Source organism: Ovis aries, chromosome 15, assembly GCF_016772045.2.
Source record: "Ovis aries strain OAR_USU_Benz2616 breed Rambouillet chromosome 15, ARS-UI_Ramb_v3.0, whole genome shotgun sequence".
Classification (NCBI taxonomy): Eukaryota; Metazoa; Chordata; class Mammalia; order Artiodactyla; family Bovidae; genus Ovis; species Ovis aries.
The window spans coordinates 79,473,923-79,530,120 of NC_056068.1; the positions used below are offsets into that span (position 1 = coordinate 79,473,923).

At 53.2% G+C, this 56,198-nt stretch overlaps 1 protein-coding gene across 8 annotated transcripts; it reads right to left on the reverse strand.

Moving 5' to 3' along the window:
• Positions 1-15,189: 15,189 nt before the first annotated feature.
• On the reverse strand, positions 15,190-44,976 carry SLC43A3 (solute carrier family 43 member 3). 8 transcript variants are annotated; one of them, XM_060399578.1, is made up of 19 exons: positions 44,630-44,976; positions 43,840-44,031; positions 41,598-42,930; positions 40,707-41,150; positions 39,488-39,599; positions 39,276-39,366; positions 34,040-34,232; positions 32,669-33,047; positions 32,164-32,293; positions 29,647-29,693; positions 26,521-26,597; positions 26,205-26,297; positions 25,403-25,539; positions 23,864-23,961; positions 22,640-22,807; positions 22,297-22,416; positions 17,829-18,015; positions 16,978-17,101; positions 15,190-16,183 (listed from the first exon to the last, which is right to left on the reverse strand). In XM_060399578.1, exons 8-19 carry the CDS (start codon positions 32,850-32,852, stop codon positions 16,082-16,084), a joined length of 1,467 nt encoding a protein of 488 aa, XP_060255561.1. In that variant the 5' UTR covers positions 32,853-33,047; positions 34,040-34,232; positions 39,276-39,366; positions 39,488-39,599; positions 40,707-41,150; positions 41,598-42,930; positions 43,840-44,031; positions 44,630-44,976; the 3' UTR covers positions 15,190-16,081. The 8 variants fall into 8 exon arrangements, with proteins under 8 accessions (XP_060255561.1, XP_060255560.1, XP_060255559.1 ...); XM_060399577.1 differs by having other exon boundaries at positions 40,654-41,150; XM_060399576.1 differs by adding an exon at positions 34,812-34,916 and having other exon boundaries at positions 39,488-41,150.
• Positions 44,977-56,198: the final 11,222 nt, after the last annotated feature.

Consider the following 56,198-nt stretch of genomic DNA (forward strand, 5'->3'; position numbering starts at 1 on the left):
TCTAAATCTAGCTTGAACATCTGGAAGTTCACAGTTCACGTACTCTTGAAGCCTGGCTTGGAGAATTTTGAGCATTACTTTGCTAGCGTGTGAGATGAGTGCAATTATGTGGTAGTTTGAGCATTCTTTGGCATTGCTTTACTTTGGGATTGGAATGAAAACTAACTTTTTCCAGTCCTGTGGCCACTGCTGAGTTTTCCAAACTTGCTGGCATATTGAGTGCAGCACTTTCACAGCATCATCTTTTAGGATTTGAAATAGCTCAACTGGAATTCCATCACCTCCACTAGCTTCATTCTTAGTGATGCTTCCGAGGGCCCACTTGGCTTCACATTCCAGGATGTCTGGCTCTAGGTGAGCGATCACACCATCATGGTTATCTGGGTCATGAAGATCCTTTTTGCAGGCGAAACAGGAGCTTTGAGCTGTGTTCTGCTCACCCCCATCCCAGGCCCCCTGCAGGACCACTTCACGCATTATGGAGAGAGCTATTGCAGTCAGACAAGGACAGGATGGAGCAGACTCTTAGAGCCCAGCTGGTGACTTGGCATCTGTGCCCTGAGGTTACACAATCCACAGTCTGAAATCCACAGCTTAGCGACCATAGAAAGTCCATTTCCTCGACATCCAGTGGAGGTACAAAGCAGTGGCTGAGTGTGTGCATTCTGGAGTCAGACAGTCCAAGTTTGAATTCCAGCTCTGCCAGTTAAAAGCTGTGTGACCCTGGACACTTTTTGTAACTTCTCTGTACCTCATTTTTGTTGTTCAGAAACAGGGGATAACAGCATCTACTTCGCTGAGAATGAAAGACCCTGCATGCGTAGCAGACATGCTGGGAGCTGCTGAGCCTCCTCCCTGCCTTCCGCTTTCTGGGATCCTACTTCTTACAGCTCTTGGGCCAGCAGGGGCAGTGGGGTGGGGAAGGGACATCTTTTCTTAATATTTATTTTTATTTATTTACTTATTTGAATGTCTGATCCTTTCTTTAAAATATTTTTTAAATTGATTCACCTTTGGCTGTGCTGGGTCTTCATTGCTTTGAGGGGCTTTTCTCCAGTTGCGGCGCATGGCTCAGCACACCTGGATTTCATGGGAGCAAAGAGCCAGAGGTCTTGGGGCCCTGTGCCTTTGAGCCTGGGCCTGCACTCTTCTCCCAAGAAATGTCAGGCCAATGTTGCAAGGTCCCGAGTCTTAGGAATCCCCCTTTCCAGGCTCAAAGTTACTACGGAGCTTGGATGGCCCTAAAGAGCCTCAGTCATCTGCTGGGAGCCAGCATGAGGAACTCTGCCCATGGCAAAGGTCATGAGGAAGGAGGCTCGGCATACGCAAAGGCGGGATCGAGCCTCAGGAGGCCCCCTGTTCCCGAGCATCTAGCCCCAAAACCAGAGTCTGCCTGCTTTACTGCTTTACACTCTCACCTACACCTCTGACTTTTCAGGGGGCCGTCCCCCACCTCTCTCAGAGAAGGAGTTAACCTACAGCTCCAGTTAATAAAAATTCCTGGGCGTGACAAGGGTGTCTCAGGTCAAACCTCTCTGCTGGCAAACTAGCTTGTGTGACAGGATTATCCACACTCTTGCTACTAAGTACATGATTGTTTACAACCTCTCAACCATAAACAGCACAGAGAGTTTGGAGTATTTTGAAAGTCTTAGTTAGCATTGGGTTTTTCTAAAGGTAAAAATCATGTTGGTGAAGGGTTTTTCATTTATTTGGCCAATGTATGCTGCTAAATCCCCTGCCCTTATACATGTTAATGAATATATAACTAGCATATAGGAGAAATAAGTATTAACCTTTATGATTAATCATGTTAAACCTTAGGCTAAGTAAATTCCTTTCTTAGTTGTAACCCACTACACCCTCACCCTATAGGAATGCAACTTTATCTGGTACCTTTGGAGGGTGGTGCCTGGTTTAAGAAAAGTCATCCCTGGAAAATAAGGTTTTTGGTTGACTGACCGTTATCAGAAAGAAAGGATCATGATGTCAGCAGGCCTCATGGCCAGAAGATGATGTAAAACCCCTAAGACCTTTTTGTATACATTTATATGAAGCACCTGATTTTGATAAAGGTCAGGACTGCTGACCCCCGTGTGACTTTAAATTTCCATTTGTCTCTATGTGTGAAAAAAGGTATATAAGCAAACCTGAAAATAAAGAAATCGGATCAGTTTCTGGAAAGACTGATTCCCCCGTGTCGTTCTTTCTTGTTCTCCATTTTTCTGGCTGAATTCCCATCTGGAGCGTGGGTGCTCTCCAAGCCTGCTAATTTTGCCCTGGCTTTTAAGTTCCACGTGAGAAGGAGCCCAAGGCAGGGCACCTGCCCATATTCAAGTGGGCGCCGGTGGCCTACGTAGGTGGTACAAGCTTCTTGTCTTGAAGTTTTATTGGTATCTCACATAAACCAAGTTATTCAGCCTCTTTTTCTCCACTAATTTTCCTACTACACTATTTCTTTCTAATCTCCCTCTATATCTTTACTTGAGCAATTAATTCCTAGGATGCTGACTCCGTCCCCGCTACGAATTACCCTGGATCCCCCGGGGCTGGACCCCAGCAGTCATCCACCTCCATAACAGCACAGCCATGGGGGGTCCTAGCAGAACCTCTCCCCTCCCCTGCGTATCATCCTTCCTGGTCTCATTCTCGAGGACTCATCCCAGCTTCGGGCTCATGGGAGAATGTGCTACAACCCTAGGACAGCCTTCCCAGGGGCAGCCCTGGTACTCAGGGGTCTTAGCTCCCACCAGCATGCACGTGGGCCGACAGGGCACACCGAGCAGAGGTCAGCTTGGGCACGGCGCCCAATACCTATCAAGTCTGGTTTATGTCCCTCCCACGACCGACGCATAACAGCTTGAAGATAGAAAGCCCTGCAGTGGCGTATACCCAGCTCACTCTGCTCAGCTGCCTTCCTACTTGCACTCTCCCACATCCCGCGCCAGGGTGTATCAACCTGGAAACTACGAATGAGTTCAAGGGGCCTTGAACTCTGCCATCAGCGACAATACACAGTGTGATGTTCCACACCCTCCATGAGACTGTTTCATGTCCTCCCAAAAGGCAAAGGAAGTGCTAACTCTACCAGATAGTTTGTCCTCAAATTGCCAGGAATTATGCCACCAAACTTCTCCACCAAAAAATGTCCTTCTTGGCTCTTGCAATTAAAATTCTAAGATGTCCCCCAAGTTCCTTCTCCCACCCCCTGGGGCCGTCTATAGGACGTATTTTTTCCCTGTGATTGTGCTGTGTTTTACAGATCTTATGAAAGGGAGAACAACCTGGGTGAGTCTAACCTAATGAGGCATGCCCTTTAAAGGGAGTAGGCTCTTTCTAAAGTCAGAGATTACAAACTCGATTGGAATTCACGTCGAGGGAGGTTCTCCATTGCTGGCTTTGAGGATGGAAGGGAGGGCAAGGAATGTGGAGTAGCCCCATCTCACAGCCAGCCAGGAACAGAATTCTGCTACAACCTCATGAGCTTGGAGGAGGACCCTGAACTCTAGATAAGAACACAGCTCAGCCAACACCTTGATTCTAGCCTTGGGGCACCCAGGAGCTGAAAATATGCAGCCATGTTGCAATTCAGTTCAGTTCATACAGTTGCTCAGGCGTGTCCGACTCTCTGTGACCCCATGGACTGCAGCACGCCAGGCCTCCCTGTCCATCACCAGCTCCCGGAGTTTGCCCAAACTCATGTCCATTGTGTCGGTGATGCCATCCAACCATCTCATCCTCTGTTGTCCCCTTCTCCTCTTGCCTTCAATCTTTCCCAGCATCAGGGTCTTTTCCGACGAGTCAGTTCTTCACATCAGGTGGACAAAGTATTGGAGTTTCAGCTTCAGCATCAGTCCTTCCAATGACTGTTCAGGACTGAGCTCCTCCAGGGTGGACTGGTTGGGTCTCCAGTCCACGCTATTGCAGGGAGGAAGCCAATTCTGACTTCAGGTTGGAGCTGCTCCTCTCAGTTGCTTTTCATTGCTTTTGTTATTATGATCGTACAGAATGAGTTGCCTCAGAGAGTCCTGCCCCTCTGCCTGGCTTTTAAAGTGCCTTTGTTCAGAACCTTGTCCACCTGTGGATGGCGGGGTGGAAGAAATTAACACACCCCTGCCTGAGCCTTGCCATTGTAGGAGGTGTTTGCAAGATCCATGGCCTTTTTACTTTGCATCCTCACCTCCCCTCATCTCTATAAAAGAACCTGGCATCCAGACTCCAAGAAGATGGCTGCTTTGAGGCGCTAGCCTGCCATCTTCTCCGTCTGCTGGCTTCCCAATCAGACTAAAGTCTCTTCCTTGCCTCCACACCTTATCTCTCAGATTCATTGGCCTGTTATGTGGCAAGCAAAGCGAGCTTGGACTAGGTAATGATGCCATACCCACACCTCTGACCTAAGAACTGTGAGCTAATATATGTTGTTTGAAGTCACTAAATTTGCACCAATTGCTATATGGCACATACAACCCTCAAGGCCCATTTCCTTCTCAGGATGAAATTTACAGTTGGTACCATTGATGGGGTGGGGGGTGCTGTTGATAGGCATAGGAGAGCACCCCAAACAAATTGGCTGGTGGACCTCCCAAAGAACCCAGGGAGAAGTCAGGAAATATGAACAAGGAGGAAGAGAGGTCTGATTCCAGCCAGAGGCCCCACCTCCCTTCCCCTCAGACCACAAGAGACTGGTTAGCCTCCTCTAGCTCCACGTCCCAGTCTCAGAGAAGCGGTGAGGGCAGAAGCCAGAACTTCAGGGCTGATCAACTGCCCGCTGCCTAGACTCAGCCAACACCCCCCTGGGGCAGGTAAGAGGCGGGGAAAGGGTTACCATCACCCCAGGAGTGAACAGCCCAGGAGATAGCGATCCAGGCTGTTGCCCTTCGAAATCAACCTTGATTCACCGTTCCTCTGACACTTCCCTATTTGAAAGCTTCAGCAACCGACATAGACCAAGAATGCTAGGGTGTGAAGGATCTTTAGAAGTGACCCAGTCCAGTGTCCATGCCTAAGATATGAAAAGTGCCCTGGACTGGACTCAGAAGTTCAGTGCTCTTCCTGCCCCCAAGGTGAGATAATGCCCCCTTCCCCTGCAGGCAGCTCCTCTCCCAGGGACTGTGCTCACACAGCAAGCCTGGAAGGAATGTCTTTGCAGTCAGCGCCCATCCCCCTACCCCAGCTTCCGCCTCAATACCTCCCCAGGCCATCTGTCTCTCTCCATCTCTGCGGCCACCTCCCTAGCCCAAGCCACCACACTGGATAATGTGCATTCAAGCCCATCATGCCCATGCTTCCCATTCAGCGTGCCGCCTCTGCACCAGCAATTAATTCAGACTCGTGACCGCTGCCAGCACGGCCCTTCATCCGTCGACTTGCCCAGCCACCCTGGTGTGTGTGACCCTGGTCATACTGATTGCTGCTCCTTTGGCCAGGCTGAAGCTTTGGTACTCGCTCCTTCTCATCCAGCAGGCTCAGCTCAGAGGTTGCCTTCTCAGAGAACTCTTTCTAAAGAAGCCCGCCCAGCACACTTCCCACTAGTTACTTTGATCCACATTATTCATTGATTTCCTCCAAAGAGATATGGAGAATGAAATGGCAACCCACTCCAGTATCCTTGCCTGGAGAATCCCAGGGACAGAGGAGCTTGAGCCTGGTGGGCTACAGTCCATGGGGTCGCAGAATAGGACACGACTGAGCAACTAACACTTCACACTCAGAGATACACTCTTGCTCTTTTGCTGGTTTCTTGTTTATTATCTGTCTCTCCCTGGAGGGAAAAAGTTCCAAGAGAACAGGGACCTTGTCTTTCTTACTGTCTAGAACTCTACCCAGGTCGTGGAAGGAGTTTTTCGATTAGTTGATTTACCATCTTGAAAGTTACTTCCTGGAGAAGGTCCTGCTGAGTTAAGATCAGAGTATATGTCCATTAATTTGAACTCCACAGGTGTCCTTCTGAGCCCCAACTGCCATGAACACTACTGTGGGCCAGGTTCTGAGCACTGAATCATACATTCATACATGCAATAAATATTCTGAGTCTCTAATCTCAGGGAGGCCTAATGTAGCCGATAAAGCAAGACAAACAAAACGAATCTCTTAGTAAAGCAAGGCCCTGCACTGAGCCGACACAGAAGGATAAAGCTTGCACGTGCTGGAAGACACCGATTTTCTGTGTTACTGAAACAGACCAGGGCCCTGGGTTCCCTGTCCCCATGTCCTCAGTCTGCCTTTTGTCTCTGGAAAAAAACTTGAGCCACAGAGTAAGTTTAGTGAGAGAAGTGGGCAGAAACAAAGGAAATCAAAGAATAATACCGCACTCATTAAGCATCGTCAAGGACCTTTAGCTCCTTCTCAGGGGCTGTGGATAACATTCTGAGCCATATCCTGGGAGCTGTCTTGTAGAGACTGAGACACTCCCCGCCCCAAGGTGGAGAAGGTAAGACATGATGACTGGCCTACAGCCGTGAAAACTCTGCCGCAATTCTGAGAACGGACCTCAGAATGGAAACGAGCCGACCCTGGGTCTGAAGGCTAACTGTACCCGAAACACCCCAGATGATGCTGGTCCAACCACCGAGGACCAATTTCAGGGCGACCGGCAGGGCTGGCTGTGCTGCTTCTGCAGGTAGCCCCCTCCCTGTGTCTATAAAAGCTCTCGCCCCCCGGACTGCTGAGGGGCAGAGGTGTCAGCCTCTGGGCTGATGTCTGTCCTATGCCTCTAGCTGCCGGCACCTGAAATAAAGCAAGCTTTCCTTCCCACCAACCTGGCCTGTTTATTGGTGTTTGAGCAGGAAGCAGCCGGAGCCCGCGTTCAGCAACGCTGCCAGAGTTGCACTGAGGGCAAGGGCAGGCAGAGAGGGCTTCTTTGAAAAGGTGTTCCTTGGACTTGGCTCTGGAAGATGGACAGGCCGGATAGGAGAGGCAGAAGAGGAGACGCACTTCTAGGAAACAAGCCACAGCACGGCTGGAATCTGAGCCAGCATGTGGGTGATTTGGTGTTTCCTGGAGGTTCAGTCAAAGAATGATGTGAATTCTCTTTGCACCAAAACCGAGCTCCTCCAATGAGCAGTGTAGGCTTAGTGCAAGTCTTAGCCGTGTCCGGCTTTCTGACCCCAGGGACTGTGTAGTCCCTGGAGTTCTCCAGGCCAGAGCACTGGGTAGCCTTTCCCTTCTCCAGGGGATCTTCCCAACCCAGGGATTAAACCCAGGTCTCTTGCATTGCAGGTGGATTCTTTGCCAGCTGAGCCACAAGGGAAGCCCAAGAATACTGGAGTGGGTCGCCTATCCCTTCTCCAGTAGATCTTCCCGACCCAGGGATAGAACCGGGGTCACCTGCATTGCAGGCGGGTTCTTTACCAACTGAGCTATCAGGGAAGGCCATAGTGTAGACTTAACTGGCCAGCAACTCAACCCCCCCCCCGATTCCTTACACTATATTACCAAACTACTCTGGTTTCTGCCCACCCTGCAATGCTCCACAGAAACTACTCTTGCCAAGGTCCCGACTGGCTGCCTGATTGCCAAACCCAACAGACCATCTTCAGTTCTTGTCCTACCCGACCTCTGTGGTGCCTGATATCTCTTTACTTCCTCCTTCTTAAAAACAGCATCTTTTCTTAACAACCTTTCTAGCCACTCCTTCCCAGCTTCTGTTGAGGGGCTCCTCCTCCTCTTCCAGAAAGTTAAATATTGGCTATCCACTGGCTTCTTGGTGCCCTTCATTCTTAACTCCATACCCGCTCTGTGGGTTAGCCCATCCACCCCGTGTCTCAGGCAGCAACACATATACTCTCATCACTCCCAAATCTTCATCTCCAGCCCAGGATCTGCCACTCACCAGGTCTAGTCCACAACTACGGACTCATATATCTGGTCACCCAATAAGCTTTCCAACTTGGGTATCCCACGTGTGTTATGAATTCAACACACATCCAATTAACTAATCTCACACACATACACACACACCCCTACACAAACCCGTTCCTCCTCATGTGGTCCCTTCCTCTGGAGAAGCCATCACCTTGCATTCACACCCCCAAGCCAAGACCCCGGGGCCGTCCTCCACCGACCCTCTCCATCACCCACACATCCACAGTCTCAGCACCTTAACCATCGTGTCTCCCCACACAGTCCCACCTCCTCCACCCCTCTTCTAATGAACCGCTGGCTGTCTTTCACTTGGACCACCCCCCATCCCATCTTACAACCAACCACTGGCCATCTGTCCCCTGGACCACTTCAATGGCTCTCAAATCACTTTCTCTCCTCCTCTTCCTATAACCTACCCCCATTGTTTGGATACATTGTTTGGATGCTGCTAAAATGAGCTCCTAAAACCTGGAGCTCATCACACAAACACTTGTCACTTCTGACAAATACCGTCTCTCTGATCTGCCCCCTCCTGACCTCAACCTGAGCATTTTTGACGCTGGGGACCGGATTCTCCTTTGTTGTGAGGCGTTATCCTGTGCCGGGTTTGGGTTTAGCAGCAATGCCCTCACCCTCTAGATGCCAGTTGTACTTTCCCCCCAAGCTGGAACAATCAAAAATGTCTCCAAATATTACCAAATGCCCCCCTGGGGGGCAGAGCCACCTGCTAGTTGAGTCACTGCCCTACAACCTCATCTCCCCAAACACACACACACACTGCTCCCATCATATTGAGCACCCTGCTATTTCCCAAATATACCATCAGCTCTCAGACACCATTTCGTCTGTCTAGAGTGCCCTTTCCTTGATGCATTTTGCTGTACAGCAGAAATTAGCACAACATGTGGGGATTTTCCTGGGTTCAGAAGATCCCCTGGAGAAGGGAATGGCAACCCACTCCAGTATTCTTGCCTGGAGAATCCCACGGACAGAGGAGCCTGGCAGGCTACAGTCCGTGGCGTCACAGAGAGTCAGACATGACTGGGAGATAAGCACTTTCACTTTCAGTGACAGCTTGCCCAATCCAGATCTACACACATAGTGAGCATATCTACGTGTATAGAGGTCCCTGGGACCTCTTCCAAGTTTAAGAAGGAAGGCTATCGCCTAAGGAGCTGTGACTCTGTGAGATTAAGAAGGAATGTTGTCTCCTCAGGCGGTCTGATTAATGCCTACACACAACACACCTCTTCACTAGCAGAGGGGGGAGGCCAAGCGCAAGGAGAAGATTCTTCTGTGTTTTACGCGTCAGTCTTTCTTGTCTTGTAATAAAATATACAATGATTTCATCCATTTCCCCGACGTGACACCCTCAACCTTCTCCAAAGCCTCCCGGTTCAAGCCATCCTGCAGTTTCCTCAAGCAAGTCCTTGCCAATGGCGAACGGAGATCTCAGGGTGCTGGAGGTGAGCACCTGACTCTTCCCTGACTCTTTCCTTCCCCTCCCTCCCTTCCTTCCATCTCTCTGTCTCTCTCTCTTCCTGTGTCTCTTACATCCAATATTTCTTGAACCTCTATTGTGTACTTCCTTGAAAGAAAGGTGAAAGTGAAAGCGAAGTCGCGAAGTCGTGTCCTACTCTGCGACCTGTGGACTGTAGCCCATCAAGCTCCTCTGTCCATGGGATTCTCCAGGCAACAGTACTGGAGTGGGTTGCCATTTCCTTCTCCAGGGAAGAAAAGCTACAACAAACCTAGACAGCATATTCAAAAGCAGAGACATCACTTTGCCAACAAAGGTCCATCCAGTCAAAGCTATGTTTTTCCAGTGGTCATGTATGGATGTGAGAGTTGGACCATAAACAAGGCTGAGCCCAGAAGAACTGATGCCTTCAAACTGTGGTTCTGGAGAAGACTCTTGAGAATCCCCTGGACTGCAAGGAGATCTGACCAGTCCATCCTAGAGGAAATCAGCGCTGAATATTCATTGGAAGGACTGATGCTGAAGTTCCAGACTTTGACCATCTGATACAAAGTGCCAACTCGTTTGAAAAGACCCTGATGCTGGGAAAGATTGAGAGTGAGAGGAGTAGGGGACAACAGAGGATAAGCTGGCTGGATGGCATCACCGACTCGATGGACATGAGTCTGAGCTAGCTCCAGGAGATGGTGAAGGACAGGGAAGCCTGGCATGCTGCAGTCCATGGGGTTGCAAAGAGTCAGACATGACTGGATGATTGAACGACAGCAACTCTGTGCCAGGTAGTGAAATTCACTCAGTTGTATCCGACTCTTTGCAACACCAGGGACTGTACAGTCCATGGGATTCTCCAGGCCAGAATACTGGAGTGGTTAGCCTTTCCCTTCTCCAGGGGATCTTCCCAACCCAGGGATCAAACTCAGGCCTCCCTCATTGAAGGCAGATTCTTTACAGGCTGAACCAGAAGGGAAGTCCTGATACAAGGGGTAATAAAAGACACAGTCATTGGGCCCCCCTGGTGGCTCGGCGGTTAACCATCTGCCTGGCGATGCAGGGGACATGGCTGTGATCCCTGGTCCAGGAAGATCCACAAGGTACAGAGCGAGCAAGCCCAAGAGTCATCACTCCTGAGCCCGAGCTCTAGAGCCTACAAGCTGCAACCACAGAGCCCACGCACCTCAGCTACTGGGGCACAGTAAGGAAGACCCAGCACAGCCAAAAACAAATCCATTTCTTAAAAATTACTTTAGAAAGATAACTTTATCATTAGGGAAAAAAAAAAGATACAATTACTGCCTACCTGGAGTTCCCAGACTAATGGAAGTCTTGCATTGTTATTATTTTTTAATCTGTACATTAAACCGCAACTGTAACAAGCTCTGTGTAGACAAGTGCCTGGTGCGATGAAAATCCGTACAGGGTAACAGGCTGGAAAGGAAAGAAGGGAGGTAGCAGCTGAAAGCTGGAGGAACTGCAGGAGTTGAACATGGGTTTGGTGTGATGCGTTCCAAGCAAGAAGAATAAAATCGTTTCACTTCTAAAGCATGCACGTTAATGGAAAATAATTTCAAAGATAATATGTGTGTGTAAGTATCACTGAATCACCTTGCTATGCATCTGAAACATTGTAAGTCAACTATACTTCAATAAAATATATATATTAAGAGAAAAACACAAAAGTGTGCACTTGACCTTTAAGGTGATATTGTGCATATATTAACAATAAAAATTACTCCGGGACGTGCTATGAGCCAGGGCCAAGTGCTTTTCACGTGGAGCCTCTTTATCCTCAGCAGCAGGGAGAGGCTGTGACCCATTCAAGAACACACAGCCTGAGGACAGGACAGCAGGGCGCAGGGCTGGCTGTCTGCACTCCTACCTGGACCCCAGCCATCCCTGACCCCTGGCCCCGGAAGGAATCCACAACCCAATCCCTCTATGCACACAGATTCCTGCGCTGGCTACTGCAGAAGCAAAGAGTAGGGCTAGAAATGCATATGAAGGCTGACATTTTTCATTGGCTTAAGATCTGGGATAATTAGAAAGTCTTTTTTTTTTTTTTTTTTGTCTTGAAGCTTTCCCATTGTACACAACTCAAGAGGATCTGCCCTGCTTTGTCAGACAGAAAGGAGTTCCGGCAAATGCTTATGGGCTGATTTCCGCCCTGAACCAACGCAGTGACGTTCCAGCCTCCCCCAGGCCTGGAGTTCTCGCTCTGTCTGCCCCCCAGGGAGTCACAGATGCTGCCAATAACATGCGGGTGCTTGCCTGCCAGAAGCAAGGCAGTTTATGTCATGTTCCAAGTGCTCTGAAGTCATCACTTCCTTCATCCTCCCAACCCCAGATCCAACTCCACTGATATTCTTAGTGTACTGATGAAGAAGCAGAGGCTCCCTGAACCGAGTCCCGAGCTCTGGAGGGAGAGCCGGAAGCTGGTAGCGGAGACTCCAGCTGCCTCCACGTTTTATTCCCCGAGTCCTCTCTCGTCTTTCCCACCAGCCTGTGCTGTTTATTGCCTCCATCGCAGGTGAGGAAACTGAGGCTCCAGGGGTGAGGGGGTGCCTTGAGGTCACACAGCTGGTCCGTGTCTGGGACACCCAGAGCCTTTCCCCCGCACCTACAGCTTGAGTCCACCTTCAGGCTTGGGAGGTGAGCCTGGGCTCGGGAAAGGGAACGCAGAGGGCCCTGAGCACAGTCCCGGCGAGTCGGCCCCGCGGTGGGCAGCAGTGGGCCAGGAGTGGTCAGACGTGGCCCATCTGGGACTCCTCATCACCAGCAGAGGACCGCAGTCTGGACGGGAGCCTGTGGACTTGGTGCTGGAAGGCAAGCGTTCTTCCCACAGAACATTCAAGGAGGGACTCGGCGCTGTGCCCGAGGCACACTCGATGCATTCGGGGATCGTCTAGGCCCTGAGGGACCGGCAGGGAAAGGAGCTCCAGGCCATCCCTGCGGGGACCCCGGGTTTCAAATTAGCAGAGGACCAACGGCCCTGTGAAGGAGGCAGCCAGCGCCTTCAGACTGGAGAACAGTCAGCCCTAGGCCAATGAAAGGCATTCAGTTGTGTCCGACTCTTTGCGACCCATGGACTGGAGAGTCCATGGATTCTCCGGTCCAGGATACTGCAGTGGGGAGCCTTTCCCTTCTCCAGGGGATCTTCCCAACCCAGGGATTGAACCCAGGCCTCCCGTATTGCAGGCGGATTCTTGACCAGCTGAGCCCCCAGGGAAGCCCAAGGGAAGAGGATTAAGCACCGTGATGGAGTTCCCCCAGAAACTCCCAAGGGGCTCCTCCGGCTGTTACTGTTCACAGCCCCAACCTGCCGCCCTCCACCCCTCTCCCGAGTCTCTGCCATCTGGCACCCCTGCCCAGGCAGCCCTGGGGGGACGGGAGAGACAGAGGCACATCGTCCAAGACGCGGGCGGGGCGGGGCGGGGCGGGGCGGGGCGGGGCGGTCACTCTGCCGTGGCCATCAGACGCGGGCGTAAGTGGCCATTTAAAGTCACGACTGTGACAGCGGCGTGAGGCTGTGAAGAAGGGCTTGGGAGATGGCTTCCATCATTACACACACAGTTGCACCTCGTGGGGCACACAGGCCCCCGTGCTAACTGCGGGCATTTCTGGGCGCTGAAATGAACGGTGATAACCCTTTATCACGCGGCTCTTTATTCTCTGACCTGCTTCACAACAGCCATTTCTTTCTGACATAAGAACGAACGCCAAGAGTGCAGAGGAAAGGCCAAGGCGTGAGTAGCCTGAGCCGCCTTGCCCTCCGCCTTTGGTCTGTGCATATTTCGCAGAGCTTCCGGCAGCGCTGGGTGGGCACAGAGCAGCCAGAGGTTCTCAACCTGCGCGGTCCACAGGAGCCACCGCGAGGAGAGTCTGGGGAAGAATACACCACGTTCAGTGGGAAGCAAGGGCAGGTGACTAGCTGTGATGACTGCGTTCTGTGGGTGTGGATGAGCAGCCTCTTTCTTGATAGAAAGATACCAACTGCTTAACGAATAACCCACGAGACACATATGAAGAGGCGCAACCTCTAAGGAAAGAAGGATCAAACTCATCCTAGACAGGTTTGTAAATAAACTTACGACGTAAATAAAAGGTCACACCTAAAAGGAATCTGACCTTAGGAATCAGACAGATGTGGGGTTTTTTATCTGTTTTATTTACTTGGCCACACCAGGTCTCAGTGGCGGCATGCAGGGTCTTCATCGCAGCATGTAGGACCCCTGCTCTCTCTGGTCAGGGGTTGAACCCCAGCCCCCTGCACTGGCAGCAGAGTCTGCCACTGAAGCACCCAGGGAGCCCGGGCGTGGGCGAAAGCAGCAGCTCCACGAGGCACTGGCTGGATGGTCCTGGCGAAGCTTGCCGTCACAGCCTTGCTGTCCTCAGCCACAAGTTGGTAGTGAGAGCAGACGGTCACACACAGCCGCTGACTCACTGTCCCTGTCCTGGGCGCAGCAGGCGCCCTCCTCTCCCTCCCTGCCCCAGAGAGGACCCCGCCTGGCACCGCCTGCAGCGCTCCCTGTCTGCTGAGGCTGGCAACAGAGAGCAGGGTGGCACTGCCCGCCTGCTGCTGAGCGGAACCAACCCTCACGAACCACCCCCCCACCCCTCCCCACCCCCCCACACCCACTCCCATCTTCCAACAGGCAGTAACTGGCACTGCGAACCTGGCAAGCAGGCGCTACTCCCTGAGCCAGGAGTGAGACCCAGAGGCTGCCTCCCGGGCCTTTCTGTCCAAATGGGAAAAGGGGCCACGAGAGGAGGCGGGGGCCAGTCTCCAAGAAGGGTATGACCAAGGCCTGGGAACTCAGGGCTACTGAAAGCTGCAGAGAGGCTTTCAGAGGAGATGGTGTTTCAAGCCGGGCCCCACTGGACCCAGCAGAGTTCCCTGGCTGAGACGGGCTGGGCGGGAGGAACGGGTAGGCTCACAGATGCTAGAGCGCACACCTGGGCTGGGCCCAGGAGGTGAGGGGCGGAGCGGGGAGCTGGAATCACGTTGCTGACCGACCATCTACACTGCCACACTGGAATCTAGGCCCCACCCCATGGGCCACAGGGAGCCAAGCTTTTGAGCAAGACAACCGGATGAAAGCATCTATCAGCAGTCATGTCATCTGCACACCCAGGCCCGACCCCGGAAAATTAGCCCTCAGCAGCTCAGAGAAGAGCTGGCTTCAGACCCTCGGGCACCTCTCTCAACACCCCAGTGCCTAGAACAGACCCCGCAGCAGCTCAGGAATTAGGGACTGACCGAAGGCAGGAGTCAGTCCTCAGTGCTCTCCCGGATGAGGAGTCAAGCCCCGGGCATGTTCCAGACTTTGTCTCATCTCGCCCAGGTCGTCCCTCACCCTCTCTCCCTTAACGACCCACCTCCTCTCCAGTCTGAGTAAAGCGAACGCTCCAGGGTGCCCAGCACACGCCAGGCAGTGGAGACCACCTTCAGTTCTCACAGCTGCCCTCCAGGGTGGAAAGGACTCACCGCAGCCAGCAGTAAGGACCTCGGGGGCCTACCCAGCTGCTGCGGGGGGAACAGACACTTGGGTCAGACCTTCTGAGTCCAGCTGGGGGGGTGGGGGCGGGCACGTGTTGCAGCAGGGGTGGGGGCATGGTGGAGAGCAAGAGGAGGCGAAGCAGGGGATTCCTGGGGACCCCCAGCCCAGGCCTCGGGACCAGGTGGCTGGACCCCAGTCTGAGGCACCTGCCCAACCCTGGGTCCAGCTGCCACGCCTGGGGCTGCGGCCAGCTGCCTCCACACCGCCCGTGTCCACGCCCCCAGGCCAGGTCTGGGCTGGGACACACAGGCGCGCACACACCACCCCAGCCCCAAAGCCTGGGAGCAGCAGTTGTCTTAGACAGAAAGGCTTTATTTCTAACGAAATGATTTAGGACATAATTCAGTGTTATAAAAACCATTCCCCAGAGGACGTTTTTATATTCTACCCAAAGTAAATAATCATCTCCCTTCTTGAAGAAGAAAACCTCCCCGAAAGGCTTCGTCAGAGACCCTTGGGTCCAGCAGGCCAGGTGGTTCTCATGGCTCTGAGGGTGGCCGGGCTGACACTTTTCTGAAAACCTTCTACTAGCCCAAAAGTTTGTTTGGGTTATCTCCGCCCCTCGTACCATCTTACAAAAAACTCAAATGAACTTTTGTATTTTTCCAGTGGAACACGAATGCTGGAGGGAAGGCCGACTCCAAACCCCCTCTCCTTTCACAAATGGGAAACCAGAGCTCTGAGGGGAGAAGGGTCTGCTCAAGGCCACTCAGCATCAGCAGCAGACCTGGGACCCCCGCCCCAACCCACCTGCCTCTCTTTCCCCCTGGGCTCTGGGCCGCTGGGGGCAAGCTGAGTGCCACTGCTGAACGCTGAGTAGCGGGACAGCCTCAGCCTTCACTGGGAAGCATATCCGGCGCACAGGGTCCAGGCAGGCTCAGGCTTCAGGGACAGAGACTCGGAGAGGCAGGAGACACAGCTCACCATCCCATCACCCGCCTCAGCCCAAGTGTCCGCCAGGGCCAGCTGTCCATGCCTCTGACACTGAAAGCCTTTCTGTGCTTTTGCTCCTGTCTTGCGGATAAGCAGTCTTGGCAGGGAGGTGAGTATGGCTTTTTGTCTTATGGAAGGAATAATGGCTACTTAATACAAGCAGCCTGGGTGGGCCAAGTCTTCCTGGATGTGGGGTCCTCCGAGGGGGAAGATGACGCATCCTCGGGGCAGCAAAGGCGGGGCTTCTGATCTAGGTGACCTCACCAGGGCTTTCCTTCTGCTGGCACTCCCGGTCCACCCGGAAGGGGTGGATGAATGTCAGGAGAGTCAGCAGCATCAACATCAAGTTCACCTGGAGGGTGAGGGGCAGTGAGGCCAAGTCCACCGCCAGGAAGGGCCCAGAATCCCACCTGGAGGGTGAGGGGCAGTGAGGCCTAGTCCACCCCCATGCAGGGACCAGAATCCCGCCTGGAGGGTGAGGGGACAGTGAGGCCAAGTCCACCCCCATACAGGGACCAGAATCCCGCCTGGAGGGTGAGGGGACAGTGAGGCCAAGTCCACCCCCATGCAGGGACCAGAATCCCGCCTGGAGGGTGAGGGGCAGTGAGGCCTAGTCCACCGCCAGGAAGGGCCCAGAATCCCGCCTGGAGGGTGAGGGGCAGTGAGGCCTAGTCCACCGCCAGGAAGGGCCCAGAATCCCGCCTGGAGGGTGAGGGGCAGTGAGGCCTAGTCCACTGCCGGAAAGAGCCCAGAATCCCACCAGGTTTCTCCTCTGCGTCCCACTCAGACCTGACGGTGCCCTATGGGATGGACGCCGGGTGACTTTTCGTTCCACCTGCCTAGAGCAGGGCAAGGAGGAACGCTGTGACCATTTCACAGGTGGAGAAACTGAGGCCTGCAGAGTCCCCAATGACCTGGGAGGCCATCCACGTTAACCCTACGGCCTCAGGGATCCCTGGCACACAACAGGTTCTCCCACAGACTCCCACTGGAAAAGCAAGACCCAGGACGTAGCCATGTGCAGAAACGTTCCCGCGGGAACCACACCCAGGCCACCCCGGCCAGGCCAGGGGCAACCCCTGCTGGAGACCGACAGAGTCACCGCAATCTGAGTCTAAGGCCAGGGTCCTCGCCCGCAGGACTCACGTATAGGGGGTCGTCCTGGAGGGGGCCTTTGATGAGGGTGAAGAGCGGGAACTGCAGCAGAGACACAGCGGCCGACAGGGCCATCACGAGTCCAAACAGCTTCCCGAAGTGCTCCGAGGGGAACCTGTGCGGGGGCGGGCAGGGGAGGTTCCAGCGGGCGCGGTCCACGGAGGGGCTTGGCGCTGGTGGTCAGCCCCCTGCTCCCATTCCCCCAGTCTAAGCCAGCCGGCACTTACCCACACCCACAGGGCCCCCCCTTCACCTCTGCTCAGGCTTTCAAGCCACAGTGCACAGAGACGGCCCCGCGCTCCACCCGGGAAAACAGCAGGGCCCCAGACACAGGCTGGGCCCCGGGAGGTCTCAGGAAAAAGACACAGATACATCCACCGTATGCTAAATGATGCCTGCACCAGCAGAAGCAGCGAGAATAGTGACTTCCCTGGTGGTCTGGTGGGTTAGGACGCTGCACTTCCCGAATAAGGAGTGCGGGCTCGATCCCTGGTCAGGGAACTAAGATCTCACAAGCAGTGCGGCAGGGCCAAGAAAATATCCAAAAAAAAGGAAGAAGAGTGCCAGAAGGAAAGAAAAAGCTTGCTTTCTGCTCTTCCCTGGGAGAGCTACAACAGAAGAGGGCTTTGGAGGGGGAACAGGAGTTCGCCAGGCAGATCACAGAGGCAGAGGGGAGCAGACATGAAGGGCGTCCATGCAAGTGAAGGTTCTGCCCCTCCCACAGCCCCCAGTGCGCCTCCCCGACCACATCTGGGTCCCCTCCCCTGACTCCTCCGCCCCCAGCACACCTCCCTCTGTCCCGGGGGGATCCCCTGCCAGGAGCGCACATCGAGCCCACTTACGCAAGCGTGAGGAAGGCCGCGTTGCAGCCGTACAGGAAGGAGCGGCTGACCACTTGCAGGATGAAGGTGGCGTACTGCAGGGGGAGCACCGGAATAGAGGCGCAGACGGCAAAGCCCAGGCACAGCAGGGACGTCAGGGCCAGCGAAGGCACCGCCGAGCGCAGGGCAGCGGCCTCGGCCGGGGCCCCTGTACCGAGAGGGAGACAGGAAGCTGACGGGACGCCCATGGGGCAGGGGGCCACGCTGACCCCTTCTCTCCATACACCCCATCTCCAATCCATCAGTGCACGCGGAGAGCTCACTCCCTAAACATTCGGAGAAGACTCTTTAGAATCCCTCAAACTGCGAAGAGCTCCAACCAGTCCATCCTAAAGGAAATCAGTCCTGAATATTCACTGGAAGGACTGATGCTGAAGCTGAAACTCCAATACTTTGGCCACCTGATGCGAAGAGCTGACTCACTGGAAAAGACCCTGATGCTGGGAAAGACTGAAGGCAGGAGAAGGGGACAACAGAGGATGAGATGGTTGGATGGCATCAGTGACTCAGAGGACGAGTTTGGGTGAGCTCCAGGAGTTGGTGATGGACAGGGAAGCCTGGCGTGCTGCGGTTCCTGGGGTCGCAGAGTCGGACACGACTGAGCAACTGAACTGAACTGAACCAAAACATCATTCAAACATGTACCCATGCACCCATCCCCAGCGACTCATCCTAATCACAGGCCAGCGTCAGCCACTCACAGATGATCACAACCCACAGCCAGATACTCCGGGCAGGACCACAGCCTCCAGCGAAAGACCGGAGGTGTCCAAGCCGGCAGCAGGAGGGCAGTGACTGCGGCAGAACGTAACAGAACGAGGCAGCAGACAGGCAGAGGGCTTGCCTGGGGCGCAGGGGTAAAGAAGCTGCTGCCAACGCAAGAGACGCAGGTTCGATCCCTGAGTCGGGAAGATCCCCTGGAGAAGGAAATGGCAACCCACTCCAGCGCTCTTGCCTGGGAAACCCCACGGACAGCGGAGCCTGGCGGGCTGCAGTCCACGGAGTCACAAAGAATCGGACACGACTGAGCAACTAAACAGAGGTGGAAGGATGGAGCCCACCGTGGGGCGGTCCCAGGACAGAGAGCCACACAAAGCAGACTGCCGGAAGAAGCCTGCAGGGTACTGCCTTTACGTAAGAAAGAACTGTTTACGCAGAGTCTATTCTTTAAGGGGGAAAAAAAAAATCAAAGCAATTACCAAATGAGGGCAGGAAGGGAGGCCAGGGGACAGAGGAGGAAACAAACCCGCTGGGCTGGTTCCCGCTTCCTAGCTGTAGCTGTGGCTTCGGAATAACGTCAATGTTTGATACAAAAATGTTCTTAAAAATTAAATCAGAGTAATAGGAAGAAAACAAGCAAAGCCATTTCCCCCTCAAAAAGAAAAAAAAAAAAAAAAACAACCAAAGAGATGGAACCAATGAACACAACTTTTTATATCAAGTTGCTGACTCTTAAAATACCATAATTTTGCCTGACAGCTCCTAGGGGACGAATCTTCAGAATGAGAACGGGGGAAAGGAAGGCACACCGACACCCAGCACCGGCACGGTTATCACTACAGTCCTGGTCTTGCTCAACCAGTAACTATGCCTAAAATATGTTTTTAAATAACTATATATAGAGTGTTTGTGTGTGTGTGTACATATATGCAATGGCACCCCACTCCAGTACTCTTGCCTGGAAAGTCCCATGGACGGAGGAGCCTGGTAGGCTGCAGTCCATGGAGTCGCTAAGAGTTGGACCCGACTGAGCGACTTCACTTTCACTTTTCACTTTCATGCGTTGGAGAAGGAAATGGCAACCCACTCCAGTGTTCTTGCCTGGAGAATCCCAGGGACGGGGGAGCCTGGTGGGCTGCTGTCTATCGGATCGCACAGAGTCAGACACGACTGAAGCGACTTAGCAGCAGCAGCAGTCCATATATAGTACACAGTATACGTATATATAGTATATATGTATAGTATTTTATTTTTTTTGTATAGTATTTTAAGAACCATGATTTTCAGAAGAAAAGAGATACAAATGTAAAAGTCAAGTAAAATTTGAACTAAAATTATCAGTATTAGGCATTCGTGATTTATTTTCTTTTCAAAAAATTATGTGTATCTCACCTCTGAGGACTAAAAGCCACGAGTGCCCAGGAGAATTAGAAACCCCAGCATCCAGACTGCCGTCATTAAACACCGATTCTCATTCAAAGGGACCTAGGATTTCAGGTCTGCGCCAGGAAACACACCCAGTGAAAGGGACCCGAGCACTCTCTAAAACTAACTCTGTGTAAAGGACACAGATGCTGGACTGGTCACACTCCCAGGGGTCAAGGATGAGGGAGTCTGAACCCCAAGAAGGATCGTCACAGAGATGGACTGAAACAGTCAGATATACTTAAAATAAGATTTCAGGAGAAACCATGAGTGTTACCCCGGGAAGGTGCTTAGATACCAACTCACTTTTCCGAAACTAGTAAAGAAGAGGAAAAAGTGTCCACTGCACATTCACGCCTGACCCTTTTGCAACCCATGGATGCAGCCCGCCAGGCTCCTCTGTCCATGAGATCCTCCAGGCAAGAATGCTGGAGTGGGTCGCCATGCGCTTTCTCCAGGGGATCTTCCTGACCCAGGGATCGAACCTGGGTCTCCAACATTGCAGGTAGATTCTTCACCATTTGAGCCACCAGAGAGGCTCACATAGAGGAAAAAATATACATTTATTCCAGGGTGAACAAAGTAGTTAATAAAGCTTGTCCTTCTAGAGAAAGTTTTAGCTATGAAAAGCGGAAAGAAAAGATAGCAATAGACCCTAATAAAATAATGGGTCTAGGCATCAAGCATCAGTAGCCGTAAGGCCTGCAGCCGATGAGAAACTTTTACAACGGCTGGATCAGACTGACAGTGTCTGAGTGCACGGATCAATCCTCACATCGTAAGAACAAGGCAACGGGTACCCAGGGTCTGCAGACGAGACCTCGGAGGAAGCCCACGGCTCCACCTCTCAGGCTATTCTTGCCAAAAGATACTAAACTGAGTCTCCGATCTGCCTGTTTACAGACAGAGCCCAATCAAAAGGACGTTTTAAAATGACATGAAAAGGATGTCAAATGCAGAACGTGGGAAACCTGACCGGACAAGTAAGCCAGTCCTGTCGGTAAGTGAACAAAGCAGAAAAAGGCGGCAGGGGGTGAGAGGCTGACTGCACCGTGGCCCCTGTATGGGTCCGAATTTGAACCAACCGGTGACAAAAAGACACAGATGAGACAAGGAGCGAAATTCAAACTGGACTACACGAGTGAACAGATTACACTGAGAAATTTTCGGACGCTGTCTCAGGCGTCATAACGGTACTTCTCCCGATGCTTCACTTCAACAAAAGAGGCCTTATTTGTTGGCACTACAAACTGAAGTGTTTACAAACAAAACGATCTGATGTCTGAGGTTTGCTTTAGAAGTGGCTCGGAGAAGCAGGGCGGGGGGAGATGAAACTCTAGGGGTACCAGCAGTCCCTAGGGTCCAGCGGTTAGGACTCAGCATGCTCACTGCTCCCCTGGTTGGGGAACCTAGACCCCACAGGCCGTGCGGCTTGAGGCTCAAACAACAAAACGAACAGGTCGCCCTGTCCGTCCATTCTCGTCCCAGGATCAGGCCCCAGCTCCCTGGCAGGACGCCGGCTGCCCCTTCTCCCCCCCCCCCCCCGCCCCCGCCCCGCCCTGTGCCTGAACCACCTGCTGGGGCTCCTCAGCTTCCTCAAGGTTCCATTCCCTCTCACCACCATGAACAATGACCCCGCTGCACCCCTGGGCCACTCCCCCAGGCCCTCGCCTTCATCTTGCCACTTCTTACTCTCCCTTTAGGAGCTCAGAAGCTGCTTCCTCCGGGAACACACAACACAGGTGCCCTTCTTCATGTTGCCACAGCTCCCTGCAGGTTTATTCAGGGACTGCAAAGCTCGATTACTTGCATTTCTCTCTAGACTAGAACAGCCTGAGAACAAGGACGTTTAACTGTCAGGCCTGTTACCGAATATGGAACTATGGTTGGCACATAATTGGCACTCAGTGACTAGTGGGTGGATGGATAGATGGATGATGGATGGATGGTAGATGGATGGACGGGTGATGGATGATGGATGGATGATGGAAGGAGGGATGGGTGATGGATGAGCGATAAGTGGATAAAGGGACAGATGACTGATCATGAGTGAATGATGGAAGGATGGATGGGTGATGGGTGGATGGGTGATGGATGGATAAAAGGACAGATGACGGATGATGTATGGAAGGATGAATGGACAGATGAGATGACGGATGATGTATGGAAGGATGAATGGACAGATGCAGGTAGAAAAGGCTTTAAGGAAAAAGACAACGGGCGTGGAGGTAAACGAAAACCTCCCGCACGTTGGCTCCCTGACCCTCTGGAGCGCAGGGCTCACCTGTCTTTTTCGCTTCCTCCTGGTACTTGTGTTTGAGCCGGTCCATGAGCAGGCCGTTCCAGGGCGCGCAGAGCACTCCGAAGAACTGAGTCACGGCAAAGGCGTTTGTGTAGGTGCTGACTGCAGAGGGCAGAGAGGGGATGGGCGGCGAGAGCTCTTCAGGACTGCCTTCCAGAGGAGGCCACCCACCCGCCCCTGCCCCTGCCTGACCCTCCAGCCCGCACCCCAGGCTCAGACCTCCCTCAGAGCACAGAGCCCTGCTGAGCTCAGCGCCCCACCACGCAAGGTGCCAAGTCCCCAGAGGCGATGCGCAGAGGGGCTGCCTCCCGGCGCCCCCACCTACCCAGCGCGCTGTCCTTGCTGGCCAAGTTGTTCAGCAGGGAGTTGAGGGTGCCGATGAAGAGGTAATGCCACAGCTGTATCACGGACAGCCAAACCACATGCCAGGCAAAGCGCTGAGAGAAGGCGTGGCTCCAGAAGGAGCTGGGTGCCTGCAGCTGTCCCGGGGTCTCTGATGAGAGGGGAAGGAGATTCGGGCAAGAGTTTCCATTAAATTGGGGGGGGGGGGAACGGGGTGCACAGGTCTTACCGGGGAACCCGAGCTCCGAGCTCACCAGCTCTTGCCTCCCCAGACTCCCCGAGGGCAATACCCCCACCTCCACGCAACATCCCAGCCCCACCGCCGCGGGGGAACGGCTCTCCCATGCTCTGCTGTCCACTATCTGACCCTTCACACTGGGATGCTTCTCGCACTACCAACCTTCCCGATCGTTCTCAGGCAGGATGAGGAAAAGACAGGCATGGAGAGGAGAAAGTCAGAGGCGAAGCGTGGGATGGCAGGGACAGCGAGGATTTCAGCGGCTCCGCAGCCCCTCCTCTTTCAGCACCAGCATCCGAGTCTCCCACAGAAACCTTCCCCACCCTGTTCTTCACGGTCCGGGTGAGCCCGTGGACTAAGCGCCCTGCGCCTCACACCAGGCCACCCAATGGGACCGTTCTCCTTGAGGGGCGGAGTGGCGAGGATTTGACCCCGGGGTCCCCAGGGGTATCCTGCTTCGGCTCCTCCTGGGTGCGGCCTGGCAAGCTCACTCCTTCCTTCATCCAGTGAACTTCCCAGGGTCTTAATCTTGTTTCTACTTCAGCCGGCACTGCTCTGTGACGTTTGTAACCCAGGACCCAAAACAGAGGAGAGAAAGGCGAGGCAAGATGGAGACGGGGCAGGGAGAGAGGGCTGACCCACGGGACCCGCAGATACTGGACAGACAAGGCACACTTAGGAGTGGGCAGGCAAGGGAAGGTGAAGGGTGGAAGACTGAGCTCTGGGGAGCAGGGCTACGGTGCGCTAGGAAAGGAGCCGGGGACAGAAAGGAGAGATGACATGAAACTGGTTGCCCCTCTCTGGATCCCCTGTAGGCTGAGGGGGTTGGGAAGGTCCTATAGGTATCCTCGCCACCTGACCTTCTCTGGCCCTGAGTCCCTGGCAAAGCTCTGGAGGTGACGAACCACACTGGCCGCAGGGGAAGGCCAGGTCCTGGGGAGGAGAAATGGGCTAGCCAGCAGGGCTCACCTTTCTTGGGGGAAAGGAACTCCTCCGACTGCAGCTCCAGCTTTTCGGACCCAAATGCCTTCTTGTCTTCCTCTTGGGGGCTGTCCCCGGAGCAGAGACTGTGGAAACAGAAGCTCTATCAGCCCAAGCCGGGGACTGGGCGCTGAGCGTGACACGCCGTGGGATGCGGAGAAGGGAAATGGTCCCTCTCATTGCACACTGGAATCACCTTTCGGCAGCCCCAGCGCCCGCGTCCAGGCCCAGACCAGCTGAGTCAGAAGGTCTGGGAGTGGAAGGCAGGCTCCCGTTATCTTTTTTAGAAACATCTCCAATTAATCCCAACAATTCTAATCTGCACCCACATACAGAGCGACAGAAGGGTGGGAAGCATAGAACAGGCGTCGGTTCAAATTCCAGTCCCGCCTCTTCCTGGCTGCAGCAACGCGGCTCAGACCTAAGTCTTCTGAGCCTCACTGTTCTGATCTGGAGATGGAGACACGGATACGCATCCGAGGACTACCGTGAAATGAAACCAGAGAATAAGCGAGCCGCCAACAAACGTCCCCGACGCCACTGCTCATACTGAGTGCATGCAGAGATGGTCCCGCTTCTTCACCTGCTCTCTTCTCTACCCTTTGCAAAGGAAATTGGCGGCTCTGTTTACCCAACCTCTGAATCTGGGCTGGCCTCGTGAGCGGCTTCAACAAAGACGACCCATGAAAAGTGATGCACCGGGCCTCCCTGGGGACTCAGTGCTGGAGAATCCACCTGCCGATGCGGGAGCCACAGGTTCGACCCCTGATCCAGGAAGATCCCATGTGCCGCAGGGCAACTAAGCCCGTGCGCCGCAACTGTGGAGCCTGGGAGCCACAGCTCTGGGCCCTCGGGCGGCGGTTACTGAAGCCTGTGCGCCCGAGACTCTGTGCTCCGCAACAACGAAAGCCACAGCAGCGAGAAGCCCGCTCTCCGCAACCGGAGAAGAGCCGTGCAGCAACGGAGAGCCAGCGCGGCCAGAAACTAACAGCAGCACATAAGCTTATTAAAAGTGAGTACGTGAGCGGTGTGCCGATCCAGCCTTAAACCTGAAGAAAGCCTGTGTGCTGCTGCGCGCTCTCGGAACCCTGAAACCACGAAGTGAAGACACGCCAGCCAGCCTGCTGGAGGGTGCAAGCCACCTGACCCAGATATCCTCGCCACCCCAGACAAGCAGATACATCCCCTGTGAGTAAGGCCATCAGGCCCGCCAGCCCCCGGCTAGCCCTCCAGACAATCGCAGGCATGAGAAGTCCTGTCAAGAGCATCTAAGTAGCTCCCTGATCAGTAGAACTAGCCAGCTACCCCTAGACTTGGGAAGATAATAAACTCCTAAGGTTTTAAGCCCTTAAGTTTTGGGATCGTTCGTTACGCAGCAATAGCTAACCGATACACCCTTGATCTAGTCCTCTTCTCCAGAGACAGGTTTCCTCTGCTCTACTGTAACCATGTCCGCCCCACACCCTCTTCCCATTCCAGGTCAGAGGAGGGGCTCTGGCCACACCAAGTCCCCAGCTCAGTCCTTACCCATAGCGGTAGTCAGCAGGCAGCGGGTAGGGGATGTGCCCCCGGGGCATCAGCAGGAGAGTGCGCCCGACGTGCCAGGCACTGCAGACAGAGATGAAGATGAAGGAAGCCTTGATTGACGCCCTGTCATAAAGGAGCTGCAGAAACAAGAGGGGAAAGGTCAGTGTAACAGTCACGCTCACACCAGCCCTACTCACGACGTCCGAAGGGTGGATGCAAACCGGCGCCCCTTCACGGATGAACGGATACACAACCGTGGCACGCACAAGAGCAGTCAGTCTTGAAAGGAAGGAAACTCTGACACCTGCTAAAACAAACTTTGTGCTTTGAGGATATGACGCTAAATGCTAAATGAAACAATACGGTCACAGAAAGAAAAAAGATAGTACGTGACTCTGCTTCAGAGGCACCTGCAGTAGCCAAAATCACAGAAGCAGAAGTTATAACGGTGGCTGTCAGGGTCTAGGGGGAGGCAGGTGGGGGGTGGGGAGTTGCTGCTTGCTGGACAGTTTCAGCTTCACAGGGTTGAGCAGAGTGCTGGTGATGGTCGTACAACACGAATGCGCCCAGGGCTGCCGAGCTGTGCGCTAAACGGGGTGCAGGTGCCAAGGTTTATGTCGCCATCAACTGTGCAATGAACCATACCAAGAGTCCAGGTAAGAATCCAGGGCCGAAACTTATTTCTAAGAATCAGTCTCGGTCCAGGCTCTTGCCTTCTACGCCAGAAGCTGATTATGGATGCCTGGGGCCCACCCCAAGGCCCAACCAGCGGCGGGGGACACGGGCGATCGCCACCCTCTACCTTGATGATGAGGAAGACCGCCGAGGAGGAGTCAAACGCTCCGTTGTACATGGTGATGATGGTCGAGCGGTGTTTGCCAAACAGGTTCCCGATCTGGAGAACACAGGACCAGCCCGAGTCACTCACTCGCCCGTGGAAACACTTCCTATGCGCCCAGCAAGCGTCAGGCCCTCGTACGCGGAACCCCCTCCACACCAGGAGCTGCCGCTCCGGCTGGGGCCCACCCCATCAGAGGCCACCAAAGCAGCAGGGGCTTGCGCCTCCCCCACCCACCCCAAGGTCCTGCCAGGCGCCCTTGGCCAGGGCGGGCTCGCACCTGCAGGTTGGTGATCAGGAACAGGATGCCCCCCACGGCAAGCATGGGCATGGCCAGGAAGAGCAGCACAGCTGTGTCTGCAAGGATCCAGACAGAGGCGGGGTGACGCCACCTGGCAACCCAAACACGGAGCCCCGCACTCTGGGGCTCCCCCCTGCTCCCTACAAGCCTGCGCTCAGGGCCCCGATTCTGGGCAGCCCTTCCAGCACCCTCCAAGGGTCTCAGGGGACTGTCAAGGCTGCCTCACGTGCTCCTGCAAAGGGACCTCCTCCCCATCAAAGATGACCCTTGGTCGACGGCAGGCTGGATGTCTAGACAGAGAGGCAGGACTCGACCCGCTGCCCGCTTCCTTCACTAAATCACACGCAATCCTTTTCATCTTGACACTGCAGGGGAGAGGCGCCTGGACTGAGCCCACACACCCAGCCTCTAACTCACTGCACTGAGCTGGATTCTGAATCTGCGACTCAGTCATCTCATCTGATAAATGGGAACAACAGTCCCTGCTCGTCTGCCTTCCTAAGGCACTGTGAGATCTGAGTCAGAAAATGCCCGTGAACTGCGTTTCCCCTGTTCATTAGACTTCGAGCATTTCCTTTGTTTGCCTGGCGTTAGAAATGTGGGATGAATAAAAAGAATTTCTTCCCCTTGAAAAGACAGACATGTGAAAAGAAAATAATCATTCCAATAGCTCTGGCAGCTGGTGGGCGAGAAGAGCAGGACTGAGAAACAAGGGCTGGAGCTGGCACCAGCCGCTCAGTCGCAGCCGACACTGCGCAGCCCCGTGGACTGCACCCCACCAGGCTCCTCTGCCCGTGGGCTTTCCCAGGCAAGAACACTGCAGCGGGTTGCCCCTTCCTCCTCCAGGGCATCTTCCCGACCCAGGGATCGAACCCACGTCTCCTGCACTGCCGGCGCCCTTTCGGGTCACTGCCTTCTTTCTGTCCACCTTTAAGACCTGGGCCACAGGCCGTGCCTGTCTTTTTTGCTAAAAAAAAAATTTTTTTTAATGTGACTCACTATCCAAAAGGAATCTATTATTTTTGAAGGAAACTTTACACTTGGAGTTGCCTGGTGGCCTTGTGGTTAGGATGCCAACTTTCACTGCCATGGCCAGGGTTCAATCCCTGGTTAGGGGACTGAGATCCCACAGTGAAATAGAAGGGAGCTGAAAAAAGGGAAACTTTGTATTACGAGTGTCAGTGAAATGAAACTGGTGTTGCTTGTTGAGAATGCGTGTGTTAGTCACTCAGCCGTGTCCAACTCTTTGCAACCCCATGGACCGTAGCCTGCCAGGCTCTTCTGTCCACGGGATTCTCCAGGCAAGAATACTGGAGTGGGTTGCCATTTCCTCCTCCAGGGGATCTTCCCAACCCAGGGATCGAACCCAGGTCTCCTGCATTGCAGGCAGACGCTTTACAGTCTGAGCTACTAGGGAAGCCCTAACTATAAAAATAAGTACAATGAAAACAGTGTTAATAAATTGTAACTGAAAGCAGTTGCACTTAGAATGTTCAAAGCCTGATTTCTGCTCTTGCCAGTGTTAAAATTACCCCAGCCCTATGTGATTTTCTGAGTGAAATCAGAGGCCTGAATGAAAAATAAAAACAGAGTAACATTTCCACCACTGTGACTCAACCTTAACATAGCATATGTGTGCTTCCTAATAATATTCTCCAAAGTAACTATCATTCTAGTAACCATTCCCTACCTGGAGACACACTGTAAACTTGCTCATTTTCGAGCATTCACACTCCTTACCATTCAATTTCTGTCTCTGGAGAAGGTGCCTCCCCAAATGCCCTGAAGGTTGGCTGAGGTTCCTTTCAAAAATAGCATCACTGTGGTCTCAACACTTTTTCCAAAATCAAAAAGCTCCATTTTCTGGGGGAAGGGCAAATGGCGGCTCCAGTGATTCACAGATGGGAGTCAAAATGTAGCCAGTCATTACCTCCACACTCAGCCACTTGAAAGTCATGTTCAGGCTTTTAGGGACGAAGCCCTGCTGATGAGCAGAGTGGGTTTTAAATAACTGGCTTGAGGTGCCAGGCTACCTCCCGAGGTCTGTCCAGAGAGAAACCTCAGTCAGCCCGTGTTCACTGAACACCAGCGCAGACCGCCAGCGTCGGGCAAGCACCACTCACAGCAGAGCGAGGTGCTCTCACCTCCTAAGCCCAAAACTGAGCCCCACAACCTGACTCCGGAGAGAACACCGAAAGGCATCTGTTGGCCTCTGTAATGAGATGCTGCTAGCAAAGAACACAGCCAGGGTCCCAGCCCCACCCCCCACTAACTTGCTCCGGGGCCTTTTCTAAGTCTTTGCAAGGGGGTCTCTGACCTCAGTTTTCTCCTCTATGCATTCCCCACTTTATTCCCCATGAAGAAAGTGGGGAATAAACCAGACTGGGCACTGAACGGTGGCTCAGATGGTAAAGAACCTGCCTGCAAAGCGAAAGACCCGGGTTCGATCCCTGTGTTGGGGAGATCCCCTGGAGGAAGGGAAAGGCTACCCACTCCAGCGTTCTTGTCTGGAGAATCCCATGGACAGAGGAGCCTGGTGGGTTACAGTCCACAGGATCACAGAGATTCGGACTCGACTGAGCGCCTAAACACATCACACATGCAGACCAGTAAGATTTGAGGAGGAAAATTTTTTGACTACCATAGAGTTGTCGGTCTGCACCCTGCTCAGTCAGGATATTTTCAACAATTACCATTTATATTGCGGTTTCTTTTCTTTCGCCTTTCTTTGGCCGTGCTGCACAGCTTGTGAAACCTTAGTCCTCCGACCAAGGGTCACAAACACGAGCAGAAGTGTACACAGGGCTGCCGAGGGATTCCCTACTATTTCATTTTTCAAAAAGAGAGGACATTTTAAGACATAACAGAAGGATGTAGTCTCTTGAATCAATTCTTCCACTCTGAAGCAATTTCTCCCCTGTCCTTATTACTCACATTTCTCACTAAGCTGTTTTTAGAGACCAGCAATAACGCCCTCAAGGGCCCTTTCCAAGCTCGGAGTCTGTGGATCTGAGTAGTTGCGGGGCCAGGGTCCCCCCCATGACCCTTCTGCCCCTGCCCCGTCCACCAGGTGCCCGAGGTCACGTCCCTCCCGACGGCGCTCACCTGTAGAGGTGAAGGCTATGGTAAGCGTGGCGCTGGTGTAGAGAAATCTGGAACAAAGAAGGGGAGACGGAGAATGTCGTCACGGAGAGAGAGACCTGGGGGACTCCCCTTGTGACCCAGTGACTAGGACTCAAGAGCTCCCAACGCGGGGGCCCAGGTTCAACTCCTGGTCAGGGAACTAGACCCCACGCACCACAACTAAGGCCCAACACTGCCGAACAAACATTTCTTTAAAAAGGAGAGACGCGTGGAGGGGCAAGGATGTGTGGAGCCAAGGTCCTCCAACCTGGAAGTCCCAACTAGCCAAGCCCTTAAAGAAAGATGTTTGTGCCTGGTCTACAAAACCTTGAGTTCAAACGGCTCTTGCTGTGTGACCTTGGGCAAGGTACTACACTCTCTTAGAAGCTTCTTTCTATAAAGGAATTGACTGGACTGATCCAGACCCCGAGCTTAAAGTTCTAGGATGCTATGATTTCACGACCAAGATCCCAAGGTTACTGGGATCTCTTAGAAGTTTGGGCATCCTGTAAGGCAGAGGGTAATAAAAACAGGGCTTATGTGTGATATTCTGATTTATGACAAGAACTACACATTTGGTCCTTGTCCCCAGGCCTTGATACAGGGGTTCTAATAATTTTATAAGTTCCTGCAGAGAAGACACTATGAGCGTCTTTGTTCTACTGTTCCGATGAGATGACTGTGGAGAGGTGGAAAAGCCACAATGAGGTGCCTGGAATTTCGACCCCTGCATCCACTTCTCTACAGAGAGGGGAGAGGGCTGGAAGTGGACTTAATAATGGATCGTGTCTATGTGAGGAAGCCTCCATAAAATCCCCTAAGTGTGGAGTGTGGAGAGCTCCCAGGTTGGCAAACACCTCCACGGACCAGGAGGATGCTGCACCCCAAGCTCACACAGATGCAAGAGTTCTTGGGCTCGGAACCACTGCCCACCTGGCCCTGGGTCTCTTCACGCAGCTGTTTATCTGTATCCTTTATCATGCCCTTTCAGGAACTGGTCAATGCGTCTCCCCGCGTTCAGCAAGCCCTTTTGCAAAGCACTGAATCCAAGGAGGTGGTCAGGGGCATCTCAAGAGCTGTAGCTGACTCAGACCTTGTGGGGAACCTGGGGCCTGCCACTGCAACTGGCATCTTAGCGGGGCAGGGGCGGTCTGGTGGGACCCAGCCCTCGACCTGTGGGGTCTGCTGTAGGGCCTCCAGAGAGTGTCAGGACTGAGTTGAATTATAAGACCCCCAAGGGCTTCCCTGATGGCTCAGCGGATAAAGAACCCGCCTGCAATGCAGGGAACAGAGGAGACATGGGTTCGATCCCCAGCTCGGGAGGATCCCCTGGAGGAGGGCGTGGCAGCCGCTCCAGTACCCTTCCTTGTCTGGGAAGTCCTGTGGATGGAGGAGCCTGGCCTCCAGTCCCCGGGGTCGCAGAGAGTCAGACACGACTGAGCAGTTGGCACACACCTAAGACGCCCAGCTGATGCCAGCAGACGGCCTGCCACTTCCTTTCTGACACATCTGTGGACCAGAAGTGTCTCAGGAGCGACATGTTCCGTGTAAAAGTGGAGGAGCAAACACAGGTGGGAAGACGGGGTTTAGCTTCACACACTCAAGGCTGGAGAAGAGGGAAAGGGCAAAGGCAGGGCAGGAAAGAGGAGGAGGCACGAGACTGGAGTCCGAGGACAACAGAGACGGTCACCCAAGGGCTCAGAGAGCCAAGGACCTGCTGCGCCATCCCGCCACGGCCTGGCCCAGCCGCCCTCCAGTCCCTCCAACAGCTGAATGCCCCGGACCTCCAGGGAGACGCCCGCACTGGGTCCTAATCACGCCCCGCAGGCCGCCACTTATCACAGAAGCTGGCCAGCTCAGCGGCACCCCTGTGAGCCAGCGTGGCCCTCCTTCTCCTTGACTACTCGGCCTGGGCACCCCTGCGGGAGGGAACCTGAAGTTCCCGCCGCCGAAGACACCCCAGGGCGCCGTTCTGCCTAACTTCTGGGAAGTGACAGGGTAGGGGGAAGGCCAGGAGGAGGGTGGCGAGGAGCCACTTGGGTGTGATGAAGACACGGGGTCCCCTGCACCAAGGCAGAGACAGTTCCGGTTTTCTCTGTGGCCACACCGCTCAGGACCTCGGCTCCCCGCCCAGGTGTTGAACCCGGCCCCTGCAGTGGCAGCTCCAGTCTCACGAGTGTCAGAGGCAACTCTAGGCTTTGCTGATTTCACAAGCCCTGCCCCAGGCCAGCACCCCCCACGGGAAGCAGGCCTGACCTTCTGCCCGGTTCAGCGCAACCGACGGCCCAGTTTCACATGCCACAGAGGAAGGAGGAGAAAAAAGGGAAGCAGCGGCTACGGGAACAGGCAAGGTCGACACAGGGTGTCCACACCCAGGCATGTTCCTGACAGCGCTGCTGGAGCAAAGGGGCCTAGCGGCCTGGCCTAGGGCTCCCTGCAAACAACGCCTCTGCCCACAGTCCTCTTGCCCAGCCCTGGCCTGGTGACCCTGGGACCTACATGGCGATGAGGCGGGCCACGGTGGTCTTGAAACGGTCGAAGATGTAACCCATGGGGAAGGTCATGAAGTTGTTCATGAAGGAGGCCAGGGTGAAGATGAGTGAGAACTGCTCGTCCTGGGCCCTGCAATCTGGAGGAGAGACGGGCCCATCTCAGGAGCCCAGGCAGACGGGCCAACCCCCACACCTGTCCCAGCCTCCCTGGCAGGCAGGCACCCAGCCTGTTACCTGTCCAGGGCAACCTCTTCCATCTCGGACAGCCTGCCGGCGGGGAATGTCACCCCTTTCACAGCTAAGCCGTGACGGTCGCTAATCAGCCCTTGGGAGTGGGCACCTCCCTCCCCAGGCGCCTCTTAGGTCCAGGTTGAGGATGGGGGAGGCTGACGCCCCCTTTTTCTCACCATAGAAAGCCTGGCCTGGGTGGGGGTGGGGGGGCCCGGAGTCCTGTCTAGCCCTTCTTCCCACCACCTGGGATCCAGACTCAAGAGAAGGTCCTGCTCCCTTACCATCCAGCCCGGTGGCATTGCCCAGTGACCCGGCATCCGGTTCGCAAAGCTCCTCGAAGTAATGCTGCTTTTTGAAGACATACACCAGAGACGTCCAGCCAAAGAGGACGCCCGTGAAGCCGAGGCACTCCAGGAGCCCTGTGAACAGCGTGGCCACACGGAAGGGCAGGCCGCGGCCCTGCATGGCGCCAGGGGGGCCAACGCCAGGGCCCCACTGGCGGCCTCCGGGCTGACCCGGCCTGGTGGCCAAGCCCTCGGAAAATTCCTAGGGTCTGGGTGGTCCTCTGGTTTCTGGCTGTTTCCGGCTTGTGCAAGAGTCATCCACCCGGCTTCTCTTGATCCTGTTAAGTCAGGCGGAGGCTGCTCGTTCCACAGGGTGCTGTGGGTAGGATAGGGCGGACCAGGGGTTCTTTGTCGGACGGAGGCCAACTGTTAGACACAGTTACAAACCTTCTCCATCCCACAGCTGGCAACAGCCCCAGCCGCTAAGGAACAGAAGCAGTTCTGGGCCAGGCACAGAGGCTGGGGGACCCCGCACGAGTCCTCCCTGAGCCGGCCAGTAACTTGGTAAAGCGGGTGTTTTCCTATCTTCAGTTCACTGACAAAAGCGCCGAGAATTTTGTCAGCTTCCCTAGGTCACGTGGGCTGATAAGTCACGCAGCCGGCAGGGCTAATAGCAAAAACATCCCCCCAAGCACCCCCGCCCGGCTCCAAGATCCCCCGCGATCCAAGTCTGGGACCCCCGAAACCTGCACCCCCACGCCCCACGCCCCTCTTCCCATCACCATCAGCCGGGAAAGCACCCGGGAGCCGCTCCCCACCCCCACCTCGCGGCCCGCGGCCCGCGGCCCCCAGCACGTGCTCAGCCGCCCTTGGGACAGGGGCGCCCAGTGGTTTGCGCAGCCCCGGAGCGCGCGCCCCCCCGGCCCCGGCCCCGCCCCCCGGCTCCGGCCCCGCCCCCGCGCCCCGGCCCCGCCCCCGGCCCCCGGCCCCGCGCCCCCGGCCCCGCGCCCTACCCGCTGGCCCGCTCGCCGCGGTGCCCTGGCGTGCCGCCGCGCGCCCGCCGCTCCCCGGCCCTCCCCGCCCTGCGCGCGCCTCCGGAAGCCCGGGGCGGGGCGGTGGGCGGAGACGCCGCGGGGCCCGCGCTCTCCCTCTCTTTCTTCTGGCCCCGCGCTCGCCGTCTCGCGGCCTCTTTGACCGCGCCCGGGGGCCTTTTCTGACCCCGGCGGCGTCCGTTTTCCTTTCTGATCCTCTTTCCCCCTCCCAGCTGCCGTGACCGACGTAGTTTTAATGCTGCTGCGCACACGGTCAGCAACCCCCGCCCCGCCCCACGGAAAAAGATAATAAACTCACGGCACACAGAGGGCTTACCCGCAGACAGACGGACGGACACACACACGCACCCGCTTCCTTGGGCTCCACCTGGACCACGTGGGTGGGCACACGGTACGTTTCTTCCCATTCACCCACCAGCTCGATCCTTTCTCGAGTTTATGCTCCTCGCGCCGCCAGCAAATCCTAGCGGAGTCAAATCCCAGCGAAGTGAGAGAACCGAAAACAAGAACTGGAGGAAAAAAAAAAAAAAAAGACCAAAAAAAAAAAGTGGCCGGTATGTCGGTTATTTCAGGAACTGTTGCCTCCCATTGCAGTCCGTGCCTGCGTGCCCAGTTCAGTCGCTCAGTTCTGACTCTTTGCGACCCCGTGGACTGCAGCACACCAGGCCTCCCTGTCCATAACCAACTCCCGGAGCTTGCTCAAACTCGTGTCCATCCATTCAATGTTGCCATCCAACCATCTCATCCTCTGTCGTCCCCTTCTCCTCCTGCCTTCAATCTTTCCCAGCATCAGGGCCTTTTCCAAGGAGTCAGTTCTTTGCATCAGGTGGCCAAAGTATTAGAGCTTCAGCATCAGTCCTTCCAATGAATATTCAGGACTGATTTCCCTTAGCATAATTCTTCCGTGCTCAGCTTCTTTATAGTCCAACTCTCACATCCATACATGACTACTGAAAAAACCATAGCCTTGGCTAGACAGAAAGGTAGCAGAAGCAGAAGAGATTAAGAAGAGGTGGCAAGAATACACAGACAAACTGCACAAAAAAGATCTTCATGACCCAGGTAATCACGATGCTCTGATCACTCACCTAGAGCCAGACATCCTGGGATTCGAACTCAAGTGGGCCTTAGGAAGCATCACTATGAACAAAGCTAGTGGAGGTGATGGAATTCCAGTTGAGCGTTTTCGAATCCTAAAAGATGATGCTGTGAAAGTGCTGCACACAATATGCCAGCAAATTTGGAAAACTCAGCAGTGGCCAGAGGACTGGAAAAGGTCAGTGTTCATCCCAATCCCAAAGAAAGGCAATGCCAAAGAATGCTCAAACTACCGCACAGTTGCACTCATCTCACATGCTAGTAAAGTAATGCTCAAAATTCTCCAAGCCAGGCTTCAACAGTACATGAACTGGGAACTTCCAGATGTTCAAGCTGGATTTAGAAAAGGCAGAGGAACCAGAGATCAAATTGCCAACATTCACTATTCATCGACTATTCATCAAATCCATCCAATAGTCATCAAAAATCCAAGAGAGTTCCGGAAAAACATCTACTTCTGCTTTATCGACTACGCCAAAGCCTTTAACTGTGTGGATCACAATAAACTGTGGAAAATTCTGAGAGAGATGGGAATACCAGACCACCTGACCTGCCTCTTGAGAAATCTGTATGCGGGTCAGTAAGCAACAGTTAGAACTGGACATGGAACAACAGACTGGTTCCAAATTGGGAAAGGAGTACATCAAGGCTGTATATTGTCACCCTGCTTATTTAACTTATATGCAGAGTACATCATGAGAAATGCTGGGCTGGATGAGCACAAGCTGGAATCAAGATTGCTGGGAGAAATATCAATAACCTCAGATATGCAGATGACACCACCCTTATGGCAGAAAGTGAAGAGGAACTAAAAGCCTCTTGATGAAAGTGAAAGAAGAGAGTGAAAAAGATTCAACATTCAGAAAACGAAGATCATGGCATCTGGTCCCATCACTTCATGGCAAATAGAGGGGGAAACAGTGGAAACAGTGACTGACTTTTATTTTGGGGGGCTCCAAAATCATTGCAGATGGTGATTGCAGCCATGAAATTAAAAGATGCTTGCCCCTTGGAAGAAAAGTTATGACCAACCCAGACACCATATTAAAAAACAGAGACATTACTTTACCAACAAAGCTCTATCTAGTTAAGGCTATGGTTTTTCCAGTAGTCTTGTATGGATGTGAGAGTTGGACTATAAAGAAAGCTGAGTGCTGAAGAATTGATGCTTTTGAACTGTGGTGTTGGAGAAGACTCTTGAGAGTCCCTTGAACTGCAAGGAGATCCAACCAGTCCATTCTGAAGGAGGTCAGTCCTGAACATTCACTGGAAAGACTGATGCTGAAGCTGAAACTCTAACACTTTGACCTCCTGATGCAAAGAACTGACTCACTGGAAAAGATCCTGATGCTGGGAAAGATTGAAGGCTGGAGGAGAAGGGGACGACAGATGAGATGGTTGGATGGCATCACCGACTCAATGGACATGAGTTTGAGTAAACTCTGGGAGTTGGTTATGGACAGGGAGGCCTGGCGTGCTGCAGTCCATGGGGTCACAAAGAGTCGGACACGACTGAGCGACTGCACTGACTGACTAGACAGACCTTTGTTCCGAAAGTAATGTCTCTGCTTTTTTTTTTTCCATATATTTACTTTTTATTGAATTTGTTAATGACACATAGTTTTTGTATGCTTTTTAATATGCTGTCTAATGTGCTCAGTCATGTCCGACTCTTTTCCACCCTATGGACTGTAGCCCACTAGGCACCCTTTTCCCCTTCTCGGTCTATTGGACTGTAGATTCTCCAGGCAAGAATGCTGGAGTGGGTTGTCATTTCCTTGCAGCACCTGCAGGCAAGCAGACAGTGCTCTCAGAGGGGATTAAGAATGCAGGAAAACAGGATGCTGGCCCTGGATAGTTAGCATCTTATCTAGGAATACCTTCAAGAAGTGGAGATTCTTGCCTGATCCCCTACTTGTCTGCCTTTGATTGGCAGTTCTCTTTTCCTGTATGACAGTATGGAGTGGGTTTTCTTTTTTTTTTGGGTGGTGGGGGTCGGGTGTTTGCGTGTGTGTGTGTTGTCTTTCTCCAGTGAAAGCTCCTAGATATCCTGGCTCCTCCCTTAGCTCTTTGGAGCAGTTCCTCGGAACTCTGGGAGAGGCTGTGTCCCAGGCTGCCGGCTCAGAAAGTTCCCTGAATGAAACATAACTCGCCACTTTTGGTTTTTGTTGTGGGTTTTTTTTTTTGTTTTTGTTTTTTTTCTTTTCAGTGGACAGCACCTTTTCAGAGACCCCCACCCGGAGTGGTGCGCTTCGTTTTCACTGCCCAGGACCCCTTTGATTACTTCCTGCCACACCCCCAGCCCGGGTTCTGAAAGAGTCAACCCTCCAGACCTTGCTGATTAAGTATTCATTCACTGCTCCATTTTTTATTAATCAAAGACGTATATAATTGCCCGCCAGAGCTTGTGATCAGCAGGAGAGAGCCGGCCAACCCAGCTGCCCTGCTCCCATTCCTGCCCAGAGCAAGGGAGCCGCTGGCTTCCACAGGGAACGTTTCCTGTTTCCCGTGGAGAAAGCTGAATTGGGGGAGAGAGCTTCTTGCATATTCAAGGCACTCTACAAACCCCCATGCCCAGCCTCCTGGGCTCCTCCTGGGGCTCAGGGACTCAAGCTATTCCAAGCCCACCCTTCCTTTTAATGAGGAAAAATTAAAAGATTAGGAGGACAGTGGAAAGTCAGAACCAGGGAATATTTTCAGGTCACTACCAAAACAGAAAGGAGAAAGTGTGGCCAGCCAAGCAGAGGGCAGAGGTAGCTCTGACCCTAAACCCAGGCACTCAGGGGCCACGTGAATTATGGAGCCGAGCCAGCCCCCTGGCAGGCGGCGCTGCTAACAGGAGCCTGCCGGTTGATGCAGGAGACACAGGAGACGATGGCTCTGTCCTTACATCAGGAAGACCTCCTGGAGCAGGGCAGGGCAACCCACTCCAGTATCCTTGCCTGCAGAATCCCGTGGACAGAGGAGCCTGGCGGGCTACAGCCCGTGGGGTCACAAAGAGTCGGACACGGCAGAAGCAGCTTAGCGCACCTGCAAGCCAGCCCTTTGTAGGCCCCACCTGTGAGGTGGAGCCTGTAGCGCCTTAAATTAAGGTTCTAACCATGTCACGAAAGAAACAGGAGACGGGCTGATGAAGGTGTACAGCCAGCCGGTAGCCGGACTGTCCACCGTAGTACCGGGGATTCCAGGGCCCGCAGAAGCAGCCTTGGGAGGGGACTTCAGAGGGACTTGCCATGACTTGTCACTCTTAACACTCCCAGGCTTCACACTGGCACATGGGACGTCAGTCACTTGCCTTACTGACTCGGCGGACAGGAGTTCGAGCAAACCCCCGGAAACAGTGGGGGACGGGGACACTGAAGAAAACAAGTCTTTTCTAAAAAAAAAACAAAATTGATCGATGGGAAGAAAACAGAGAAAGAAAATATAGCAGCTCAGGATAACCAGGACCTAAGACGCAAGATTTTCCGTTTGATGGCAAGATACAAAGACACTGAAATTAATTCAAGCCCTTTTGCCTGCTCTGGCTTACATGTTGGTCTCTGGGGGACCTGAGGGATCAGCAAGTGCGGAAGCAGCAAGGGAGGGAACACAGTCAAAGCAGAGAGCAGGAGAGATTCTCGAATGTAAATCCAGGCCCGGAGCTGGAACCGGACAGGCCGTCGAGGCTCTGTCCACTTGCCGGGCGCTCTCTCTGCTCTCAGTGGCCCCCCCCACCCCCACCCCCCAGCTCTGTCTGCAAAAGGTATCCTTCTGGTCACGTGTCCCTCTCGCTGACCCCGTTGGGATGCGATAATAGGATATTCTTTGACCCATTCCCGTTTTGTGTGGTTTGAGTTCCAGAAGCCAGGAGAGGCGGATGCTACTGAGATGACTCTCGAGCCTGACTCCGATGAGGATCAGCCCGTAACATCAGAGAGCGGGATGCTTACAGTAAGATCCGATGGTGCTCCCGGAGATCTTCCTTCCTTCCCTCTTCACTTCCTTCCCCTTCACTCTGCCTCTTTTTTTAATGGATCGATTCGCTCCACAAACATCTGTGGGGCACTCTAGGCTTTGTTCCCGGTTCTGGGATTCAGAGACAAGAGACTCACCACCTTCCCTCCAGGAGCTCACGCTCTAGCTGGGGAGCCAGACAGAGGGGCCCCCAGACAGTCTTGCAGGCCGAGGCCACTTGGAGCCTGGGCAGAACGAGAGCACTCAGGAACCGGCTAGAGCAAGGCGGCGGCACGCTTGAGGCTGGAGTGGCTGCCTAAGTGCGGCCTTTGGATGTCAGCCCGCATCAATCAATCAGGTCCTATCGATTGTGCCCCTTAATATCTCTCCTCTGCATCCTCGGCCACTGTCCCCTTCAGACACTCATCGTCTCTCCTCTGGACTTTTCCTGTTTCCAAACCGTCGCCCTTCTGCTGCAAGAGTTACGGTCGTGGTTCCCATTTGATGACCCTGCTTACCTGTTCAAGGCCTTCCCTGGTGGCTCAGCCAGTACAGCGTCTGCCTGCAGTGTGGGAGACCCGGATTCAATCCCTGGGTCGGGAAGAAGCCCTGGAAACAGAAATGGCAACCCACTCCAGTACTCTTGCCTGGAAAATCCCATGGACGGAGGAGCCTGGTGGGCTACAGTCCATGGGGTCGCAAAGAGTCGGACAGAGCGACTTCACTTTACCTGTTCAGACCCTTCCCAGAGGAGAAGCAGTGGGCCTCTTGCTTCCCAAGTACTGGTGCTGGGGGGCAGGTTTCCTTCCCACTGTGAGCGTGTCTGGATACGCAGGCTCCACCTGGATGGATGTCATGACGAAGGGGTGGGGAGGCAAGTGTGTTTATTTAGGTCAAGGAAGAACCGTTTGCCAAACAAGGCGATAGGGATGAGTTGCACCCAGCCATCCCCCGGCACGAGCTGTGACTGGCCCTCAGCAGCGTCAGCTCCCCGTGCAGCCGACCTCTCTCCTCCTCCGAGAGTACTCGGCCAGGACCGACCCCCACCCCCGCCTCGGGAAAGCGTCCATGTGCTCTCTCCTGCCCCTCCCTCCCTTCCAGATATTTATGTGTGGGGACTTCCCGTGGGGTCCAGTGGTCAAGATGCCACCTTCCCCGCGCAGGGGGCGCAGGTTCAGTCCCTGGTCAGAGAACTAAGGTCCACACACTGTGGGTGCAGCCAAAAAGTTTTTTGAAAAGACAATCTCCAAATATTTTTGTGTGGGTAAAGCGTGAACCATTCCTATAAAGGGCTCTGATTTCTGACATGCTGAACACAAGCAGAACAAAACAGAAGCTTTCGGTCTGTTCGTAACCTGGGCTTGCTGCAAACCAAACTGATTCCCCTGGCTATGGCCGTGAATGAGGTTCGGAGGCCCTCCTTCAGAAGGCAAAGCGTAAACGCACACATTTCCTGTTTCATCTCAATCGGGGAGAAAAATGCTAATCATCTCGAGGCAATGAAAAAAAAAAAAAAAGACACTGTCTTTGGGCCCATTACTGCTCTTGCTGACCTCTCTGGGTTTCAGTGTCCTTCTCTATAAAGTTGGAATCAGGTTGCTATATAGATTAAAGATGTAAGGAAATTGTCCAATTAGTACACTAGCTAATTAATAAACAGCAGCTGTTGTTGTTAAGAAAACTTACTTAGTTACCAAAAAACAGGGAGGAAATCACAGTCATATTTGAGAAGGGTGGCAAAGTGCTCCTAACAGTCGAAAGGCTGAGCTCTGTTCCAGAAACTCTGCCCCTGAGATCTGAGCTCTAGCTGCTCCCAGCTGTACAGCCCTGTGACCCAGGGTGGCCTGTTCACAGCACCGACTGGGCTGGTCCAAAGCAGGGGCCGGGTGGACTGACCTCTGAGCTGCAGAAGGAAGCCCGCTAAAGGACGGGGAGGGGCCGAGTCTCACCGCTGGATCCTTGAGCAGGTCCCCTGGTGTGTTCAAAGCGGTCTGAGGGCGGTGGGCAGGCACCCCAGAGCCCTGCGTGAAGGTGAGGCCCCCTGCCCCACTGGGAAGACCTTTCTCTTTATCCTAGAGTAAATGTGGAAGGACCCGTCCCCCAAAGAGGCGTGGAGGCTGGAGTCCACAGATGTTAAAACCAGCTCAGCCGGTGCCAGCGATAGCGAAGGGAGTCACAGCCCCACCACACTCAGCCTCCGGAGACCCCCACCTCCACCCACCCCCCTCCACTCAGCTCTCATCTGACGCTCATCAAGCCACCGGTTGTTGGTAACTCGATCTCCTGCACGGACTCTGCTGGAACAGAGGGCCCTTGGTGCCCTGTTGACTCCTGAGTCTCCAGAGCTAAGGACCAGGCTGGGAGATGCTGTCGACACCAAGGCCTCCGCGCCCCTGAGAGAGAGAATGACAAGCGTCAGGAGGCTTCTTCACTGAGCGCTGACCGTCTGTAGGGCATTCTTCTAACTGCTCTGAGCTTGTTCTCTCTGAACCTCACAACAATGCTGTGGGGATCGGTGTTCTTAGCATCCATTATCGGGGCCAGCTGAGGCCCACAGGGGCCAAGCAAGTCCCCCGGCATCACCCCTGCAGTACGTGGCAGGACTGGACCGTCCACCTGCTGCTCCAGCCGCGACAGGCGTTCTCATCCTGCACCCCACCCTTCCCTCTGCCGGGGTTCCCACAAGGGCGGGACAGAGCTGGGATGAGGTGGGTGGGTAGCAATTATTGGTAACAGGGATGGGAGTGGGTGCCCGCTTCGGAAGGCAGCCTTGATTAAAAGGAGAGCAGAGTGTTGCCTCTCTATTCACCCACAGATCTGCGTCCCCCAGCCTCACTCACCTGGCAACCCGCACCCACCATCGTGGATTCTGCTGAAAAGAGGAGATGAACCCAGGGGGAGAGACGGGATTCCCAGACGAAAACAGCAGGATTTTTCAGATGCCCAGCTCCACCAGGAGAAAAAGAACAGGAAGAGCTGGGGCCGATGAAAACACTTTTGTTTTGTGGAAAGGCAAAGGGAAGTGGGAAGTGAACGCAGAGTCAGTTCTTAGGTAGGTTAGTAAGACGTCTGGGAGGAGCCTCCCCAAGGAGGAGGTAGGGGTCTGGGGTTCTCAAGAAGCAGAAAGGGACAATCACTTTTTTCTACATTGCTTTGTCTTAGTCAGTGTATCTTTAATTTAGTCCATTTATCTTTATCAATGTGTCTAACGATGTATCTTGCTCGAGGACATGTTTCTCCTTAACAGGAACCTTCTGACAAATCTGGAGCTCTTAAAACTTGTATACTGTAAGACCTTTCTATTATAAATTCTAATCTTGTTAATTTGAGCTGTACTTTGGGGGAGAGGCTCTGGTAAAAATATAGAAGGCCTTGCTTGGACTAGCGAGGGGGGCAGTCTCCTTCCCCCTTCTGATGTCTGTGCCAGAAGCTCTCTCTGTCCCCTACTCACTTTGATAAAACTCTGCTACACCAAAGCTCTTGAGTGGCCCAGCCTGGTCCCTGGTCACAAAGTTAAGTCCTCTTCTTCGGAGATCACGAACCGGACAGCGTTCTCTGTCAGCTCCCAGAAGCGGGGCAGTTTCCGTGGTGCTGGAGGGGTGGGGGTGAGGAAGTACCTGGGAGGGGGTGGTTTCCGCTGCCCAGGAAAGCACGAGGAAACCCTGGCGCCCCCCAACCTGTTCTCCTCTGCCTCTCCTCCGGGCCCCACCAGAATCACGCTTGTGGGGAGATCAGGGAAGGCCCCCCAGGATCTGCAGACAGAACACGAGACAGAGAAGCAGGAGGCCTGGGGGCCGGGCCCGGCCCTGGGAACCAAGCTGGCTCATCTGGAGCATCTTCTCCTAGGGGCCTGTGCTGAACCTGGCTCAGCCCCACCCCCGGTGATGCTGGGATTCTGTGCAGAGGCTGAACGGGCTCGGGGATCTGTTGGGGGGCAGCAGGAAGCACCCCTCACCCCCATGCTGGAGGCCAGACAGGGCCTTGGTGGTGAGTCGCCCTGGGGCTTTCTGCTTGGAAGTTGAAACGGCCTGACAGTGACTCAGAAACCACGGAAGTTCTCAAGGCCGCTGGGTTCTTGCAGATCGCACAGCCAGCTCTGCGAAACCGCAGGACAGGCTGTGCCCACGCTCCCGGAAGGAGCTGCGTACTGCGGAGAGCTTCTGCCCTGCGGGTCTTAAAGGAAACACAGACTCAACGCCCCTCACCTTCTTCTCGTAGAATTCTCCTCAATGAAAGCATCAGTTTGGATGTTAACAAAGGAACACCCTTGACAGCCACTCTGAGTACCGCCTGTGGGCCCAGCACTGCGCTAAGAGCTACTCACGTGTGATGTATAATCATTTTATCCTTACAGCTACCCCATAATGTGGCTACTATTGTTATGCCCACTTTAAAGGTGAAGGACCTGAGGCCTAGATACCGAGTCACGCAGCCAGTACGGGCAGCCAGTACAAGCAGACTCCAGAGCCTGTGTTTCAGCCTCTAAGCATGATCCCTCTTCCTATGCCATGTCCTCCTCCTTCAGGAAGTCTTCCTTGAAGCTCCTTCCCCCCCCGCCCCCAGAAGCCCCTCTCTGTCCTCTACACTTTCAAAGGGCACATATTCATGCCATTCTTTGGACACCTTTCTTATATTACCCTGTTGATGTCTCCCCTCCAGCCTCTCCCCGGGAACTTAATTGTTGTCATGGGGTCGGGGTGGGGGTCGGAGTGGGGGTCGGGGGGAAAGGAGCGGGGAATGACCTAAACTAAACCAACTCACAAGAGGCTAACTGTTAAACCTGAAGTGCAATTTATTAATTCACACTGAGAAATGAAACCATCTAGGAGACAAGAATCCTGAGGTTGGCTGGTCAGCACAATCTCTTCAGGAAGGACAGAGTTTTGGGAAAGGAAATCAATACTTCGTTCAATCCAAAGTCAGAGTGAAGGGAACAGATGGGTTGACACTCAGGAGAAGGCTGACGCACTCCTCTAGAGCCTCCTACCTGCCAAGGGTCGAGAATATCCAAGGCAGGGGGCCACAGGGGTGTCCTTTTCTCTGGACAGGGCTGGATTTTTCTGGCTTCTGCGAAAATCCTACCTGTACGGCTGCTTCATGTATCAGGATCGTGGCTGGCTTTTTTGTTCGCTTGTATTAAATTCTGCATATTTGGTAGAACTGCTCGGCAGTCTCCCGTTGAGACCCGCTGAAGAATCGTCGCTATGTGCCGGCAGCGTCGTCCCCGGCAGAGCCTTCACTTCCCTGTTGTCATCTCGTCTCCACGTGGCCTTGCTGTAGAGGGACAAAACACGGAGCCAGGCTACCCGGGGGGATCCTGGTGTCGGCTTCCCCATCTCTAGGTTGGAAATAATAACAACACCCTCCTCATCATTTGTTGAGAGAGTTGAATGAGTTAATACACATTCAGTGCTTCGAACAGTGTCTGGCATCTGGTAAGCACTCAATACTTGTTAGCAATGATTAATAATTAATCCAATAGATGAAAACACTGAAGCCCAGAGAGATAAAAAGTCAACCAGTATCATACAGTCAGTAAGTGGTGAAGACAGAATTCCAGATCTAACTGGCTTCCTTCAGCTGCCAAAGTCTTTCCCCAAACCAGTTTCTTATCCTTGATCCTTCATGAGAATCCCAAGGAAGGCCTGTTTTAAAAATGCAGATACCCACCTACCAGGGTGGGGGGAGTTTGAAAGGGTGAAAAGATCACAGAAGGATGAGGCTGCTGCACAAGTGGAAATAGGCAGGGCCACACTGAAAACTGTCCGGCAGTTTCTAATCGAGACAAACACACACCCACACTGTCAGCCAGGTTTAATCAGGGAAGCAGGCGTCCTGTGTCTATGGATTTGTCCTGGGGATTTCGACTTACCCAGTACGGCAGCTGGTTAAGCAGTCTCGCAAGACTGTAGTTTTCGCATCTCATATCGGAGGTTGAATTCCATAGGTAAGAAAGTTGGGTCCAGGAGGTGGATATAAAGTGGTGAAGATCAAAAACAGGCTGGACCTGGGGCTTCACTGGTGACTCAGAGGTAAGGAATCCACCTACCAATGCAGGAGATAAGGGTTCAATCCCTGGTCCAGGAAGGTCTTGCACGCAGCAAGACAATGAAGCTCGCGTGCCACAGCCACTGAGCTTGGGCTCTGGGGCCTGGGAGCCGCAACTTCTGAGCCCTGTCGATCTGGAGACTGCTCTGCAACAAGGCAGGCCGCTTCAGTGAGAAACCCGTGCGCAGCAACTAGAGTAGCCTCTGACCACATCAGCTAGAGAAAAGCTCTCACAGCAACGAAAGACTCAGCACAGCCAAACAGAGAAATGAAAGTATCACAAAAGCAGGCTGGAGCTCATGAGAGAATCATGGAAGGACAGCCCGAGTCCCTGAGACTCATGTCTGTTTTTGCTGCCTCTGTCGCTGATGCTGTGGGCATTTTGCAGGAGCCAACATCCTTCCCCACTGGAGGTAACCTTCAGCCAAGCCCTCACGTCACAAAATCATCACGTCTATCCCTAGATATCTGCCCAACAGAAATGAGCGCAGCTCAGTTCAGTTCAGTCACTCAGTTGTGTCTGACTCTTTGCAACCCCATGGACTGCAGCACGCCAGGCCTCCCTGTCCATCACCAATTCCAGGAGCTTACTCAAACTCATGTCCATCGAGTCGGTGATGCCATCCACCCAGCGCACATGTTCACGAAAGGCACGTACAGGAGTGCTTCTAGGAGTCTGCTTCAAAATAGCCTGGAAACAGCTCGAGTGCCCACCGGGAAGAAGATGAACGAGCAGCAGTCCTATCGCCACTCAGGGGAGCACTGCCTTCAATACAGAGAGCAAAGCGCGGGCGCACAGGACACAGATTAACTTCACAGACACGGCATGAGCGGAGAAACCAGACCCAAAAGGGTGCATGATGGGGGCTCCCTGGCCGCCCAGTGGCTAAGAGTTCGCCTGCCAATGCAGGGGGTGGACTTGATCCCTGAGGGGCAGCTAAGATCCCACAAGCCTCAAGGCCCAAAACATAAAACAGAAAACAGAAGCAAGGCTGCTCAGTTCAGTTCAGTTACTCAGTCATGTCCGACTCTTTGTGACCCCAAGGACTGTAGCACGCCAGGCCTCCCTGTCCATCACCAACTCCCAGCGTTCACCCAAACCCATGTCCATTGAGTCGGTGATGCCATCCAACCATCTCATCGTCTGCCATCCCCTTCTCCTCCTGCCCTCAATCTTTCCCAGCAACAAGGTCTTTTCACATGAGTGAGTCAGTTCTTCACATCAGGCGGCCAAAGTATTGGAGTTTCAGCTTCAGCATCAGTCCCTCCAATTAACACCCAGGGCTGATCTCCTTCAGAATGGACTGGTTGGATCTCCTTGCAGTCCAACAGACTCTCTAGAGTCTTCTCCAGCACCACAGTTTAAAAGCATCAATTCTTTGGCGCTCAGCTTTCTTTATAGTTCAACTCTCACATCCATACATGACCACTGGAAAAACCATGGCTTTGACTAGAGGGACCTTTGTTGGCAAAGTATGATTTCAATAAAGGTTTTAAAAATGGTATACATTTTAAAAAAAAAAAGCTTAAAGAAAGAGCTTATGATGTGTGAGCCTATTTGTGTGACATTCAAGAACAGTCAGAATGAACTCCTGGTGAGACAGGTCAGAGTGGAGGTTGGTTCGGCCGCAGGGGAAGGCAGGCTCAGTGCTTGCAGCCGGGAGGGAGCACCTTGAGGTGCCTGAGGGCTCCGGCCTGGATCTGAGAGGTGTCACAGAGCTCTGTTCACAGGTAAAATGCTTCTGGGCTATACACTTAGGTTTGTGCTCTTTATCCTATTCATGATAAACTGTCATTTAAAACGAAATGCAGACTCCTGCCCCTCCCCCCTCCCCAGAGATTCCTGATGCAGTTTAACAACCACCCTGGGGAAATCTCTGCCCTGTACCTCATTTCTTCTTGAATCTGCTCCCCTTTCTGTAGAGTCAGTCATCCTTGAATTCATCCTAAACCCAACTTCTTCAAAGAGAGAGAATATCCAATTTTAATCCTACATCTCTGGGATTTGAAAAGAAGCAAATTTCTGTTCAAAAAAACACCCCGAGAGTGGGACTTAAGCAGACAAAGCTTCCTGGTAACGGCCTCCGAAGGCGTGTGAACAATCTCTGAAGTTGAACTGCTCTTGGTTTTAAGATGCCAAGAAGCTTAATAGTTCCCCACTTTCAGAGACCGTTCCTTTGGGAACTGCTGGGAACCAGAGCCTCTCTGTGTTTATTACACTTGCCCACGTCCCAAACTCAGCCGCCCTCTCCCGGGGTGAACAGACCCAGGATGGCTGGCTTTGTCTCTAGAAGCTGCATGCTTTAGGGACCAGAGGTCTCACTCCCTGAGGGGAGGGACATCCTCCCTGGGGAAAGCTCTAGAAAACCCTCAGTCCCGAAGGCATCCACACAGTTCAAAACGAGCATCATCTGGGACTTCCTGGCGGTCCAGTGGTTAAGACTCGGCACTTCCACTCGAAGGGAAGGGGGCTAGGGTTCGATCCCCGACTGTGGAACTAAGATCCCTCATGCTGTATGGCATGGCCAAGTAATAATAAATACTACAGTAAAATTCAAAAGTGAACACAGCCCTTCTTCCCGTCATTTAGAGCCTCCTCCTGTGGAGGAGATGCTCCAACGCTCCAGATAGTCCCTGTCCAGTCCCCCCTGTACCCCCTCCCCGAGCCTGAGTTCGCATTCTTCAGAACTTTCCGCCGGCAGAAAGGGAAGAGACAGAACAGCCACTCGGATTTGCACAGTGCTGCACAATCCGTCAGAGGCCCCCCCACCAACCCCCACTCCCAAGCACCAGCCCAACCAGTGAGAAGAGACGCAGCAGAGTCTTTGCGGACGCGTTTAGGCTTCCCTGAAGCTCAAACGGTAAAGAATCCGCCTGCGATGTAGGAGACCAGGGTTCAATCCCTGGGTCGGGAAGACTCCCTGGAGAAGGGCATGCACCCCACTCCAGTACTCTTCCCTGGAGAATGCCATGGACAGAGAAGCCGGGCGGACAGAAGAGCCGACATCGCCAAGTGTTCTCTCTGTGCCATTTCTCCCTGCCACGAGATGGTCAGCCAGCCAGGGAACCCCGCCACTTTCATCTGCTACCTGGAGGAGGGCATGGCAACCCACTCCAGTATTCTCGCCTGGAGAGTCCCAGAGACAGAGGAGCCTGGCGGCTATGGTCCGTGTGGTCGCAAAGAGTCAGACACAACTGAGCGACTAACACTTTCACCTTTCAGAAAGAGACAGACAATGAACAATAAACGAGTAAATAAATGTATGTAACGTGTTGGAATTGATGGCAGAAAAGAAAAGAGTACGGCGCATTGTCCAGCAATGATGCGGCTCTGGGTTTCATTCCACCCGCAAGTCCGTCCTGACGCGCCCAGGATAATCACAGTGGTATCAGCCTCCTGCCAGGGACGGATTCAGGAACCCCAACCCAAGTCAATCAGTGTATAATACCTTTCAGGTGACAGCTGTCTCGAGGGGGTTTTGACCTAAAATATCCCAGAGAGAAGGGAAAGGCATTTGTCCCGTGGCGGGGTACAGCCTGCTTTCTCCTCCCAAAGGACTAAGAAGCCCGGTTAAGCCAGTTCGGGTTGGATTTTCTGTAAAGTACTCTGTCGGGTGAAGGGCATCCTTCCCGTTCTCACTGTGTTCTTGTTTGACCCTCTCACAACTCAACATAAACAGTTCCCCAAGGTTGTACATAAAGCGGTCTCCCCACTGGCCTGTCCCCTCGCTGGGTACCGTGGTAAACCGAGTAGAGAGAGCAGATGAAACCAAGGAGGGTCCTGGCATGCAGGAAAGGAAAACCAGGCCCTTATGGTCCTTCCCGCCCCATGTTGTGACTATCCGTGGATATCAGGCCCTCCTGAGCAGTATAACCTGTCTCCCCTCCTACTCTGTAGGGAGAAGGCATTTGCCTGACTTTCCGCCCGCCTAGCACACATGTCTCATCCAATCAGCAAACGCCCACAAGACCCTGGGCATAAAAGTGGATTAAGGACCCCTGTTCAATGTCAGTTCTCCTTTGAGCTGGGCTGCTGTTCTAACAGCGTCTCCCACTCTAATAAACTTTACTTCCCTCTCATTCTGTCTCATGTCTGGAAATCCTTTCCCAACTCATGCCTGGACCAGGACAGGTACCACGCAGGACCAGCTGCCGTCCCCTCAAACCATCCAGTGAAGAATCCATGATCCCCACCTTAGAACAAAGCCCTTAGACTTAGAGAAGCCACTGAACTGTGTCTCGACCAAAAATCCACCTCTGAAGCCTCCCAGCTGCTGGCCAAAGAAGGGACAGGTGAAGGCTGTCAACAGGAAAAATAACAGAGACAGGGTGCCTGGGTCCTGCCTGCGCCGTGAGAGTGACGTCCTGCAACCCGGAAAGCCACCATCGCTTAGGCGGGCCTTGCCTCGGGCAGGGCATTCTTCTTTTTTTAATTATAAATTTTAAATTATTAAACAGGTAATACATGCACAGGGTTTTAAAACACAGGCAGCACAAAAGGTTACATGGTATCACCTAAGTCTCCCGGGGGATCCGGGGCAGGGCTGAGAGGTAGCTGAGGTGGGACCATCTCTAGAACTCTAATCCACAAGCCCCTCAAATTACCCTGAGACTCCACACAGTTTGCAGGCCAGACAAACCCTGCAGCCAGACCCTTCACTCCCGCTCAACCAGAGTCCTTCCAATACCCAATTCTGGGCAGCCACCCCTACCTGTTTTATTTCCGTTCTTCCGGAGGGAGTCTGTGTGTGTATCAGTATATGTGTGTATAACTCTCTCTATATACTTCATCTCACAGGGGTTTGATACAAATGGTAACATACTATTATACTGTTCTGCACTTGGCTTTGCTGGTATCTTTGATATTGTTCCATATAAGAACATATGGGTGTGTGTGTATATACATATATACATATATATATATATATATATATATATATTTTTTTTTTTTTTTTTTTTTTGCTGTGCTGGGTCTTTATTGCTGCCTGCCGGCTCAGCAGTGGTGCTGCAGAGGCTGAGCTGCCCCAAGACAAGTGGGATCGTCCAGGACCAGGAATCGAACCCAAGTCCTCTGCACTGACAGGCAGATTCTTAACCTCTGGACCCCCAGGGAAGTCCCAGAACATGTTTGCTGTTGTTGTGTAGTTGCCACGTCTTGTGCTGAGTAGCATCTGACTCTTCTGCAACCCCACGGACTGTAGCCTGCCAGACTCCCCTGTCCATGGGATTTCCCAGGCAAGAATGCAAGAACTTCTCTAGGGAACTCTTTACAATGCAAGAATCAAATCCCCGTCCCCTGCCTTGGCCGGGAGATTCTTCACCATAGAGCCACTAAGCCAACAGGAAAGCCCCTAAGAACTTACAGATTTTGTTCATTCTTTTTGACGGATGTGCTGAAATTTATGTGGACAATTTCCTATGAATGATACTTAGGTTGTGTTTCCTACATCACACGCTGCCACACACTATGCTACTTTGACTATTAAGCTACAGATATCTCCATGTCTGTTTCACGAATAACTTCAGGATGATGTCCTAAGCCTGAACTGAATGAATTTTGGAGTCCATGAGCATTTTGCATTTAATCTGCTATCTGCTAAGTCGCTTCAGTTGTGTCTGACTCTGTGTGACCCCATAGACGGCAGCCTACCAGGCTCCCCCGTCCCTGGGATTCTCCAGGCAAGAATACTGGAGTGGGTTGCCATTTCCTTCTCCAATGCATGAAAGTGAAAAGTGAAAGTGAAGTCACTCAGTCGTGTCCGACTCTTCGAGACCCCATGGACTGCAGCCCACCAGGCTCCTCCACCCATGGGATTTTCCAGGCAAGAGTACTGGAGTGGGTGCCATTACATTTAATAGCTGTTGTCAAATTCTCTTCCAAAGTGGCTGTGCTCCTTAAGAACCCCATCCGTAATGAACGCGCCCACTCTGGAGGGCAGAGAAGGGGGAGCTGTTGGCCTGTTTGTTGTATAACCCTCATCACTAATAAGACCCAGGACCCGAATGGTGAAGGGGGCTTAGGGGTCAAACAGTATTTGACTCGGATCTGGGCTGTTACTCATCCATTGTGTGACCTGAGCAAACGCCTTAAACCCTACGGGCTTCGGTTTCCCAACAAAACAGAAATTAAAAGTTATATCCTTTTTATAAGGTCATTATTAGGAGCCAACAGTAAAGTTTCAGTTAGTCAAGATGAGTAAGTTCTAGAGATATGCTTTGCAACACTGTGCCTATGGATAATAAGTTTGCATTGTTCCCTTAAAAAAATCTGTTAAGAAGGTAGATCTCATGTTAAGTGTCCTTGCTGCTAAGTCGCTTCAGTCGTGTCCAACTCCGTGCGACCCCACAGACGGCAGCCCACCAGGCTCCCCCGTCCCTGGGATTCTCCAGGCAAGAACACTGGAGTGGGTTGCCATTTCCTTCTCCAGTGCATGAAAGTGAAAAGTGAAAGTGAAGTCGCTCAGTTGTGTCTGACTCTTAGCGACCCATGGACTACAGCCCACCAGGCTCCTCCGTCCATAGGATTTTCCAGGCAGAGTACTGGAGTCACAACACAATAAAAAGAACTCTGACCCAGAAAAGGGAAGGAAATAAAGGAGAAGAGAGCCGATTAGACCATGTGTATACAGTTTCTAGCATAATGCCTGGGAGTTTAATAAAGTGCTAGTCGCTCAGTCGTGTCCGACTCTTTGCAACCCCATGGACTGTAGCCCGCCAGGCTCCTCTGCCCATGGGATTCCCCAGACAAGAGTCCTGGAGCGGGCTGCCATGCCCTCCTGAATGGCCCAAGCAGAAACTTCAGGAGCTGCTGGGGAAGTGAGCCTGGACCAGGAGACGGGGCCAACTGTGGCAGCAGGCAGCTCACGCTACTCCCAAGAGAGGTTTACAAGATGATCTCAGGAGACTTTTTTTTTAATGTTATTAACACTTTTATGTATTATTGCACATTGGAAAATACAACCAATACATTTAACAGACGATTCCAAGGGGATTCTTGTTTAGGAGAATACCAGAGTAGGCATTCAAATGTTTACAAATTGAGTTGGTCTACATTTTAGTTTTTTGGCCACTCAGCAGGGCATGTGGGATCTTTGCTCCTCAGCCAGGGATTGAACCAGCACCCCCCTGCACTGGGAACATGGCGTCTTAACCGCTGGACCGCCAGGAAAGTCCCCTGAATCTTAAAACTAAGTACATCACAGCACATGGCGCAGGAGCCACGTGTGTGTGTGTGTGTGTGTGTGTGCTGAGTCAATCCAGTCGTGTCTGACTTTGTGTGACCCCATGGGCTGTAGCCCACCAGGCTCCTCTGTCCATGGGATTCTCCAGCCAAGAATACTGGAGTGGGTTGCCATGCCCTCCTCCAGGGGATCTTCCCGACCCAGGGATCGAACCTGCTGTTAAGCAGAACAGTTCTTTACCGCTAGTGGCACCTGGGAAGCCCGTGTGAGCCGCAGTTATTCCCAGATCACGATGGTGAAACACTAGTGATTGAAGTGCCTCAGATGCAACTTACAAAGCCAATCAACGGGGTTGAGCACAAGCTGCGGACTCGCACAGCCCTGGCCGCGGAGCGAAGCAGTGGCCTACGGCCCAGGATCTCAGGCCCCTAGTCTGTAAACAAGAATGATACCAGCTTCTGTTCACAGGGTTGTCATGAAGCTCCAGCGAAACCAATGGATGACTCACTTCACTGCCTGGAAAGTAGTAGACAACTAACAAATGTGATCACTATTTTTAAAATTATTTCATTACTAATTAACATTTTTACATCCATTATTAATATTTAAGCAACCATTATAGTGAGTGAAGGCTAAAGAGCTCCGGCTTTATTCTGTAAGCAATAAAAACGGTTTTGTTTTCATAGTGTTCATTCTGTTGTGAAAACATTTCAACAACATTAACAAAGAATGATTCTTAAACAAAAAGGAAAGCCACTCATCATTTCCCCAACCTTTTGCATATTCTCCTCCAGACTTCTCGACACGAATACTTACTATTCGTGGCTGCAATCACAGTGTTCATGCAAATTGTGTATCCCGCTTTTTCTCAGCAAACATGATGTTATGAACGGTTTCCATGCTTCGGCATATTCTTTATAATTATCATTTTTGAGGCAGCATAATGTTGCACTGACTACGTTAGGCATGGTTTTCTTAACCATCTCACTGCCTGGAGAAATACAGAATAATGCCTATGGCATGCCTGGAGCTTTTTTCTTCTGTTGAATTGCGCTCTTACAATCAATTCCCAGGGATGAGCTTAATGGGTCAAAAGGTGATCATGTTTTCAAGGCTCTCGTTGCATTGTACTAGATGGTGTGCCAGAGTTTTGCACGCTGCTTCCAGAGATGGAGACAGACTTCATCCAACTCTGGCAGCACCGGGGAATGGGGGCTGCAAACTCTGCTAATTTAATGCGTATGAAATGCAATCTCCATACTGTTCTCATTTGCACCTCTTTGATCACTAACCGGCTGAACTATTTTCCAAGTGTTTGTTTACTCTCTGCTTATCCTCTTGGGTGGAGTACTGGTCCACATCCTTCACCTGCTTATCTGTTGGAGGCTTTTCTTATCCATTTGAATGAGCATTTCAGAGTCGATAAATGTAATCATTTGCCAGCCAGACTTAGCTACTGGAGCCTTCTGAGCAGGGCGGGGTGCGTGATTACACAACACCTTGGGAAGATTCATTCTGAGTCAAGGAAAGTGGGCTGGGAGACCGAGAAAGCTGTCCACAGGTGGGCTGCCGGGGCTTGATCCCAGAGTAGGGGCCTGAACGCCACCACGGGGCTGGGAACGGCACGAGGGTCTGTGCACCCCGTCCTGGAGCTCGTGGTTCCCTGCATCGTCCCCCACGATGCCCTTCATGCTTCCTCGCAAACTCAGTGGCTTCGGCCCACAGAATTGCCGGGGAAAGGGACTGTTTTTGCTGTGCAGGTAAGTGAAGTGTGTGGTCCGCGGGGGAACACACGGTGAGGGGATGCCACGAGCACCTCCCTCACCTGGGGTCTCCAAGGCGGGGGCAGGGGAGCAGTTGGAGAATTAGGGCAACTGGTAAACGGAATCAGGGGATTCTTCTGTCTACAGTGCGGCGCCCAGGCTGATGGAGTCTGAGGCAGCTCGGCCATAGCCACGCCCCAGGCAAGGCTTCCTAGTCCTTCCCCACAGCCACCCTCCAACCCCGAGTGCTCACTACCAGCCCAGCAGCACCGTGCACCACGAGGGCTTACTAGCATCCTCATTAGTCGATCCTCATTAGTCCAGCAGGTCAGCCACATCTGGCAAGGGCCTCCTCCGGGCCAAGCTGGCCAGGTGCACGGAACAGACCAAGTCAGAGACGACACACAGCTCACAGTCTCGCGAGAAAGGGAGGTGCTCTTCACCGGGAAGGGCATTCCGGCAGACACAATGGGACAGCCTGCTTTTTCTTTAAATAATTTTGCTTATTTTTGGCCGTGCTGGGCTGTGCTATTGCTCCTCTCGTTGCGGTGGGCAGGCGCATCTCATTGTGGCGGCTTCTCTTGTTGTGAAGAACGGGCTTTAGGGTGCGTGGGCTCCTGTAGCTTCTGCGCGTGGGCTCAGTAGTTAACGGCTGCTGGACTCTGGAACACAGGCTCAGTGGCTGTAGTTCACGGGCTTAGCTGCTCTGAGGCCCGTGCGATCTTCCCATAAAGGGATCAAACCTGTGTCTTCTGCCTTGGCAGGCAGATTCTTTACCACTGAGCCAGCAGGGACGCCTGGGACTCAGCTTTCTAACCGAGAGAACCCCAGGGAGCCAACACCCTGACTGTTGCTCGGGACTGGCATGCAGCGTCATGAAGGAAAGAAAGACTCACACAGGCCTGGATTCAGAGCCTGGCTCCAGGCTTCTTTGTCATGACATCTCTGATGAAGCCACATGACCTCTTGGTCCAGCAGCCCTTCATCTTTGTAAACAGAGGCTCTGGTACCATAGAATGGCAGGGTCCACTCCAGGCAGTCCCCGCCCACGAGGTACCCCCAGCCTTCTACCACACCAGTATCACTCTGTCGTGTTCTTCAAAAGAACCTGGCATTGGGTGGCCAAGTTCAAGTTTAGAATGACTGACTTCTCGGAGTCCTCTACAGAAATACAGCCAACTCCTCTTCTTCCCAAATACAGCTCCATCCCAAACCAGAGGTCTCACACAGATGTATCGGAATATTCCTCTTCCATGTCCCAGCTCCACCACAGCCCCTCCAAACAGCTGCCTCCTCGCCAGTCCAGGGATACACACGGGGCACAAAGATAGATGGGAGAAGCTGCCCACACAGGTCCTGGAAGGAGGCTCGGGTCATTTGATCAGGAGATCCCAGGGCTCTGGATACCCAAAGCATGGTCTCAAAGGGGAATCCAGGGAGTTCTCTTGTGGCTCCGCAGACAGGATTGCAGGCTTTCACTGCAATGGCCTGGGTTCAACCCCTGGTCAGTGAACTCAGATCCCGTAAGTCACACGGCACAGCTAAATAAATTAATAACAAGTAAAAGGGGAATGCAGACTCTCTGAGGACACAGCCGCTTAGCTGCTGGGCCTTTCTCCCCCATGGAAGGACGCTGGCTGGAGAAGGATCACAGCCAAACCCTCTAATGAGCGAGACCCCGGGCCAGACCCCTCTCGCTCAGATCTAGAAGTGGCAGCACCTCTCCGGGTGTGTGTCTCCATCGGTATAAAGCGGGCATCAGCAGACACCCGTTCCACTGAGCTGCTCCGAGTCTTACGTGAGCCAGCGCACGTGAATTCACGACACGAAGCAGGTAGTTGGTAAAGGCCAGTTATCCGCGTGAATGGTGTAGATGAGCAGAGACCTAGAAGCCAAGCGGGCGAGAAGGCGCTCCGACACCCTCGCCCTTTGGCACGTCTAGTCTAGGTGTTCTCCCCGTCTGTCTTATGCATCAGGCGGCACAGGGTCTCTGCTGAGAGCGAGGGCTTCCCCAGTTTCGGTGTGTGGACTCTAGCGGGCACAGGCGCATCAACGTGGGGGATCTTGGTTCCCGGACTAGGGATGGAACCCACACCTCCTGCATTGAAAGGCAGATTCTTAACCTCCGGACCACCAAGGCAATCTCCTTGTCTCCTGTTTCAGCACGCCAGGCAGAGGAGGACGCGGGACTCATTGGCAAGGGTTCTGGGTGCAAAGGGCAGGGGCAGCGGTTTCTCCCTCCCTCCAGAGTACGCGCTCACCAACGGCCGGTCACCGACAGGCCTGGCAGCCAGTGGGGGTGCCTGGGAGAGTGGGGTCTGAGGGATCCCTAGAAATGCTAAGCTTCCTCTGGGGCCCCCATCACACCCCCAGGGCTGGGAAAGACGGGGCAGCACGGAATCTAGCTGAGGGGCTTCATTTTCAGGGTCACAGAGGTGGGGTATCACCC

Excerpts from the sequence above, each read along its gene's own strand:
- SLC43A3 (XM_060399578.1), bottom strand. The coding sequence starts at position 32,852 with ATGCAGGGCCGCGGCCTGCCCTTCCGTGTGGCCACGCTGTTCACAGGG. Across the intron at positions 26,598-29,646 it reads CATAGCCTTCACCTCTACAG|ACACAGCTGTGCTGCTCTTC; the intron begins GTGAGCGCCGTC and ends GGATCCTTGCAG. Across the intron at positions 16,184-16,977 it reads TCCAGGACGACCCCCTATAC|GTGAACTTGATGTTGATGCT; the intron begins GTGAGTCCTGCG and ends CTCACCCTCCAG.